Raw genomic sequence first — 64919 nt, forward strand, 5'->3', positions numbered from 1 at the left:
TCGAACCCACATCCTCATGGATACAAGTCGGGTTCATAACTGCTGAACCACAATGAGAACTCTGTGGGGTTTTGTTTTTTTTTTTTTTTTCCATTGCTGAATAATGCCTGTTATACAGATATACCACAGTTTGTTTACCTGTTCCTAAGTTGATGGACATTTGGCTCGTCCTCACTCTGGGGCTGTTGTGTAGAGTATGTTAGCTGCCCAGTTTGGATTCACACCAGCCACTTCCTGGAAGGCAGCCCGAAACGCACTGGTGGCCACGTCCCTCACAGGCTGAGCCAGACCAATGCTCCTCTCTGGGGACTTAGGCTCCAGACCCACTGTCCAGATCCCCTGGGTCCTGACCCCCTCAGACATCAGCTCTTCCAGTGAATCGGAGTCTCTATTCTTTCCCCATCAGCCTCAAACTTCCCCACCCTCCCTCCATCAGACATGCTCTGATAGCACTGACCTTCAAAGCAAAACAGCAGAGTCCCAGCCACTCTCTCCGCTTCCTGGGCATCTCTGTAAATTGGTCAGTCAACTCGCATCTCCCAGGTGGAGGCATCTCCTAATTTGCCCCACCAACCACATCGAAGCCCCATGGCTTTGCCCAGCCCAAAGGGTTCTGCCGAGTTCCCCCCACTTCCATTGGCATAATCTTTGGGAGGTTACCTTATACCTCTGTACCTTGCATCCTGACCTCAAAGGAGACCTCAGAAGAAATTCCAGTTTCCACCCCCCAACAAAGAAAGGGTTCCAGCCCCTAATCTTGGGTTGGTCCAGTTCACTAGTCTTAAGATCTGGCCTCCTGGAGTTCCTCTTGTGGCTCAGCAGGTTAAGAACCTGACTAGTATCTGTGAGGATGGGGGTTTGATCCCTGGCCTCATTCAGTGGGGTAAGGATCGGATGTTGCTGCAAACTGCAGCTTAGGTTGCAGATGTGACTCAGACACTGCATTGCTGTGGCTGTGGTGTAGGCCAGCAGCTGCGGCTCCAATTTAACCATATGCCACAGGTGCAGCCCTAAAAAAAAAGAAAAGAAAAAAATATCTGGCCTCCTGGACTGGCCCACAGGAGCTGTCACACTTCTCTGTAATGTGACGGTATGAGTTCAAGGGGAGACCATCTCAGGGTGGAGGAAGCTGGGACTGTCCCCCAAAACTGGGGAGACCGTAGCCTTGGCTTTTGCAAAGTCATTTCACCAGAGGAGTTCTGGTTGTGGCTCAGCGGAAACGAGTCTGACTAGCATCTATGAGGATGCAGGTTTGATCCCTGGCCTTGCTCAGTGGGTTAAGGATCCGGCATTGCCCTGAGCTGTGGTGTAGGTCGCAGACGAGGCTTGGATCCAGCTGTTACTGTTGTGGTGGTGGTGCAGGCTGGCAGCTGCAGCTCCAATTCAACCCCTAGCCTGGGAACCTCCATATGCCTCGGGTGCAGCCCTAAAAAAAAAAAAACAAAAAACAAAAAAAAACAAAAAACGTCATTTGACCAGAGCCCAAGAAAGGGTGACTTATGCATCCCAGTTTACCTGGGACTTTCCCAGTTTCAGCACTGAGAGTCCCCCATCCGAGGAAATATTCCATCCCTGGCAAAGCAGGACCGTGGGCCACCCTGCAGAGCCTGGGACATTTTAGCCACAACACTGGCCAAAGACTGAGATGTGATGAAGCTGTGGGAAGAGGCACAAAATCCACACCATGAGAAGGACAGAAGGAGGTCAGTGGGGGCCGCGGTGTGCCAGGTGCTTGACTGGCCCAAAGACTATTAGGATGCTCATTTCAGAGGTCAGCCAACTCTGTGGCCTGGAGTCACTTGTCCGTGTCGCAAAGGAAGGAGGCAGAATCCAAGGATGGGTAGGGTCCAGCATCATTTTCAGCTGCTGGGGTTTTTTTTAATGGAGGTAAAATTGACATAGTATAACATAACCATCTTTTTTTTTCTTTTGATGGCTGTACTGGCAGCATATGGATGTTCCCAGGCCAGGAGTCCAATCAGAGCTGCAGCTAAGGCTATGCCACACCCACGGCAACACTGGATCCGAGCCACACCTGCTATCTATGTGGTAGGTTGTGGCAACACCAGATCCTTAACCCACTGAGCGAGCTCAGGGATCAAACCCACATCCTCACAATGTCAGTCCTTAACCCAGTGAGCTACAGTGGGAACTCTATAAAATAACCATCTTAAAGTATATGTTTCAGAGCTCCCTAGTGGCCTAGTGGATTAAGGATCTGCTGTTGTCATTGTTGTGGCTCTGGTCATTGCTGAGGTGAGGGTTCGATTCCTGGCCTGGGAACTTCTGCATGCCACAGATATGGCTAAAAATAAAAAATTCTTGGGAGTTCCCGTGGTGGCTCAGTGGTAATGAACCTACCTAGTATCCATGAGGATGCAGGTTTGATCCCTGGCACAGCTCAGTAGGTTAAGGATCTGGTGTTTCCAGGACCTGTGGCGTAGGATGGAGAGGCAGTTTGGATCTGGCATTGCTGTGGCTGTGGTGTAGGTCGGCAGCTGCAGCTCCAATTCAACCCCTAGCCTGGGAACTTCCATATGCCAGACCTTTGGCCCTAAAAAGAAAAAGAAAAAAAAAAAGCTAAAAAAAATTAAAGTAGGAGTTCCCATCATGGCACAGAAGAAACGAATCTGACTAGGAACTATGAGGTTGCAGGGTTCGATCCCTGGCCTCCCACTTGGTGAGTTAAGGATCCACTGTTGCCATGAACTGTGGTATCGGTCGAAGACATGGCTCGGATCCAGCATTGCTGTGGCTGTGGTGCAGGCTGGTGGCTGTAGCTCCGATTAGACCCCTGGCCTGGGAACCTCCATAAGCTGCAGGTGCAGCCCTTAAGAAAAAAAAAAAAAAAAAAAGGATACGTTTCAGTGGCATTTAGTACTTTCACATTATTGTACAATCACCACCTATATCTAATTCTAAAATATTTTCACCACCCAAAAGGAAACCCTGTCCCCGCCTCTCCTGCCTGCAGTCTCTGACAGACACTGATGCACTTTCCGTCTCTATGGAGTTGCCCCTCCTGGACACTTCACGCAAACGGCATCACACTGCACGTGACCCTTTGTGCCTGGCTCTTCTCCCTAAGCCTAATGTTTTCAAGGTCCATCCGTGTTGAAGCACGTGTCAGTCTTTTGTTCCCCTTTAAGACGGGGCACGATTGCATTGTGTAGACAGACCGCGTTTGTTTGTTGTTATGTTTATGGAAGATCTGAGCTGAGCTAAAACTTGCCTTGAGCCCTTCCAGGAAACAAGGTAGACCTCAGCACACGCTTGTTCCGGCTGATGTTTTTCACCTCACCAATAAAACAGTAGCATGTTCTCATGGTAAAACAAACAAAACTCAAAGCTACGCATCCAGCACAGAAATACCGGGGTTCTGAGCGTGCTCCCACAGTTAGAAGCGCAGCTAGACGAGCATATGGGGCAGGGAGCCAGCTTGGCCAGTGCTGGTTGGCATGTTTAACCCCTCCTCCACTGGCACCTTGTCCCCACCTAGAAACATCCCCAGGCCTCCCTCTGATTAGAACAATGACACAAATTTCCTCTGGCACCTACCACTTCCTCGGCTCACCACCATGCTTCATCACCACAATTTTCTCGGCTTCCTCACACCCGCTTGTTGGTGAATCCCTCTCAGTCTGGCTCCCCTGCCTGCAGCTCTCTGAAAGCCACTGCTGTCCCCAGCCACCACATCCCGAGCTTGGCTGCAACCTCTCCCAACCTTCTCTGCATCGGTGGCCCTGGGTGACCAGCGCCCTCCTTCTAAGAGCTCCGCCTTGCTCCACCCCTGTTCCCATCCTGTTCTCCTATTGGATGACAAGATCCTGGCAGCTGGCTTCCCTGTTATCATTTTATGGCCTTTGGCAATGTCACATGCCTAATTAGTTCTTCGATATTTATTGACCTGAAGTCAACTGAGCGGTTTGTGCACATCTATTTCGAGACAGAGACAAGGTCCTGCCATCCCACGCTAAACGACCCTGCATCTCAGCAGAATGATAAAGAACCTTGCAGTTGCTCTTCTGCGGAGACCTTAGAACATACCAAGGAGAGTCATGCATAGGGTATCATTTCATGAGTTTTTAGCACGTGAAAGGGCCTACGACCTTAAACCCTGAACCTATTCGATTTGTATGCAGCCCTGGATGTCCTCAGAAGGCTTCGAGGAATAGTTTCCTGAGTTTCTTGATGTTGGCAATGCTTACTATGACTTTCACACTTAGCTAAGTAACCTTTGATACTGTGTGGTTATAACATAATAACCACATGTCGCTTTGTCTTCTCAATCAACGGTGAAAAAAATCTGAAGGGCTTTAACCACTGGTAAAAGTGTCTTCTCACATCAACCACATAAGCAGCAAGTACAATGTGAGCCAAGTGGCTATTTTCACTAAGTGGAGTACAAATTGCAAGGCAATTGCAAAACTGCCTGGGCTCCCCGGCACTGCTCTGCGAAGCTCCCTCTCCCGTCTCATCTCTTTCCTGCTAGTGCTCCGCCAGCCTCAGGGCTGGCCCCAGCGTCCAAGGTCATCTGATGAAGCCATCACAAAAGTCCAATCTCTGTTTACTTAAGTGAGCTCCGGGCCCTCCCAGGCTTCTTCCTTTGCCCGCTGACCTTTCCCCGGCTCAGGTGGACGTGCTCCCAGGATAGCAGGTCCCTGCCCAGTGGGTGTATGGGGCAGGGACTGGCCACCAGTATCAAGAGTCCCAGGGCTCCGGGAGTTCCCGTCGTGGCTCAGTGGTTAACGAATCTGACTAGGAATCATGAGGTTGCGGGTTCGATCCCTGGCCTTGCTCAGTGGGTTAACGATCCGGCATTGCCGTGAGCTGTGGTGTAGGTCGCAGACGCAGCTCAGATCCCTAGTTGCTGTGGCTATGTTGTAGGTCGGGGGCTACAGCTCTGATTCGACCCCTTGCCTGGGAACCTCCATGTGCCGCGGGAGCAGCCCAAGAAATGGCAAAAAGACAAAAAGTAAAATAAAATAAAAGAGTCCGAGGGCTCCCCCAGGCCACAGCTGCCCTTTGTACTCCAAGGAGGAGCCCAGACCCTCCCCACCGTGAGGGTTCACCCTCCCCCAGGGACCCATCAGCCCACACGCCACGTCTGGGAAAGTGTCTCTCCTCTTTTGCTGGCCCCGCCTGGGGTGACGGCCCTGAATGAACCAGTCGAGAAACTCGAATCCCCTGCTTGATGAGTCAGCTTTCTCGTTAGACTCCTTCTGCCCCTTGGAGAGGGAATCGTTGAAATTCTCAATAATTCCCAGGCCATGCTTTGCCATGGCTGATGGTGAAACTGACCCCAGAGTTACATTGTGAAACCTTCCCCCGCCCCTGCCCACCCCTGCCCCAAGCCTTGGCACACTTTCAGGGCGACAGCAGGATTCTTCAGAATCCTATTACTCACATTCCACATCCCTCTGGGGTCACCCTGCTGACACCAACGGAGGGTGCACTAAGTAACCAGGGCCAGTAACCGGCAGCCCAGCTCCCTCCAGGCTAAATGCTATGTGGAGCCTGAGAGATGCAGGAGCAGGAGAAGCATCAGTCTGGGCAGGCTCGGCCAGAGCGCAAATGCCGGCCACCCCGAAGCCTGGTCCCTGGACCACCTTGCCAACTGAGGCCGTGCCGCTGTTTGTAAAGCATCAGCCAGGTCTGGGCATTTTTAGGTCTCCGGAAACAACACAGCAGAACCCACGCTTCATCCGAACCATGTGTGATGGCAGATGAAAGAGGAGGCAAAGTCCTTCCGATTAAAGATGACGTGGGAGGGAATGTGAGGAACTGAACACAATCAAGCGGTTAACCAACCCGACCAATATCCATGAGGACACAGGTCTGATCCCTGGCCTTGCTCAGTGGGTTAAGGATCTGGCGTTGCCCTGAGCTGTGGTGTAGGCTGCAGACTCGGCTTGGATCCTGTGTTGCTGTGGCTGTGGCGTAGGCCTGTGGCTAGAGCTCTGATTCCACCCTCAGCCTGGGAACCTCCATATGCCATGGGTGCAGCCCTAAAAAGACCAAAAAGAAAAAAGAAAAAATCAGGGAATTTAATTGTGGAACGCATCGCAAGAGTAATTTGTAAAAAGCAGATTTCCAGAGTTCCCATTGTGGCTCAGTGGGTTGAGCCTGACTAGTATCCATGAGGATGTGGGTTTGATCCCTGGCCTCGCTCAGTGGGTTAAGGATTCCGAGTTGCCACAAATTGCGGTATAGGTTGCAGATGGGGCTCGGATCTGGCATTGCCGTGGCTAAGGCGTGGGCCTCCGGTCGCAGCTCCGATTTGACACCTAGCCTGGGAACTTCCATGTGCTGCAGGTGTAGCCATAAAAAAATAAAAATAAATAAATAAATAAGGCAAATTTCCTGCAGAAAAACAAAAACCAGTTCAAATAGATATTATGGGTATAATAGAATATTATTCACCTGTTTTAAAAAAAGGAGAACCTGGAGTTCCCATCGTGGCACAGCAGAAACGAATCTGACTAGGAACCATGAGGTTGTGGGTTTGATCCCTGGCCTCGCCAAATGGGGTTAAGGATCCAGTGTTGCCGTGAGCTGTGGTGTAGGTCGCAGACACGGCTTGGATCTCACATTGCTGTGGCTGTGGTGTAGGCTGGCAGCTGTAGCTCCAATTAGACCCCTAGCCCAGGAACTGCCACATGCTGCTAGTGTGGCCCTAAAAAGCAAAATAAAATTAAATTACATTAAAATTAATTAATTAATTATACATTAAAATTAATTAATTAATTAATTTTAAAAGGAGAACCTGCCGTTTACAACAACACAGGTGAGTTTTGAGGGCGTTTGTGCCAAAGTGAGTAAATCGGAGAATGACAAATACTGGATGATCTCACTCACTGGTGAAATCTAAAAACAAAAACAAAACACACCCCATAGATAATGAGAGCAGACTGGTGTTCGCCAGAAGCAGGGGCGGAGCTGGGGGCAGCAGTGGTGAAAGGTGCACCAAAGGTACAGACATCCAGTCATAAGATGACTAAGTCCTGAGCTAGAAAGTACAGCCTGTGCACTTGAGACTTACTGAGACCGTAGCTCTCAACATTTCTTACCACGCACACGAACAAACATCTGCAACCATGCGTGGTGATGATTGCGAACTAAACCTATTGTGGTGATCACTCTGCAATCTATGAAAACATATATTAAATTCCTTATGTTGTAAACCTAAAATTAATACAAGGTTCGATGTCAATTACATCTCAGTTTTTTTTTTTTAAAAAAAAACACTTTCTATAAACTTGCCTTCTTTCAGAAGGACAGAAACACTAAAAAGCACTGTCTACTAAAAATAAATAAATAAATATAATGGAAGCAAAGGGCTTTTTTTACAAGCATGGCAAAAATCACTCAAAAGGTAAAACGTTGAGGAATAAACTTAGCAAGCACTAAAAGGGATGATTTTGAGGAAGAAATGAAGACTTGGGTAAATAGATCCACTTGGTTCTTGTAAAAATGGCAGTTTTCACCAAATGCTTTTTTTTAAGATTTTTTATTTTTCCATCATAGTTGGTTTACAGTTTTCTGTCAATTTTCTACTCGAATGATTTTTTTTTAATTCAGAAGTATCTCAATTAAAATGCCAACAGGAAAAAAACAACCAAGATCCTAATTTTGTTCTTTACATAAATATGAATGACAATTAAATAAATAGGAAACAATAAAATTCCTAGAAGAAAACATGAATGGATCTGTTAACGATGTTAAACTGCAGGAAAAAAAAAAAAGTAGTCTTTTTTTTTTTTTGCAAGACGTGCAAAAGTCCCCAGATCAAAGGTTGGGACCCAGGACCACAGCAGTGAAAGTGCCAAATCCTAACCACTAAGCCACAAGGGAACCCCAATACTTGTCTTTTTTTTTAAGGGTACCTATACATAAAAAAACAATGCATGTCCATGCTTTTGAATTTGTGTAGCCTTACAAAATATGCAGTATTTATATAACCGTATCTGTAAAATACGAGTGGGAGTGTACTATACACACTCTCATGCCCCCAAGGTTTTTCACTTGCTCCAACCAAGAAGAGATCAAGCTCTACCTCCCAATTCGGCTCTGACCCATTCATTTCCAGGAGTATAATATTTTGCTGTTCTGAATAACAATTATTAATTTCCACAGGGGGAAAATGACCACGAATCAATTCACAAGACAAACTACAGCTGGGGAACATAGTTGCAATGCATATGACGGAGTCAGGCTAATATCCCTAATCAGCACAAATCAGTTTTTTTTATCTGTCTTTTGTCTTTTTAGGGCCACACCCAAGGCATTATGGAGGTTCCCAGGCTAGGGGTCTAATCAGAGCTAAAGCTGCCAGCCTATGAGCCACAGCAATGCCAGATCTGAGCCGCATCTGCGACCTACGCCACAGCTCACGGCAACCCCAGATCCTTAACCCACTGAGCAAGGCCAGGGATCAAACCCGAAACCTCTTGGTTCCTAGTCAGATTTGTTTCTGCTATGCCATGACGGGAACTCCACAAATCAAATTTAAAAGGGGCAATAACCCACTCAAAAAAGCACTAAAATTGTGATCAGATAGTTCATAGAAAAGGATATTCAAATGTTCTTAAATTAAAAATGATCAACTCCATTCATGGTCAAAAGATACAAATCTACGTGGGGTTTTTTTTCCTACCACATGGGCAAAAACCACCCCTTTTAATGGCTTGGGGCTGATGAGACTGTAGGAAAATATGTGCCCAGTAGAACCACCCAGTGCTAACGTGAGGACCATTCCTGTCCGTGGGGCCTCCAGGCCTGGTTTTCGGCTCTTTGAGGATTCGGCTTCCTCGTCCTCATTTGTACTCTTGTTTTCTGCTTGAACTAGCTAGGGCGGGTTCTGTTGTTTCCCACTGAAACCCTGACTTCCAGTTTTGAGCCTCAGTTTCATCTCAGGTAAGAAGGGTTACCCATTTCCACTTGACAAACCAGTTGAGAAGATTCCGGGAGATACCAAGTACAGATGCGTCATCGATGGGAGTGGTTACCAGCCCAGACACGCAACCTTTTAGCTGGAAACCACAGACCAGTCGTGTTTTGCCTTTGGGGGCTTTAGAAAGGTGAGAGGCTGCAGGTGACATGGCCACACCTGTAGCAGTGTATGGGTCAGTGCCCCGTGATCATACTGTGCATTGTTCTCCAAGGACATGTGTGACTTTCACATCTCATGGCATAATTAAAGACTATATGTAAACTCGTGTGAACTCGGGTCATGAGTTAGAAAGTTTGTGATTTTTCAGAGCTCAGGACTTTGGCATTGTAGATTGGTTTTTGTGCACCTATAGTATATCTACTCTCTGTTCCCGTGGCCTAATTATTTAATTCTGTGATACTTGACTTTTTAAAAAACTTTCAACACCAGCCTGAAATATAACAGATCTAATCCTGGCTGCTTGGCGTATTTTCTCTTATCAGCCCCAGGGACCTTTGGCTGGCAGGCAGGGCGAGCCTCAGTTTGCATATGACATCACCAGGTTGTTGGTATTGCCAAGCCCAAAGTGACACTGGAGTTTCCCCAGGCCTTGGAACTACCTGAGGGGATTAGAGCCACTAGCGTTGAATTGGGATCATTTTTTTGTGGATCCTGGTCTGATTTCCAAGACGAAATTCCTAATTCACATTAAGGATGGAATACACCTGGCCTTGCTCAGTGGGTTACGGATCTGGGGTTGCCGTGAGCTGTGGTGTAGGTCGCAGATGCGGCTCAGATCTGGCATTGCTGTGGCTCATAGGCTGGCAGCTTTATCTCTGATTAGACCCCTAGCCTGGGAACCTCCATATGTCTCAGGTGTGGCCGTAAAAAGACAAAAAAAGATCAAAAAAAAAAAGAGTACACTTTAGAGGTAAAATTCCTTCCCGCTAAGGTTTTCTAAAAGGTAGAAATTTTTTTTTTTTTTTTTTGCCATCCCCATGGCATGTAGAAGTTCCCAGGCCAGAGATCAAACTTGTGCCACAACAACGACCCAAGCTATAGCAGTGACAACACCAGATCCTTAACCCGCTGAGCCACCAGGGAACTCCAACAAGCATTAACTAAGCATTTTCAACCGTATTTTAAGATCTTAAACATGAAACACAACTTTTTTGTTTATTTTTAAGCTTGATTGAGATAGAATTGATGTGTATTACGCTGTGCATATTTGAAATTCACTTTGGATAAGTTTTTACGTATGTGAAACCGTCACCACAATCAAAATAAGGAATACCTCTTACCCCAAAGTTTTCTCAATTTTAAAATAAAACATGTTGGGGAGTTCCCATCGTGGCTCAGTGGCTAACAAACCTGATTAGGATCCATGAGGACTCAGGTTCAATCCCTGGCCTTGCTCAGTGGGTTAAGGATCCGGTGTTGCTGTGAGCTGTGGTGTAGGCTTCAGACATGGCTCGCATCTGGCATTGCTGTGGCTGTGGCATAAGCTGGCAGCTGTAGCTCCACTTGGACCCCTAGCCTGGGAACCTCCATGTGCCATGGGTGTGGCCCTAAAAAGACAAAAAATAAAAATAAAATAAAGCATGTTGAGATCATAAGGGAATTTAAAATGTCCCCCCTTAGCAATTGCTTGCTTGTAAAGGACAGATACAAGTATCTATCTTTTCGATTTGCTTTATTTTCAAAAAACAAACAAAACTCAAAAGAGAAATGCCTAGATTTCAACAGTACCAACAGGAAAACGTATAACTAATTCTAACCTTTTTGTAATCCTACCACTTGAAGAAGAATCCAGTGTAAGGTAACGTGGTATCCTGGACTGGCTCCTGGAACAGAAAATGGACATTCTTTTTTTTTCTTTGTCTTTTAGGGCTGCACCTGTGGCATATGGAGGCCCCCAGGCCAGGGGTCTAATTGGAGCTATAGCTACTGGCCTACACCACAGTCACAGCAACATCAGATCCAAGCCACCTCTGCGAGCTACAACGCAGCTCACAGCAATGCTGGATCCTTGACCCACTGAGCAGCGATGCCAGGGATGGAACCCACAACCTCATGGTTCCCAACAGGATTTGTTTCCACTGCGCCAGGAACTCCAGAAAAAGGACCTTAATTCGGAAACTGGTGAAATCTAAATAAAGTCTAGGATTTGGTAATATTAAGATGTCACTTAAGTTTCTGGGTTTTGACAAAAGCAAGATAACTTTAGGGAGTTCCCATGATGGCTCAGCAGTCAATGAGCCCGACTAGCATCCATGAGGACAGAGGTTCGATCCCTGGCCTTGCTCAGTGGGTTGAGGATCCAGCGTTGCTGTGAGCCGTGGTGTAGGTCACAGAAGCGGCTCAGATGCCGCGTTGCTGTGGCTGTGGTGTGGGCCGGCAGCTACAGCTCCAATTCCACCTCTAGCCTGGGAAATTACATATGCCGCAGGTGTGGCCCTAAAAAGACCAAAAAAAAAAAAAGTAAGATAACTTTAGGGGAAAATTAAAACTGGATGAGAAGCACACAGAACCCCCTGTACACTCTTTGTAACTTTTCCATAAATCTAAAATTTTCCAAAATATGCAGTTTACATAAAAAAGAATTTAGTGGAATTCCCGTCGTGGCTCAGTGGTTAACAAATCCGACTAGGAACCACGAGGTTGCGGGTTCGATCCCTGGCCTTGCTCAGTGGGTTGGGGGTCTGGCATTGCCATGAGCTGTGGTGTAGGTTGCAGACATAGCTCGGATCCCTCGTTGCTGTGGCTCTGGCGTAGGCCGGGGGCTACAGCTCTGATTCGACCCCTAGCCTGGGAACCTCCATATGCTGCGGGAGCAGCCAGCCCAAGAAATGGCAAAAAGACAAAAAAAAAAAAAAAACAGAATTTAGTGACTGTTGCTCAAGGAAAAGCACATTTTATCACAGAGGTTGTGTTCGAAATATAAAAGATTATATTATACCTCTAAATAGTGGGCAAGTGGAGTTCCTATTGCGGCTCAGTGGAAACTAATCTGACTAGGAACCATGAGGATGCAGGTTTGATCCCTGGCTTCGCTCAGTGGGTTAAGGATCCGACATTGCCGTGAGCTGTGCTGTAGGTCACAGATGTGACTCAGATCCCATGTTGCTGTGGCTCTGGCGTAGGCCAGAAACTGTAGCTCTTATTCGATCCCTAGCCTGGGAACCTGCCATGGGTGTGGCCCTAAAAAGCAAAAAATAAAAATAAAATAAAAAATAGAAATAATGGGCAAGCAACCAGATCTCTGTAGTTTTTTTGTTTGTTTGTTTTTTAAGTAACAGCAAAACGCATTTCACTTACTAGTGCTACCTTTCCCTTATAATAGGTTTTGTTAGGGAACAAATGAGTGACACCACCTGCCTTGGCCAGGCATGACAATAATTACTGGCATGAGCTGTCTCACAACAGGAGGTCCTGATAAGGAATAGGTGCCCGTGCGGCTGCTGAACACGGAACGGGAGAATTTGGGAGGGACCAAAAGGAAGGAGGAGACACCAGCCCATAATATGCCCTGCCCACCTCCCAGAAGCCCTCACTCTGGAAGCCACCTTGACTGAGAGATGCATGCATGGCCAGGAAGGGCCCTGAGTCAGAGCACATACGTGCCAAGCAAGACGATTGGCCAGAGCCAACCCCAAAACTAACCCCATTTCCATAAAGCCGGAGGCTTCGAGGCACATGGCAGAGAGGTTCTCCTGGATTTCCTCACCCTCCTGCTCCCGCCGGCCCCAGCCCCTTCCCAATAAAGTCCTGTGCTCTGTCAGCAGGTGTATCTCCTCAGAAAAGTCACTTCCAAGTGTTAGACAAGAGCTCACTCTCAAGTTGATATTGCTGTAGTTTGGTGTGGTTCACAGCAGGTTCAGCACCAGCCAGCCCGCCTCACCTTTTCTGGACTTTGTCTAGATCCCAGGAAAGTTGAACATAGCAAAAATGATTCAATGGTTCCTGTATCTGATATTGGGAAACCAGTGCATAGCAGTACCCACCGTTCTAACAGATGCACTCCTTCTGATGGTAGATATTTAATTATCTAGGTCAGGAGTTGCAGGATTATTATTTTAAATAATTGTAAGTATAACAAATATTATTATATAATTATGATTATTACTTGATTGTTATTTTTAGTTATATTTATTGTCTTCAGTAATTAGTTTTGCCCACTAGTCTCTCTGGCTTCCTGTTTAAATGACCTTTTTTCCTAGAGACAACTACTAAATTATTCAAGTCCAGGGGTATGTTGGTGCTTGCATTTGGCTACAATGCTTGGTCTCAGCTGTACCTCAACTGTCTAGAATAATGCCTGGCACAAAGTGTGTGCTGAGGAGTTCCCATTGTGGCTCAGCTGAAACGAATCTGACTAGGAACCATGAGGTTGTGGGTTCGATCCATCCCTGGCCTCACTCCGTGGGTTAAGGATCCAGCATTGCCGTGAGCTGTGGGGTAGGTGGCAGATGCAGCTCTGATCTGGCGTTTCTGTGGCTGTGGTATAAGTCAGCAGCTGCAACTCTGATTAAACCCCCTAGCCTAGGAGGCTCTATATGCCGTGGGTGTGGCCCTAAAAAAAAAACAAAAAAACAAACAAAACAACAAAGTGCATGCTGATTGATTTTTTTAAAAATATTTGTTGAGGAATTAAAAGGTAGACAGATTCCTCTCTTCTGACACTTGGATAAGTCAACACTTCAGTGTTAGTTGCCTTCGTTCAAATCAAATCTCCTTAGGACTATTTGTTTCCTGGGACAACGTGAGTAACGTCCATTCAGGAAATAAGAGCGTCCCTTGGTCTTTTGCTTTCTTTTTTTTTTTTTTAAAACGGCTGCACCTGCAGCATAAGGAAGTTCCCAGGCTAGGAGCTGAATCAGAGCTGCAGCTGCAGTCTACACCACACCACAGCAACACAGCATCCAAGCCACATCTAAGACCTACATTGCAACTTGCAGCAACACCAGATCCGTAACCCACTGATCAAGGCCAGGTGTCGAACCTGCATCCTCACGGACACTATGTCAGATTCTTAACCGGCTGGGCCACAACGGGAACTCTCCTTGGTCTTGCGATCTGCTCAGGTAGGATCTGAGCCTTCGTTTGCATAGATGCTCCTGTGCCACCTAGGGGAGTAACTAAGGAGTCACTTACAGCTGTTCCCAGGTCCGTGGGTGATTTGACTGGGATAATGAGAGGAGGGAAGGGTGCCCTCTCCCTTGCATGTCCTGGGAGAGTCAAGGCAGGACAGGAAGGCTCCCCAAGGTCAGGGAAGCTGGCAGGACTGTGACTTGGGGTCAGGGGAGGCGCTGGCAGTGAGCCCTTTCGTCAGGAGGGAAGGACTGCCCCTTGGGAACACGTCCCAGGCGTCTGAGTCCATGTTTCTCTCCAGCTACAGCAGGGGAGTGAAAAGCCGCTGGCACAGCGCGGGTACCTCTCTGCCACAGCTTGAGGGACCCCTCAGTTCCTGCCTGGGGCTCTCCACTCCCCACATGGAGGGACATCTGGAGACCTTCCATGAGCGCTGGAACAGGAGAGAAGAGGCGCCCACAGCATCCTCATCGGCTGACACCAAGACGATGCATCGCCGGGGTGGAGTTTGGTTCCACTCCCCATCCTCTGGTGCTGCGTTGGCTGATTGACCTGGGTGTCCTCTGTCACCTCCACCAAAATGTGCACTCATCAGGCTCCGAGTTTTTGTGTATTGTGTTCAGAATAGGACCTGGAGTGGAGTAGGTGCTTAATAAACATTGGTTAAATGAAGGAGGGATGAAGGGAGGGAGGGAAAGAAGGAAGGATGGGGGAGGGGAGGGGACACGATCCTGAAAACAGACTTGTGTTTTCTGAACACACTTCCCTGTCCCTGGACCTTTTCTGTTCCTGTTTTTTCACTAACGACTGTAACTCCGGGAATTCATATTTGTTTTCATTTGTTTTGTTTCGCATGGACAACGAGCGTACCTAAATGAATTTGCGTTTGTTTTGTTTTGATGTGCGTTGTATATAAATCACGTAAGCATGGTGTCGGAGGTTTCAAAGGTAAAAGGAAAGGAGAGCTCAAGATGAGAATAGTTTCAGGATGGGAGGGCCACCTGGCTGCAACATCTGTCACCCCATGGATCGCCAGGGTCGATTCTTCGGCGGATCTGGCTGGCTCGGCAGGTGTCCCCTTCCTCCCTCACCGCTCCATGTGCGTCCCTCCCAAAGCTGCACGCTCGGTGGAAGAGGACAACCATCCATCCCCGAGAGGGGAGGACCGTTCTTCCGTCAAGGGTATACAAGCAGCTGCGCTCCCCTGCTAGAACCTCCAAACAATCTCCCAAGATGAGAACAGTTTTAGACTTCGCAGGGAGGGGACATTCACAGGCACTTAACACCAGGAAATGGAGCATAAATGTCAGGTCATGGCTTGCTACACAAATGCCCTTGACTTTTGCTGGGCTGTACCCGGATGGAGTCAGGCAACCTGAGGCGTAATTAAGCCTTTGGGTTGCTGAAGAGTAAACATGAGGTGTCAGGCATCTTCTTTCCCCTGGCCCACGTCATGGTTGGGACTTTGCAGTGTACAAATTCTATCTGCATATTATCCTGAAACTGCAGGCTGCCTGATTTTTATTTATTTATTTATTTATTTATTTGTATTTTAGGGCCACACCTGTGGCATATGGAAGTTCCCAGACTAGGGGTCCGATAGGAGCTACAGCTGCTGGCCTACACCACAGCCACAGCAACGCGGGATCCAAGCCGCGTCTGCGACCTACACCACAGCTCACAGCAGTGCCAGATCCTTAACCCACTGAGCAAGGCCAGGGATTGAACCCCCATCCCCATGGATGCTAGCCGGGTTCGTTAACCACTGAGCCACAAGGGGAACTCCCCAGGCAGCCTGATTTTTGCACAATCACAAAAAGCAAGCGTGTGAGAAGCCAAAGATGCCTTTCTATTCCATTCGGAATGTGGTTTCTACAATCTTCTCAAAAATGGTGAAATAATGTTGCCTCCTTGCCTTTTTACAGGTGTTCAAGAATTTAAGCATTTTGAGGAGTTCCCAGGTGGTGCAGCAGGTTAAGGATCCACATTGTCACTGCCGTGGCTCGGGTTTGATCCCTGGCATGATGTCAGTGCCGCCAAAAAAAAAAAAAAAATGTAGGTATTTCAAGAAGTAAACTGGGTAAGTTGCCTTCATGGTGCAGCAGAAGTGAATCCGACTAGGAACCATGAGGATGCAGGTTTGATCCCTGGCCTCACTCAGTGGGTTAAGGATCTGGCGTTGCCGCAAGCTGTGGTGTAGGTTACAGACATGGCTCGGATCCTGCATTGCTGTAGCTGTGGTGTAGGCCAGCAGCTGTAGCTCTGATTGGACCCCTAGCCTGGGCCCCTCTATATGCAGGTGTGGCCCTTAAAAAAAAAAAAAAGCAAGATGTAAACTGTAGTTACCTCTGGGTTGTAAATTACAGAGGACTTCTCTCCTTTATAATTTTTCCGTACTTTATAGACTCATGATAATGAGTAAATGCTATTATCATTAAAAGGAAAAGATGGTAATAAGAGCTTGTGCCTATTTGTTGAGAAGTTCCAAACCAATTAACATTCCAATTTCAGTTAGCCCACAGATGAAGGGCCCAACCAAGGCAGAAGTAGCCATAGCCTGGAGCAGAAATCCAACTGGAAGCAAAATGCATGTCTTGTGATCTGCATTCCTCTCTCCCCAGATACTGGTGCCTCTTTGGACGTTAAGCACCCTGGTTTTTACTTAGGTTGCTAGGAAGCCGATTTTAGCAAATGCGTAGGATTTTTTGACTAGATGTGGACATGCTGCCTCCCACCACCACACATCCTCTGACTTCATTTTCTAGGCATATATTTTCCATAGGCCTATAATTACTTAATCTAATATTTTATACCATGTATTCTTTTTTAATTTTTACATTAAAAATGCATACATGTGGGGGAGGGATAAATTGGGAGCATGGGATTAACAGAGACACGTTACCATATAGAAAACAGATACCAGTGACTAATCGTATAGCACAGGGAATGATATTCAATATCTTATCATAAGCTATCATGGAAAAGATTCAAAAATAGATAACATGTATGCATAACCAGTCACTTTGCTGTACACCTGAAACTGACACAGTGCTGTAAATACTTCAGTTTAAAAAAATACTTGCATATAGTACAAACTGCCATATGGCGTATTATAGGTTGCCTTAAAATTCTAGAGAATAGGGGAGTTCCTCTCATGGCTCATGGTTAACGAATCCGACTAGGAACCATGAGGTTGTAGGTTCGGTCCCTGGCCTTGATCGGTGGGTTAAAGGATCCAGCATTGCCGTGAGCTGTGGTGTAGGTCGCAGACGTGGCTCGGATCTGGCATTGCTGTGGCTGTGGTGTAGGCCAGCAGCTGCAGCTCCGATTAGACCCCTAGCCTGGGAACCTCCATATGCTGCGGGTACGACCCTAAAAAGACAAAATAATAAATAAATAAATAATCTAGAGAACGAGTTACGATCTTCTCTTTTTAGGGCCACTCTCAAAGCATATGAATGTTCCCAGGCTAGGGGTTGAATCAGAGCTACAGCTGCTGGCCTACAACCACCGCAACTCAGGATCCAAGCCACATCTGCGAACTACACTACAGCTCACAGTCACGCTGGATCCTTAACCCAGTGAGAGACGCCAGGGATCAAACCCTCATCCTCATGGACACTAGTCGGGCTCATTACCACTGAGCCACAACAGGAACTCCTTTTTTTTTTTTTTTCTTATTGAGTAATAGAAATCCGCTGAAGTTCATAGGTTCTGCCCAGGCTGAGCCTGCATACTGACTCAGGTGACTGGAATTATTACATCCAATGCCAGGTTTTCTTGGAAGTCTCAGCTCTGGCACAAGCCTTTTCAAAGGGAATATGTGCCCACAAAGAATTGTTTGTGTCAGGGAAGGAATGCAGGGAAGCAGCCTGCTCTTCCCCATAACCCTTTTTCTACCCGACTTGTAGACTTGTAGACTTATGACTGGCTAGCTCTGCCTACGTACCGTCGTGTACACAGTGCTGGGTGTTTTTGTTTTTTTGTTTTGTTTTTTGCTTTTTAGGGCCGCACCCATGGCATTTGGAAGTTCCCAGGCTAGGGGTTAAATCAGAGCTGTAGCCACCCGCCACAGCCACAGCCACTCCAGATCCAAGCTGTGTCTGTGATCCACACCACAGCTCACGGTAATGCCAGATCCTTAACCCATTGAGTGAGGCCAGGGATCGAACACGCATCCTCATGGATACTGGTTGGATTCATTAACCACTGAGCCACGACGGGAACTCCTAGACAGGGCTACTATGGCCCAACCTTTTGCAACCAAAAAGTCATAGGCTTGCTCACAAGTGAGTACATACAGATTAAACTACAACAAATCCTTTCCATCCCGACTTGCCCTAACCCCAAGTTTCAGAAAACAGTGTTAATTCTCCTATCCCTTCTTTTTTTTCAGGTAGGTTTTTATTTATTTTTTATAATGATTTTTATTTTTATCATTATAGCTGGTTTACAGTGTTCTGTCAATTTTCTTCTATACAGCAAGGTGACTCAGTCACACATACACATAAACATTCGTTCGTCTCACATTGTCATGCTCCATCATAAGTGACTAGATATAGTTCCCAGAGGTACACGGCAGGATCTCATTGCCAATCCTTTCCAAAGGCAAGAGTCTGTATCTACTAACCCCAAGCTCCCAATCCATCCCAATTCCTCCCCCTCCCCCTTGGCAACCACAAGTCTATTCTCCAAGTCCATTATTTTCTTTTCTATGGAAAGGTTCATTTGTGCCTCATATTAGATTCCAGATATAAGTGTTATCATATGGCATTTGTCTTTCTCTTTCTGACTTACTTCACCCAGTATGAGAGTCTCTAGTTCCACCCATGTTGCTGCAAATGGCATTATTCTGTTCTTTTTTGTGGCTGAGTAGTATTCCATTGTGTATATATACCACATCTTCCTAATCCAATCCTCTGTCGATGGACATTTGGGTTGTTTCCATGTCTTGGCTATTGTGAATAACGCTGCAGTGAACATGCAGGTGCATGTGTCTTTTTTAAGGTGAGTTTTGTCCGGATATATGCCCAAGAGTGGGATTGCAGGGTCATAAGGTAGTTCCATGTATAGTTTGCTAAGGTACCTCCATACAGTTTTCCATAGGGGCTATACCAACTTACATTCCCACCAACAGTGCCGGAGGGTTCCCTTTTCTCCACACTCCCTCCAGCATTTGTTATTCCAGGTAGGCGTTAACACTCGCCAAGTTAACTGTGCACTGCGTTTAACAAGAAAAGGATAAATGCCAGCCCCGCATTCCACATAGACCTGCAGGAGCGACAGCCTTGGGATTTTGAGAGGGAGGGAGTGTTGGTGCAATGGCCACCCTGGGGAGGCCAGGCTTTAGAGGTGTGGGGGTGCTGGGGGAGGGGGCCGTGCAAGACTGAACTGGTGCAAGAGCCCAAAGTAGAGATGCTGAGGGAAGCGACCTACCTGTCTGGTGTCATTCTGCACAGCCTCTGTGGTGGTTGAATCACGGACCCTGAAGATGTCCACAGCCTGTGAATGTGTTACCTTACTGGCAAAATGGACTTCGGAGATAGGATTAGTTAAAGACCTTGAGATAGAGAGGTTTTTCCTTGATTATGTACGAGGGCCCAATGTGATGATAAAGATCCTTATAAAAATAGAGGGGCAGGAATGTCAGCAAAGGGGGTGTGTTGGAGTTCCCGTTGTGGCTCATCCGGTTAAGAACCCAGCATAGTGTCCTCCAGGATGCAGATTCGATCCCTGGCCTCACTCAGTGGGTTAAGGATCCAGCGTTGCTGCAAGCTGCAGTGTAGGCCACAGATGCTGCTAGGATCTGGTGTTGTGGCTGTGGTGTAGACTGGCAGCTGCAGCTCCAATTTGACCCCTAGCCTGGGAACTTCCATATGCCATGAGTGTGGCCATTTAAAAAAAGAAAAGAGAAAAGAAAGAAAGAAAGAAAGAAAGAAAGAGAGAAAGAAAGAAAGAGAAGTAAAAGAAAGAAAAGAAAAGAAAGAAGAAAGAAAGAAAGAAAGAAAGAAAGAAAGAAAGAAAGAAAGAAAGAAAGAAAGAAAGAAAGAAAGAAAGAAAAGAAAAGGGTATGTGTCCATTGATAGATGAATGAATGAAGAAAATGTGTTATATAGGCAAGGAAATATTCAGCCATAAACGAAGGACATGTGTGCCATGTGTGACAACATGATGGGTACTCTGTGAAGTGAAATAAGTCAGAGAAAGACAAATACCATATGATGTCACTTATACGTGGGATCTAAAAAGGGCTCCAATTAGACCCCTAGCCCGGGAACTTCCATATGCCACAGATGCAGCCTTAAAACAAACAAAAAAAGAACAGGACGTATTTTTAACTTTTTAGATATGTAACTAAAAACTGTTTGGGGCTGATTCCCCTCAGGAAATATTATTGAAGAACTGGGGTCTGAGATGAACTCCTGGTGGTTTTTGGAAGTGAAATTTTTCGGGGGTTTTGGCCCAGAGAAGGGGTATAGGGAAGGAGGCTTGGCACAGGGCTGCCAGGGAGGCTGGGAACTGGAGTTTTCTTGAATGAAAGTGTCCTCATAAGGCTGAGAATTCCCCAGCCAGACTAAGGGTATTTGCAAGGTCTGAGCAGGACAAACAACCACTGCCCTGACCTCATAAGTTTGAAATGCAGATGGAGAAATGACATAGGGCAAGGTCTCAAAAAAGACATCTGTTCTCTTGGGAGGGTGTGGACCCGACATAGGGCAAGGTCTCAAAAAAAGACATCTGTTCTCTTGGGAGGGTGTGGACCCGCTGGGTTCATTTGAGTGACGCATCAGAAGCTCCGTCTGCATCTCCTGGCTGCACCGAGCTGATTTGCAACAGCACGACCTCGCCTGAGGTGGTGTTTCTTGACACCACTCTTAGTCATGTCCAATCTGCCAGGTCTTCTCCTAGAAGTCTGCAGGATCCAGATGGCAAATCGAAATACAGAGGACAGTGATATGATCTTCACCTTTCCAGAGAACAGGGAACCGTCTGAGTTCCTCTGAATTACACAAATCCTGCCCTAAGCAGCCCTGAAGACATCTCTGCCCGCCCCTCCCAGTTCCCGCTGGCAGCTTCCTGAAACCCTGGGCCCCAGTTCCTGGGAGCCACTGGGGCTTTCCCAGGGGCAGGAATATTAAAGTTTGGGTATTTACCAACAATGTAGGCAAGAGCTTCTCTTTTTTTTTTTTTTTAATAGGCATCTAATCTGAGCCCAGCAACAACACTGGGTCCTTAACCTACTTGGCCACAGTGGGAACTCCAACTTCTTCTTTTAAAACTCCAATTTCCTCCTCTCTGCCACTCTTTCTTCTTCCTGTGAACGTTCTGGATATTATCCATCCCCTGGGTTACAGAGGAATGGCATGAGGAATGTCATATTTTGTAATAGTTATTCTTTCGAGGGTTCTTCCTGGAAGACGGTAGAGGAGAAAAGAGTGTGTCTTTGGGGGATGGGGTTTCACAGTGGTCCCACTGGGGAAGCAGAAATGCGACACTCTCAGGGAATTGAAAGGGGGGCGCTGTGGCCCATGATTGTCACAGTTAGGGACAGGACCCATCACTAGAGAGACCCAAGGTGAATGGGTCCTTTTACATAAGGGTCAATTCCCCTGACCTTGCTGCTGGAATTTCTTGGAAGAGAGGACACCCCATCATGGCCCCACTTAGCACTGCTCAGGGCTGGTTTTGAGTTCAGAGCTCTTGCTGCTCTGTTTAAATCAATGGGGGGGCCTCACCTACCCACACTTTGGGGGCACCCATCTCAGCAGAGATCAATGATAACATGAGACAGTGTCAGACAATAGAAGATGGTGATTAAGGACCGAGACAAAGTTCTCAGGAAGTGGAAGCTCAGACAAGAGAAGCCGTTTTATTTTTATTTTTATTTATCTATTTGTTTTTAATCATTAATTCCCCAATAAGATTTTTTTCTACTGTACAGCATGGTGACCCAGTTACACATACATGTACACATTCTATTTTCTCACACTATCCTGCTCCATCACAAGTGACTAGACTTAGTTCCCAGTGCTACACAGCAGGATCTCATTGCCAATCCATTCCAAAGGCAAGAGTCTGCATCTACTAACCCCAAGCTCCCCAACCACCCCACTCCCTCCCCCTTCCCCTTGGCAACCACAAGTCTATTCTCCAAGTCCATGATTTTCTTTTCTGTGGAAAATTTCACTTGTGCCTTATATTAGATTCCAGATATGTGATCTCATATGGTATTTGTCTTTCTCTTTCTGACTACTGCACTCAGTATGAGAGTCTCTAGTTCCATCCATGTTGCTGCAAATGGCATTATGTCATTCTTTTTTATGGCTGAGTAGTATTTCATCGTGTATATATACCACCTCTTCCTAATCCAATCATCTGTCAATGGACATTTGGGTTGTTTCCATGTCTTAGCTATTGTGAATAGTGTCAATGGACATTTGGGTTGTTTCCATGTCTTAGCTATTGTGAATAGTGCTGCAATGAACATGCAGGTGCATGTGTCTTTTTTAAGGAATGTTTTGTCCGGATATATGATCAAGAGTGGGATTTCTGGGTCACATGGTGGTTCTATGTATAGATTTCTAAGGTACCTCCATAATGTTCTCCATAGTGGTTGTACCAGCTTACAATCCCACCAACAGTGCAGGAGGGTTCCCTTTTCTCCACACCCCCTCCAGCATTTGTTATTTGTAGACTTATTAATGACGGTCATTTTGACTGGTGTGAGGTGGTATCTCGTGGTAGTTTTGATTTGCATTTCTCTAATAATCAGTGATGTTGAGCATTTTTTCATGTGCCTGTTGGCCATCTGTACGTCTTCCTTGAAAAAATGTCTCTTCGGGTCTTTGCCCATTTTTCCATTGGGTGGTTGGCTTTTTTGCTTTTGAGTTGTATAAGTTGCTTGTATATCCTAGAGATTAAGCCCTTGTCAGTTGCAACTATTTTTTCCCATTCTGTAAGTTGTCTTTTTGTTTTCTTTTTGGTTTCCTTTGCTGTGCAAAAGCTTGTCAGTTTGATTAGGTCCCATTGGTTTATTGCTTTTATTTCTGACGCTTTGGGAAACTGACCTGAGAAAACATTTGTAACGTTGATGTCAGAGAATGTTTTGCCTATGTTCTCTTCCAGGAGTTTGATGGTGCCTTGTCTTATATTGAAGTCTTTAAGCCATTTTGAATTTACTTCCATGCATGGCATGAAGATGTGTTCTAGTCTCATTGATTTGCATGCAGCTGTCCAGGTTTTCCAGCAATACTTGCTGAAAAGACTGTCTTTTTCCCATTTTATGTTCTTGCCTCCTTTGTCGAAGATTAATTGACCATAGTGTCTGGGTTTATTTCTGGGTTCTCTATTCTGTTCCATTGGTCTGTCTGTCTGTTGTGGTACCAGTACCTACTGTCTTGATGACCGTGGCTTTGAAATAGTGCCTGAAGTCTGGAGAGCTATGCCTCCTGCTTGGTTTTTGTTCCTCAGGATTGCTTTGGCAATTCTGTGTCTTTTGTGTTTCCATATAAATTTTTAGATGCTTTGTTCTTGTTCTGTGAAAATTATGGGTAATTAGCTAGGGATTGCATTGAATCTGTAGATTGCTTTGAGTAGCATGGCCATTTTTACAATATTAATTTTTCGAACCCAGGAGCATGGAATATCTTTCCATTTAAGAGAAGCTGTTTTAGAATTTCGATTGTGCACATGGGGAGGGGGGAGGGAGGAGAGGTGAAGGAAGGAAGAGGAATGCACAGGTGGGGTGAGGAGCATCAGAAGAGAAGTACCACATACTGGCCTTGGAGAAGTACACCTTCAAAGACTCATGGATGGTGGGGGAGGGATAAATTAGGAGTATAGGATTAACAGATACGCATTGTTTTATATACTCTACCGTATATAAAGTAGATAAACTGCAAGGATTTATTGTATGGCACAGGGAACTATATTTACTATCTTGTAATAACCTATAAGGGAATAGAATCAAAAAAAAGAATATGTTGGGAGTTCCCCTTGTGGTGCAATGGAAACGAATCCGACTAGTATCCATGAGGATGCGGGTTCGATCCCCGGCCTCGCTCAGTGGGTCGGGATCTGGCATTGCTGTGAGCTGTGGTGTAGACCACAGATGCGGCTCAGATCCCGTGTGCCTGGGGTTGTGGTGTAGGCCAGCAGCTGTAGCTCCGATTTGACCCCTAGCCTGGGAACTTCCATATGCCACATGTGCGGCCCTCGGGGAAAAAAAAGAGAGAGAGAAGACATATGATATGAATATACGACTCACTTTGCTGTACACCTGAAGCTAAAACAATACTATAACTCAACTATACTTCAATTTTAAAAAAAAAAAATCCTTAGAGTTCCTGCTGTGGTACAGTGGGTTAAGGATCCAGAGTTGCTGCAGCTATGGCATAGGTTGGAAGCTGCCATTCAGATTCAATCCCTGGCCCAGGAACTTCCAGAAGCCGCGAGTGCAGCCAAAATAAAATTCCTTAAAGACTCAGGGTGGAACATCTGGGTCTTGTTAGGGAGCCTTGGGGACTATGTTCGGCAGGCAGAACCTGGCCTGATTGGGGGAGACCGAAATGGCAGGATGAGAAGTTTGGTGTGAGATGCAACGGGCTTTGCAGCTAGACAGGGCCCGCTGGGGGCTCGCCCCACCCAGACAGCTGTGTGATTTGAGGGTATGATCAGTCAGATTTTGAACAGAGAAGCAGAACCACTACACAATTTGAATGTGTGTTTGTTTTAGGGAATTGACCATAAGAAATCGTGGAAGTTGGGAGTTCCCATCGTGGCTCAGTAGTTAATGAATCCGACTAGAAACGATGAGGTTGCAGGTTCGATCCCTGGCCTTGCTCAGTGGGTTAAGGATTCAGTGTTGCCGTGAGCTGTGGCGTAGACCAGTGGCTACAGCTCCGATTGGACCCCTAGCCTGGGAACATCCATATGCCGAGGGAGCGGCCCCAGAAAAGGCAAAAAGACAAAAAAAAAAAATTTGTGGAAGTTGGCTACACAGTCTATGGGAGTCTCATTTTTCCGTGTCTGGGGTGGGAGCCTGAAGTTCCTCGGCCAGAGCCTTGGAAAGAGAAGGCAGATGAGAGGAGGAGGCAGGGACCAGCTGCAACTCTCACTATCTCCAAGCCTCTAACAGGGTGTCCCACAGGAAAAGCTGGTGCCCTTTGCCAGGAAGCTAAACACGCCCCTGGCCCAGAAGACAAGGGAGCGGAGGCTCTGGCAGGTGCTAGACGAGGTTACGGCCTGGCTACGTCTGACCCTCCAGGACACCATCAGAGAAGTCACGATGCTGTCAGCAGCAGCACTGCCCCAGTCCCTGTCTTCGGAGTGTGGCTGCATCTTCAGTCCTACCTTAACTCGGAGCTGTGCAAGGAGGGACTTCTAGGAGAGGCAATTACGTCTTAGATGAAAGACAAATCCACCACGGGGCAAATCTCTTAATGCTCCCTGCCTCAGTCTCCTCATCTGTGAACTGGCAGTTAGGACGGCCCTACGAGTGAGGCTGAGCGGTAGAACCCACTCGAAGCCCCTAGAACCCACTCGAAGCCCCGATGGCCATCAATCGGTGTCGGCTTCTTTCTCTACCCCTCCTCCACCCTCCCCAGGAAGGGGAGGGGAGGGCCTCTAGATCGTCTGCACGAGGAAAACATTTCAGGAAGATCAGGTAGCAAATTGACGGAAAGGGATGGGGCGATTCAGGCTGTGTAGGACTGAAGTGTACATATTTATATACTAGTCATAAAAGAATACTCAACTAAAAGTATAAAATTGGAGTTCCCGTCGTGGCACAGTGGTTAATGAATCCGACTAGGAACCATGAGGTTGCAGGTTCAATCCCTGGCTTTGCTCAGTGGGTTAAGGATCCAGCATTGCCGTGAGCTGTGGTGTAGGTTGCAGACGCGGCTCAGATCTCAGATCTGGTGCTGCTGTGGCTCTGGTATAGGCTAGTGGCTACAGCTCCAATTGGACCCCCTAGCCTGGGAACCTCCATATGCTGTGGGAGCGGCCCTAGAAAAGGCAAAAAGACAAAAAAAAAGAAAATTAGATACCAATGTATTTATTTATTTATGTTTATTTTTAGCCATGGTGTGCTTGATGTGGGATCTCAGTTCCCAGACCAGAGAGGGACCCAGGACACAGTAGCGAAAGCACCAAGTCCTAACCACTAGACCACCAGGTATCCCCAAATGTATTTATTTAGAACCAGAAAATAAATCACAAATTACACAATTTTAAAGCTGCCACCAATCTCTTGGGATAAACCATGATTAATGTAATACAAGAAACAGAATGTATATCTATGTAGAAACAGAATGTATATCTATGTATGACTGGGTCACTTTGCTGTACAGCAGAAATTGGCACAACACTGTAAATCAACTATACTTTAATTTTTTATAAAAATGAAAAAATGGAGTTTCCATTGTGGCTCAGCAGTATTGAACCTGACAAGTATCCATGAGAATGTGGGTTCGATCCCTGGCCTTGCTCAGTGGGTTAAGGATCTGGCATTGCTGTGAGCTGTGCTGTAGGTCACAGACATGGCTCAGATCCTGCATTGCTGTGGCTGTGGTGTAGGCTGGCAGCTGTAGTTCTGACTCTACCCCTAGCCTGGGAACCTCCATATGCCTCAGGTGTGGCCCTAAAAAGCCAAAAAATAAAATAAAATAAAATAAAATAAAATAAAATAAAATAAAATAAAATAAAAATATGCTCCATAGAGGAGCTCCCTTTGTGCCTCAGTGGTAACAAATCTGACTAGTATCCATGAAGATGCGGTTTCAATCCCTGGCCCTGCTCCTTGGGTTAGGGGTCTGGCATTGCCATGAGCTGTGGTATAGGCCGGCAGCTCGAGCTCTGATTTGACCCCTAGTCTGAGAACTTCTCCTAACAAGACAAAAAAAATAAATAAAATAAAATACACCCTATAGAAAGAATAGAAAATTAATTCAGCCTTTCCTCTAGGAACGATTTATCAAAATGTTTCTTCTTATTGACAATTTAGAAAAGTTTCTTTTGGAGTTCCCGTTGTGGCTCAGCAGGTTAAGAACCCAACTAGTGTCCCTGAGGATGCAGGTTCGATCCCTGGCCTCTCTCTGTGAGTTAAGGATCTGGCTTTACCAAAAGTTTTGATGTCATTTGCAGATGCTGCTCGGATCTGGCATTGCTGTGGCCCTGGCGTAGGCCGGCAGCTGCAGCTCTAATTGGACCCCCAGCCTGGGAACTTCCATATGCTGCAGGTGCAGCCGCAAAAAAAGGGAAAATTTTCTTTACCTTCACAATTTGCTGTCACTACATCATGTCAAGACATTTCCCAAAAACACCACAGCCACCCCATCCCCACTCTGCATGAGAAGGGTGTCAAAGGAGAAGACAAAGAGGAAAGAGACAGAGGTCTGAACAACTGTGGTTAAAATCTCTTACTTGGCAGATTTCACAAAAGCATATGACCAAGTGAGAAGGATGGAGCAGGGCAGGGTCCTTCCGTGGCCGTGGAAGGGGTTGTGGAAGGGAGGGCCACTGAGGAGTAAGCTTTCAGTGGTTTCTCAGTAAATGTGCCCCCAAAGGGAGTTCCCACTGTGGCACAGCAGAAACAAATCCGACTGGCATCTATGAGGTTGCGGGTTCGATCCCTGGCCTCGCTCAGTGGGTTAAGGATCCGGCATTGCCACGAGCTGTGCTATAGGTCACAGATGTGGCTCAGATCCTGTGTTGCTGTGGCTGTGGTGCAGGCTAGCAGCTGTAGCTAACGATTGGACCCCTAGCCTGGGAACTTCCATATGCTGGAGGTGCGGTCCTTAAAAAAAAACAAACAACAACAACAAAGTGCCTCCAAAGGGGAGGAGCTGCAGAGGCGAATCAACTCACATAGGCTGTATGAAAAAAAAAGTTGTATGCAATAAACTGAGACAACTCATGATGCTGGAGGCGGGAGGGGGGACAGATGGAACCAGACAAAGGGCAGTGGACATGAGACATCCTTCACAAGAAACGCCAACAAGATGGGCTTTCTGGCTCTTCGGACAGAGGATTCCATGGAAGTCAGAGTTACCCACCCTGACTCCAAAGTCTTCAGCCAAGAGAAACAGTAAGTGGAAATGCCAGCCACTGAAAACTGACCTTTCTCTGGTGAGCTGCCTTGGAGGCAGGGGCTGGTTATTTGTCTGGGGATATTATGGGCCTGAGGTGACCAGGATGCCCATCCGAGTAGCGAGCTGGGCAGGATCCTTTTAGCACTCTGGCAGGAACTGGAAGGGAAGCAGAAACCCTCCATGTTTTCGCAGGAAAGAGCTCCGGAAGAAGGTTCTCCAGCAGAGAACAGCTCTGCAGGTTTTCATGTACCCCTCAAGGACCACAGGGTTCATTGTCACTGTCCCTGAGAACGCTACAGCAAGGGAGTTCACAAGCCATCCCTGGCCTGGGCTGAGACACATGCACAAGTGTTCTTTTCTTTTTTTCTTTCTTTTCTTTTTTGCCCCCTTTTGTCTTTTTGGCCATGCTCATGGCATGTGGAAGTTCCCGGGCCAAGGATCAAATCCATGCCACAGCAGTGACAAGGCTGGGTCCTTACCTGCTGAGCCACAGAGGAACTCCACGTGTGTCTTTGACTTGAATTTGTTTTTCCCGATTGTAAAAGTGAAATTTACCCATTGGAGAAAAAACAGAAAAGCATTAAATAAAACCCCAAATGGTTAACCTTCATAATTCCATACCCATTTCATGTCAGTGTTTCGACTTAGCTCCTCCAGTCATTTTCTTTCTTTTTCCTTTTTCTTTTCTTTTCTTTTCTTTTTTTTTTTTCTTTTTTCTTTTTTTTTTTTTTTTTTTTAAGGCCCTCTACCTGTGACATATGGAAGTTCCCTGCAAGTTCCTGGGTTAGGGGTGGAGTTGAGCTAGAGTTGCAGCGGAATCTTTGACAGCGGCTTGCCACAAGGCCAGATCCTTAACCCCACTGAGCGAGGCCAGGGATCCAATCCGCATCCTCACGGAGACAGGCTCGGGTCCTTAACTCGCTGAGCCAGCACCGGATCTCCATCCTCCAGTCATTTTCAGTGAGTCACTTTTGGAAGGATTCTGACTTATGTCCTGCTTTTTTCCCTTCACGTATATAAACTCGTCTTTGTCTTGAAAAACTCACTCAAAGCATCATTCAAACACTGCGCGAGATTCATTTGATCACGCATTTTTACAACAGAGGCCACTTTCGAAAGAGTTCTACAGTAAGGAAAGAAAATGCAAAAAGTTCCAAAGCTTGAAGATGCCAAACATTATGTTCCCAAGGAGCCCAGCAGCCACACACACACACCCTTCTGCCCTCCGTGGGTCCAACAACCTCTTCTTTCACTCTTGGTCTCGCCCCCACCCCCCCGAAACTCCTTCCCTTTTTTGCCTGCTTCTTTCCCTGCTGAGTGGGGTTAGGGCTCATCTGGGGAGAACAGATAGACCCTTGAAAGTCTGAGGGGTCCGCGGGGGGCCGGCAGTAGATGGGAGCCAACAGGGAGCCTGAAGTGCACCGGGGCGGGGGTTGGGGGGGGGTAGAATTCCGGGTAGTCCTGGATCTCAAATCCTTTCTGGCATCAAACGGCAAAGGGCGGCGCAGACTCAGACTCTAAGAGCTGGCCTTCCCCGCACCCCCCGACATCCCCCAACTCCTGAGGTTACTTCCTCATACTCATCACAGCCTGAACTAGGGCCAAAACCCACAAACCATTATGAAATGTGGGGCTTTTTCTCTCCCCCATCTCACTGCTGGGCGCCCATTATCCCCCAAAGCCCCGCCCCTTCCTTCGCCCGACCCTTTCGAACCACCAGCCCCTTAAAACCTATTTTCAAAAAGAGGTTAAAAGCTGAATATGTACTTGAGAGACTAATAAGCAAAAGTTTACACTTCAGGCAGGAATGCTCGAATGGCACAACCGCAGGAATCAGCGGGAGAAGAGGGGCCGGGGGCAGGGGGGTGCTCCGCTCCAGACCCACCTGCGACCTCGGGTCTCGAGGGGTCTTGCCGGCAGCATCGCAAGCCCCCGAAAGTGGCATCTGGCAGGGTTCCCTCTCCACCCCACTCCTGTGCCAGGCCCGGGCCGGCCGGCCTCGGTGGGGCCCCGGCTCCGGTGTCTGCAAAGGCTGCGCCAGGGCCGCGCGGGACCCCCCGGGCCGCGGTTCCCGGGGACGGCGGCGGCGGCGGGGCTGGGGGGGGCCCGGGAAAGTCCCCGCAGCGGGCGGGGCGCGGGAGCGCGGCGGCTTCTCGGCGCGGCGCGGGGCGGGGCGCGGGCGCCGGGAGGGGCCGGCTCGGGCTCGGCTGCCGAGCGGGGTTCCCTGGCCGCTCGGGACACGCCACCCCCGCCGCTGCTCGGGAAGAGGCGGGCCCCGTGCGCCCAGCGCTCGCCATGGCCGCCGAGGCGGCGACGTGAGCGCCCGGGCGACCCCGTGCCGGGGCCGGGCCGCGCCCAGAGCCGCCGCCGCCGCCGCTCCTGCGGCGCCGGGAGCCCCGGGCCATGCGGCCGCTGCTCGTTCTGCTGCCGCTGGTGCTGCCACCGCTGCTGCTGTTCGGTAGCTGCGGCGCCGCGGCGTCCCCGGCAGGTAAGCGGAACCCGGGCCCCCGAGGCCGCACGGAGGCGTCGTCGCATGGGTGGGAGTCCGCGGGGAGCCCGGAGCAGGTGGGGGAATCCACGCGGAGCCGATCGGTCAGGAGGAAACGGGGTGTCCTTAGCGGGTGGGGTCGGCGGGGAGCCTGGATCGGTCGAGGGCCTGCGGGGAGCCTCGATGGGTCGAGAGTCTGCTGGGCGGGGTCCGCGGGAGCCCGAATCGCGTGTGGGGTGGTCGGGGGGAATTCCGAGCAGTCCCCGGGGTCGGGACCTGGCGCAGCGAGAGGAGCCGTGGGACCGCCAGCGCCCTGGACATCGCTCCCAGGAAGGAAACGCTCAAGCTGCCGCCGCACGAATCTGAGCACACAGGGGCTCCTTCTCTCCCACCTCCGCGCCGCCGCACCTTACAACGAACGCGGCCGACCTCCGAACTTCTCAGAATAAACAGAGGCAAAGTCAAAGCCAGGGCTCGAGAAAAGGCCGCCTCTGCCGGCCACAGATTTTTCCCGATCCGCCTGAACGGAGCCCTGCCTGGCCCCAATGGCAGGAGCTGGAAGCAGGTCCCAGGCCTGCCTGCCTTCCAGCTTCGTGCCGCGGAGCCCAGCCACCCGCAAGGGACCTCCGTCTAGGAGGTTGTGACCCTAGCTCAGTTTTAACTGCGGCCCAGTGTGTTTGATAGCGGTCAGTCCCCCCGCCTGCTACCCGCCCCAGGGATGGGATAGATGCGGGGGGCAATACTCAGGGCAGGATGCAGAAAGGTCAGGTTGCCAGTAGAGGGTCAGGTGAACCAGACTTTTTATTCCAGCTCCGTGTCCAGTTGGACAGCCCTTTACCTGAGCTCAGCCTCCTGCTCACCTCTGACCCTGACTGATGGTCCTTATGAGCCAAATAGAAAAACTAGAAAAAGAGAGAATGAAAAAAAGAAAGGAAGGAAGGGAAGGACGGAGGAAGGGAGGGCAGACAAAGATGGATATAGAAAAACATTTTCTCTGTTCACACCTATGTTTTGCTGGGTTCTTTCTGCTGGAGAGGCTGATGGCATAAATTGGGTAACTCTTTTAAAAGTCTCAGGAATTTAGAGGTTTCCTCCCCCTTGAAATCTCAGAGTGTTTTTGGGTTGGTTTCTTCTCCAGCATCCCGTGCAAAAGCCCTTAAATACCGCAGCTCTTCCTTAAGGGGAGCCTTGCATAGGAGGATATGCGCTCGCGGGGAAATGGCTGCTTCCCCAGGGAGTTGGACAGGTGGGTTTGGATTCTGACTCTGCCCCCTCCCTGAGCCTCCCTCACATTGGTAAAACGTAGGTAATTGCCCAGGCTGGGTGATGGGCAGATGGTGGCACTTTATACTAGCGCTACTCTTGATGAGTCTATGAACTTGTTTGTGACTTGTCTGCTATGAGTCCAGAGTTTGAGAGAAGTATTTAGAAACTTTGCAGTTTGATATTGCTGCAACACCCATGGGCGGGTCCATCTTTCTAGAGATTCTCCTTTATTGTATTCTGCAAAGGTTCAGGTCTGTGCGAAATATACCCGTTCTTCACCCTAGACCCTTTGCAAAGCAGCACCATTTTACAAATCTGTTTCTGTGACTCTCTGAAATTTTGCACAATAAACAATTAAAAGCTAGGGTCTATTTAAGAGAAACTCTTTGTGAGTCAAAACACAAAGTGAAAATACTAACAATGATTTGTAGTAAACAGGTGGTAGAACATTTTCCAGACTTTTACATAATTTGCGGGTGTCCTTCAATAATCATGTAATTGTTTTTTGGAGTTCGCCTTGTGGCACAGTGGAAACAAATCCGACTGGGAACCATGAGGCTGCAGGTTCGATCCCTGGCCTCACTCAGTGGGTTAAGGACTTGGCGTTGCCGTGAGCTGTGGTGTAGGTTGCAGACAAGGCTCGGATATGGTGTTGCTGTGGCTCTGGTATAGGCCGGCAGCTGTGGCTCCAATTGGACCCCTAGCCTGGGAACCTCCATAGGCCAAAGGTACAGCCCTAAAAAGACAAAAAAAAAAATCATGTACTTGTTTTTATGGTCAGAGGGAAGAAAAAGTCTAGATACGTTTAGCCTACTTTAAAAAACGTATCAAGTCTCAAACACCTGGGTCCAGGTGGATGGGAGGTGGCTGGTGGGGAAGGAAGGGGAACAGCAGGCGCTGTGGTTGTGCAGTGCAGAGGGCACACTTACCACCCACCAATGATCTTACCAATGACAGGTGGTGAACCATTGCCCCAAAGAGCATGGAGAAGGAAGGAGAGGGGGGCTCTGTACCCTCTGCTTAGGACAGTGAGCTTTCATCTTGGAGGAGCTAGGGTGTCATGAAAGGCCTGGGGTCCACTGTGTTAGGGGGACGGTAGTTTCCAGTTGTTGCTGTAGCAGGTGACTGTCACCTTGGTGCCTGCATACAGTACAGATTTGTGTGTGTCTGCTCTCTTGGCTGTGAGTGTCTCTGCTGTAGACATCTTTGCCATGTGCATTTTCACCTCAAACATCTTCACTGCATGGCTAATTAGCCATAAGGCAGTTTTGCCATAAAAGATAAAATAGCTGGTTGACAGTTTGGTTTGACAGTTTAGTTTCAAGTGGTTGCACCGTGTTCGCGTTTCTTTCAATTAGTGAACTTATCAATGGCCTTATCAAGCTGACGGAGTATGATGCTTTGCCCCAAGAGTTGGTTTCTTATTTCGAAACATACTTCCTTGGAAGAGAAGGCGGCCGGGGGCTTTGAAGGTGCAGAGTTGAAGCAGCGTTTCCCCTGGGACCGAATGTCTATCGATGGACACGTGACAACATGCCAGGAACACACAGCAGTGGAGACGCTTTCCAAACGCGGCACAAAGCTTAGGTACATATACGCATCCTGCTGTTTGAAAACTAACACCCCGCTTAGTGAAGGAAGAAATCTTGGTGGGAAAAAAAAGAAAAAAGCATGAGACAAATCAACAAGCAAAAAAAAAAAAAAAAAGTATATAGTGTGATGAACAAAAGGCCTTGAAGACAACTGCTTCCTAAAAGCTACAGAATAAAATCAGTTATTTCTGCAGTATCGCCATAAATCTATGCACCTTTCAAATGTATTCAAACATTTTGTATTTTGAAATAGTCTTACGTTACATTATTCATTTTTCATGTTTCATTATGTTCTTTGTCAATCTCTCTTTTCTTTTTCATTATTTTACTTTTTACACCTAAACTGCATTATAGCCAATTAGTTATTTGGCAAAAATGTTTGCAATGGAAATGCTTGTGGCAAAGAGGTCTTCAGCAAAGTAGCTTAAGGTGTAAAATACCTAAAACCAGATTTAGTATCCTGGCGCTCTGGAGGTCGGCAGTTGGGTGCAGGTTTCATGGGCCTAAAATCAAGATTGTGTAGGGATGCATTCCTTTCTCAGGGTTCTGGGGGGAGAATTATTTCCTTACCTTTGCCAGCTTCTGGAGAAATATCCTCATGGTGACATTGGAGCCACCCAGATACTCCAGGACAATCTCCCTGTTTTTAGATCTTCTGATGAGGAAGCTAAATTTCATCTGCAAGCTGAATTCCCCTTTGCCATGTGACCTAAAATAGGACACAGACATCTTGGATGGGGAAGGGGGCCGCTATTCTGCCTATGACAGGATTGGACAGTTAAATACACTGGTCAGTGTGGGGCTGGTCAGTTGGTGGTCGCTGAAGGCAGGGTCTCAGTAGCAGATGCTTGCCCCCTGAAAAAGCAGCCATCCATCAGGGCACCCCGAAATAGTCACACCTTAAAATTCACACTCAGGGAGTTCCCGTGATGGCTCAGTGGGTAAAGAACCTAGCTAGTATCCATGAGGATGCAGGTTTGATCCCTGGCTTTGCCCAGGGGGTTCAGGATCCACCGTTGCCTCAAGCTGTGGCAGAGGTCACAGGTGCAACTCAGATCCCACCTTCAGCGGCTATGGTGTAGTCTGACAGCTGCAGCTCTGATTCCATCCCTAGCCTGGGAACTTCTGTACACCGAAGACAAAAACGAAATCATATTTAGGCAGCAGGGTGTGGTTTGCCTTTCATTCGTGGTCCTGCATTTGCCCCTCAGTCCCTCTCTGGGAGAGAGGGTATCATTTCATTGTGGATCGTGAAACTGAGGCTCACGTGGGGTCGTAGCAGGGTTCCGTGGCCCTGGGTGGCAGGATCAGGATTCCAGCCAAAGCCCTGTCCAGAAATTTTCTTCTCCTCCCACTAAGCCTTGTCAATACCATGGACAGCAGATGCTATGGCCCTAAATACACTGACTCTTTAGAGCCAGCCAGATAAGTCCATGGTCTCAAGTTGTACCCACTCACTGTCCCAGCCTCTGAGACCAGAGAAAAGGCAGGACTTACACACAAAGCAAGGAAGGGAAAGAGAGCCTGGGCTAAGCGTGGGTTCGAGTGGGCTGATGCAACACTGGGGACACAGAAACTGGCTGCCTGATCCCTGAAGGAGAGCAAGCTGCTGTGCTGCAGGCCACTCATTTTCCAAATCCTGAGCGCCTACTCCTCTGACACCAGAGATGAGACAGCCTCCAGATCTGGCAACACCCAGCCTCCCTGGAGCTTGCTGCTCTGGAGTCGGGGAGATGGTCGATGCGTGGCTGGCAAGAGGATACAATCACATGGTGTTCATGCTGTTCTCCAGCCTGTGAAATTAACCCACTTGCGCCTCCTGGCAACTCTTCGAAGTCTGCAGGGTTATCATTTCCATTTCCGCAAAACCAAGGCAGAAACGCCTTGTCCGGGGTCCACACCAAAGAGCGCCTGGCTTTGACCCCCAGGCAGTCAAGGTCCAGAATCCATGCTCCCCACCACCGGGGTGTCCACCAAGGACCCACGTGGCAGGAAAGCCCGGAGAAAAGGAAGGCAGGGATCAGAAGTCCTCTGCCCTGGGCTTTTTAGGTGGGAAACTGCTCTGAGAAGTTGGCATCTGAGCAGAGACCTGAGGGAGAAGGGGAGAGAGGCGTGGCACAGGGGGAGAGAAGGTTCCAGAAAAAGAGCAGCAGCAAGGGCCAGGCGAGGTGGGAGGGTGCCCTGGCATTTCCCAGGAACCAGGAGGAGGCCCCGGGAGGCCGGTCAGGGACGGGCCTCCTGAGAGGCGCACAGGGCAGGGGGTGCGTGAGTGAGCAGCTTCTGTACTTTGCCGTGAAAGCCACAGTTCCACGACTCATTTTCTTCTCTGAATGTGGTGGGACAGGGGATTCCAAGAAACTCAACTACGAGAGCAAAACTGCAGGTCCTGTCCCCACACCTCTGTGATATGAAAGCTGGGGAAAGTGGAAGGCTCATCCAGAGACTCCAGCCCTTACTGAGAAAGGCTTTCTTCCGGCGGAGGGTGTCTCCTGCTGGCTCCTCCCCAGAGATGGGGAGGGTGCCCTGTGACAGGCTGATTAAGGGTCCCCAGAGATGTCCATGTCCTCATTGCTGGAGCCTGTGACTCTGACCCCAAAGGGGATTTGCCTGGAGTTCCCATGGTGGCTCAGCGGTAATGAACCCAACTAGAATCCATGAGGATGTGGGTTCGATTCCTGGCCCCCACACAGTAGGTTAAAGATCCGGTGTTGCCGTGAGCTGTGGTGTAGTTCTCAGATCTGGCTCGGATCTGGTGTGGCTGTAGCTGTGGCTGTGGCATAAGCCAGCAGCTGCAGCTCTGATTTGACCCCTATCTTGGGAACTTCCATATGCCACAGGTTCAGCCCTAAAAAGACAAAAAAAAAAAAAAGTTCTGACCTCCCAAACTTCAAAAGCATAAATCTGGATTTTTATGTGTGTGTGTGTTGTCTTTATTTCAACATCAATGGAAAGCTGATACAGCAGAAGGAGGTCTCTGAGATGCTTAGGGGGTGCCCAGCCCTAACCAGGAGCTCACCCTCAGACACTGCACAGCCCTCCCAGAAAGCAGGACTTCATCTCTCAGCTCAGCTTTGGGAGCCGCTGGGCTGTAGCAGCCACGGTGAGCGGGATGGGCCTGCCCAGGAGGCCTGCCTTTGGCCTGCCTTTCGTGAGGCCTGGTGTGAACTGGCGAGGGTGTCAGTTAGCTGGTCGAATTAAGATCTGGAAGGAAGGTCAGCCCGAAGTCGTAGCTGTAGGTACTCTGGACGAAACAGCTGGCTCTAGGTAATACATCTTTCAGAAGAAGAGCGGCAGGCCAGGTGTTGGCCAATCTGGGCGCCCTTCTTTAAGACTGGATGCCCTTATGAAAATGTGTGGTTTGAGTTTCCTGCTTTGAATTCTGGAACAGTATGTTTTTCAAACTTTCCATCTCTGAGTGTTTCTCATTAATCTTTCAATCTCAGAGAAAGTCTTATCGCTACCGTCTGTTTTCTTACCAGAGAAAAAGTTCCTGAGCTTTTTGCAGCCTCTGACCCAGTCCCTGTAAAGTACCTGCTTGGGGGTGGCTGAGGTCGAGTCTCAGGTCACCCAGGGAGGGGGACTCTGACATGGGCGGTGGTTCCCCGGGAGGGTGTTATTTTGTTGTTTGTGCCTAAGAATTGTCTGGGAAGCCTGTGGAAAATGCACATTTCCTGGTCTGGGTTGGGGGCTGGAAGCTGCATTTTCACCAGTACCTCAGTGGTTGGGATGCTAGGGTTTCTGGAGAAACCCAGCAACTCTGATGAAGCCCAGAAGGCAAGTTTTTCCCTTCTAGGTGCCTTTGGGCTTTGCACACCTGGCTTGGTGTGTGTATGCGTGTGTGTGCATGCACATGTGCGTGCGTGTGTGTGGAGCTTTAACACACTTTCCCCTGATCCCAAGTCTGGGTCCAGTGACTATCAAGTGGCCCCCAATTTAACCTTCCCCTCAGCCTTCTGCCTTGGTCTGTCCTTTGTCTCATTTCTAAAGAGGAATCTGGGGTCTGGGCTCTTCAGTTACCCGCACTTACTAAAGGCAGAACAGACATTCTAGTTCGGCCAGACTCCGTGCCCAGGACCTGTTTGTAAGAACTGAAACTTGCAGGTGGAAAGGCAGCCCCAAGCCCCTCTTTTTCCCACGGTCTGTGTCAACGGTTCGGTCTTTAGTCAAAGGCTAAAGAGGTGCAGGGGACATGCCAGGGAGCCTGGGTAAGACCAAAACCCCAGGTGTATGAATGGTTTCGTCATGCGCATTTGAATATTTTTGTAATTGACTTTTCTCCTCTGGCCCCTCCCTGTCCGTCCCGCCTCTTCCCCCTTCTCCTATCTTGTGTCCCTTTCCAGATGCTCCTCCTCAGCTGCCACCTCCTCAAAACCTGAAGGTGCGTCTGTACAATGCCCAGCAGGCTCTGAGCTGGGATCCCGTGACCCTGAGCAATGACACGAGGCCGGTGGTCTACCAGGTGCAATACAGATAGTAAGTGATGTTTCTGTCGCCTTCTTCCTGGGAGGGAGCCGTAATGCAGCCCAAGGCCAGCTGCTTGTTTTTGCTTCTTGGAGGGATTTTAAGCAGATCCCTGGGAAGCAGCTATTTCTCTTGTACTTTTTGGTTTGGTTGGTTGTTTTTTATGGCCACACCCACCATATGTGGAAGTTCCCGAGCCAGGGATTGAATCCCGGCTGTCGCTTCAACAACACCCAATCTCGACCCACTATGCCATGCCGGGGATCGAATCTGTGCCTCTGCGGCAACCCATCTTGCTGCAGTCCGATTCCTAACCTACTGTGCCACAGTGGGAACTCCTCTGTTGTACTTTTTAAATCTCCAAGGACAAAGATTTTTCAACTTCCCACTCAACTGAAAGCTGAAAGGATGCTGGCCATCAGAGAACTCGGCTGTCTAACCACGTGGCTCCTTGCTTTGGTGGAAGTTGATTCTCTCATCTGTTTCAAGATGAAGACTTCCTGTCTTGAAGGGATTGAGGGCACCTTTCAGTCTTCATTTTCTTCAGGTTTCTTTTTTTGTTGTTGTTCGTTTTTGCATTTTAGAGCTGCACCCAAGGCATATGGAGGTTCCCAGGCTAGGGGTCTAATCGGAGCTACAGCTGCCAGTCTACACCACAGCCACAGCAAAGCCAGATCCGAGCCCCATCTGCGACCCACACCACAGCTCACGGCAACGCCGGATCCTTAACCCACTGAGCGAGGCCAGGGATCGAACCCGCAACCTCATGGTTCCTAGTCGGATTCATTTCTGCTGTGCCACGATGGGAACGCCTTCTTCAGGTTTCAAAATCTGATTTATTTACCCTTCTGGGCCACATTTGGCCTCGTAAGAACTTTATGCATTTAATGGACACTTTAATTCTCAATTTCTAAACCAGTGTTAACATTTTGCATTTTATTATTGTGGCCCCTCGTGTTGTCGCTCAGCTCCTTTTCAAGCTTTCTTATAGTTTGCCATCATTTGATTTGCAATAGAGACACATACAGGAAGAAGAAAGGCAAAACCCAAGTCCTTGTTGGCCTTGTTAAGTGCAAGACTAAGTTAAAATTATTGGTTAAGTCATTTTTGGATGACTAAATAAACAACATTTTTTAAATGGGCATGCTCAGTGCTTGTGAAAATGTGGCTGGTGGCTACAGTGCTAGACCAGGATCAGTTATTAGCACGGTCTCTTGGAAAGGAATTCTGCTATCATTTAGAGGTGTGGCAATGTCCATTATACTTTTATCCTAAGCAGACAATTCATCCACCCCACCAGAAAACAAACAGGAGCCCCCGTCGTGGTGCAGCAGAAACAAATCTGACTCGTATCCATGAAGATGCAGATTCGAGCCCTGGCCTTGCTCAGTAGGTCAGGGATCCAGCATTGTTGTGAGCTGTGGTGTAGGTTGCAGACGCAGCTCAGACCCCGAGTTGCTGTGGCTGTAGTGTAGGCCGGCAGCTGTAGCTCCAGTTCGACTCCCAGCCTGGGAACTTGCATATGCCACAGGTACCTTTAAAAAGAAAAAGCAGAAAACAGACAAAACCAAGCCTATATTCTTTTTTTTTTTTTTCTCAATCTTTCTGTCTTTTCTAGGGCCTCACCCATGGTATATGGAGGGTCCCAGGCTAGAGGTCTAATCGGAGCTGTGGCTGCCGGCCACAGCCACAGCCACAGCCACGTGGGATCTGAGCCGTGTCTGCAACCTACACCACAGCTCATGGCAACACTGGATCCTTAACCCACTGAGCAAGGCCAGGGATCGAACCCACAACCTCATGGTTCCTAGTCGGATTCATTAACCACTGAGCCACGAGAGGAACTCCCCAACCATGTATTCTTGGAAATAAACATTGACACATCTGTTCATGTCCTTTAGCAGAAACATAGCAAATTGTATCAGGTTAACTTGTAGTTGAACCCTTAGGTGACAATTATGTGTCATGTGACAGCAGGTGCAACCATAAGCAGTTTGGAATGTATCTGTGGTTAAGAACAGGTAGAGAGGCAATCCCACTGTGGCTCATGGGATTAAGAATCCCACATAGGGAAGTTCCCGTCGTGGCGCAGTGGTTAACGAATCCGACTAGGAACCATGAGGTTGCGGGTTCGGTCCCTGCCCTTGCTCAGTGGGTTAACGATCCGGCGTTGCCGTGAGCTGTGGTGTAGGTTGCAGACACGGCTCGGATCCCGCGTTGCTGTGGCTCTGGCGTAGGCCGGTGGCTGCAGCTCTGATTCAACCCCTAGCCTGGGAACCTCCACATGCCACGGGAGCGGCCCAAGAAATAGCAACAACAAAAGACCAAAAAAAAAAAAAAAGAAATTCTAAACACTGAAATTTGAGGCTTGTCTCTGAATCACATTTATCTCTTTCTTTCTTTTCTTTTCTTTTTTTTTTCCCAGGCTAGGGGGCAAATAAGAGCTGCAGCTGCCAGCCTACACCACAGCCATAGCAACTCGGGATCCGAGACGCATCTGCAACCTGCACCACAGCTCATGGCAACACCAGACCCTTAACCCACTAATCGAGGCCAGGGATCGAACCTGCGTCCTCATGGATACCAGTCAGGTTCATTACTGCTGAGCCACGATGGGAACTCCACATTTATCTACTTCTTAAGTAATTATAAATTACAAACATGATCGTCTATAGTAAATGACCTTTCACGAGACCTGGCTGCATATTTTGGGGGCACTGTGCCACATGAAAACATGGGGCTCTGTTCAAAATTATTGCGATTTCAAGATGGCAACAGTAGAGCTTCAATCCAAGTGCCCTCTTAAGAGTACAGCTTTGTGCCACTGTACAGGTCACGTGCCCGTGAACCTAGTCTTCCCCGGTATTTAGTGAACTTGGTATCCTAGAGCTAAATAAGGTTTCACTAAGAGGCAAAAAAAAACCCACAAAACAAAACAAAAAAAAAACCTGGAGTTTCCATCATGGCTCAGTGGAAACGAATCTGACTGGGAACTATGAGGTTGCGGGTTCAATCCCTGGCCTTGATCGGTGGGTTAAGGATCCAGCGTTGCCATGAGCTCTGGTGTAGGTCACAGACGCGGCTTGGAGCTGGTGTTGCTGAGGCTTGGGCATAGGTCAGCGGTTACAGCTCCGATTAGATCCCTTGCCTGGGAATCTGCATATGCCGTGGTGGGTGCAGCCCTAAAAAGACAAAAGACAAAAAAAAAAGATTTCACTAAGAGGAAGTCACAGCAGATTTATTGACTAGCATTCCTTGGCCTCAACTGGGGAAGTGCCTTTGTTGGTTGACCAGAATGCCTCTGAATATTAGAAATGCTGGATAGGAGCTCCCTGGTGGCTCAGTGAGTTAGGTATCTGGCATTGTCACTGCTATGGCACAAGTTCGAGCCTCAGCCTGGGAACTTCCACATGCCTCAGGCATGGCAAGAAACAAAGGAAGGACGAAGAAAGATAGATATTGGATAAAGCCCTGACAGTTTCACATCACAGGCTAATCTGTTTCACTTTGTTTTCTCTTCAGAAAGCATTTTATAGATTTTTTTTCAGGTTGGAGGTTCATTTTGGTAAAAGCAACACAGAGATGGGTTGCATGCGAATGTTCCTATTTGGAAAAGCTAAGGAGTCACTGAAAACTCAAACGGACACTAATTTAGTTTTCTTTGCCAAATGCAGATTTGGTCATGGAAGAGAGCCTTTGCTTTTTTGTCTCTTTATCCTTAGATATTTTTACATGCTTAGGACATTTTAGTTAACATTAAATATTTTTTTTTAAAGTGTTTCACCACACCCACGACATTTGCAAGGGCCAGGGCCAGGAATCGAACCAGAGCCGTGGCAGAGACAGGCCATGTAGTTATTATGCTGGAGGCCACAGGAAAAGTCCTAAGCAATTTAATTTTGAGGCTTCTGGGACTGCAGTGTTCCATCCTCTTTCTCTCTAGTAACGCTATTGCTGTCATTAGCAATGGCAGTGCCTCTGTTTTTTGACGGTCACAAGCAGCAAAGCCAAAATTATACAGAGCACTTTGTGAGAAAATTGTAAGTGTAAATTAGAGGTTACAGATAATGTGGCTTACAGTCTGTGTTTGGCTCACAGTGTTAACGGTTTTCTCCGAATTAGTGCCAACATCTAAAAATCTGGAGATTTCACTTTAAAAAAAAAAAAGAAGAAGAAGAAGAACCCAATCTCTGGTTTTTCTTGAAAATAAAGACAGGCAGACAGCCAGGCCTTTTCTAGGTCACACCCCACCTGGCCTGCTGCCAGACCAGAACCAACGCAGCCATTTTCTCAAAGCCTTTTTTAGTTTATTTTTGTCCTAATTTTAATAGCAGTACATCCTCTTTATAGAAAATATGAAAAACCCAGAAAAGGAAAAAGAATAAAGTTAAAACAAGCTGGTGCTCAAGAAAAAGCACCATTCTCATTTTAGTGTATTTCTCTCTCTTTTCTTTAATACATCCATTTGTTTGCAGATGCGCTAGTGTGTGTAAGATTGAAACAAAACTGGGGTAACACTTCTGGGCCCTGCTTCCTTTTTTTTTTTTTTTTATCTTAATGTTGTTAAGTGTGTGACCATGTTTTTTCATATGATTTTTTTCTTTTTTTTTTTTTTTGCTATTTCTTGGGCCGCTCCCGCGGCATATGGAGGTTCCCAGGCTAGGGGTTGAATTGGAGCTGCAGCCACCAGCCTATACCAGAGCCACAGCAACGCTGGATCTGAGCCGCATCTGCAACCTACACCACAGCTCACGGCAACGCCGGATCCTTAACCCACTGAGCAAGGGCAGGGACCGAACCCGCAACCTCATGGTTCCTAGTGGGATTCGTTAACCACTGCGCCACAATGGGAACTCTGGATATGATTTTTTTCTATGTGAACATTTTTAATCCATGGTTTTTTATATGATGTATCACGCATGACTTCTTTAATTTTTCCCCTACTCATGAGTGGTGTAGACAGATGACTGTTTATGACTCCTGTGTAAGTAATGTCCTCAAACATAGGACATTACTCTGATGTTTCTGGAAGATGACTTGCTGGGTTCAAAAGGGACAAACTTAATCATTTTTGGAAGTGATGTAACAGAGGCTGGACAGTGAAATCATTGGTTGCCCAGGTATTTAACAAATATTTACACGGTGCTTATGAGGCACCAGGCCCTGATCCAGGCACTTTCCTGGTGTCCAGGGGGTCCCCCTTCCTGACAGCACTGAGAGTCAGATTCTACAGTGCACCCGCATCTTAAAGGTAAGGAGACTGAGGAACAAGGAAGTGATGTAACTGGAATTTGAACCCAAGTCATCTGGCTCCAGGATCCAGGTGTTGAATCCCTGTGCTCTGCTCCCTCTCGTGATGAGGTTGCTTTCAAAATTAGATCGCTTCAGGAGTTCCCGTTGTGGTTCAGCGGTAAGGAACCCAACGAGTATCCATGAGGATGTGGGTTCAATCTCTGGCCTCGCTCAGTGGGTTAAGGATCCCGCATTGCAGCAAGCTGTGATGTAGGTCCCAGACGAGGCTCGGCTCCGATGTGGCTGTGGCTGTGGCTGGCACGCCAACTGCAACTCCAGTTAGACCCCTAGCCTGGGAACCTCCATGTGCCACAGGTGTGGCCCTAAAAAAAAAAAAAAAAAAGGAAAGGCAAAAGGGACTTAACACCAGAATATATAAAGAACCCTTACCACTGAACAATTATAAGGCAAATAACCCAGTTAAAATAGAGACAAAGGCTGGGGTTCCCACAGTGGCTCAGCAGTAATCCAACTAGTATCCATGAGGATCCCTGGCCTCTATCAGTGAATTAAGGATCTAGCGTTGCCACAAGCTGCAACATAGGTCACAGATGCAGCTTGGCTCTGGCATTGCTGTGACTGTGGCTAGGTGGGCAGGGCAGCTCTGATTCAACCCCTCAGCTGGGAACTTCCATAAGCCAAGGGTTCAGTTCTTGCCATAACGTGTATCACTCTTGAAAACATATTAAAGGAGTTCCCATCGTGGCTCAGTGGGTAACAAATCCGACTAGGAACCATGAGGTTGCGGGTTTGATCCCTGGCCTTGCTCAGTGGGTTAATGATCTGGTGTTGCCGTGAGCTGTGGTGTAGGTCACAGACGCGGCTCAGATCCCGCGTTGCTGTGGCTCTGGCATAGACCGGTGGCTACAGCGCCGATTGGACCCCTAGCCTGGGAACCTCCATATGCCGAGGGAGTGGCCCTAGAAAATGGCAAAAAGACAAAAAAGAAGAAGAAAGCATATTAAGTGAAACAAGCAAAGTGAAAGGCACTCAACACAAAAGACCACACAGTTTATGATCCCATTTATATGAAATGTCTGGAACCAGCAAGTCCATGGAGCTAGAAAGTGGAGCAGTGATAGCCTAGGGCTTGAGGTTGGAGAGAAATGGAGAGTGACCCCTACCAGGCGCCAGGGGTTCTCTAGGGAATGAGGAAAATGTTCTGGAAATGGATTGTGGGGAGAGCTGTGCCACCCTGTGAATAGACTGAAAGCCACTGAATTGTACACCTTACATGGGGGACGTGTATGGTGTGTGAGTTACATCTCAGTTTTTAAAATAGTTGTAAAAACTCAGCTCTGGGGAGACAATGATGTGTGATGCAGGGGGAATGATGCGACAGGAACCCCTCTTTCCCTTTGCAGCAGCACCAGTCACAACTGGTACGACGTCAACAAAAGAGACAGCAGCGTGGATTGTACGAACCTCAGCAGGACGGAGTGTGACTTTACCGCCAACAGCCTCTCCAAGGGTTTCCCACGGCAGTTCAACATCTCCCTACGTGTTCGTGCCAAGCTGGGGGACCGCGTTTCCCCTTGGGTGACAGCGCCTTGGTTCGAACACTATCGGAATGGTAAGACGTCCTGGGTTCAAACCTCCTCTCACCCTTGCAGGCTTTCTTCACTTCTCTTCACTGGGCAGCACTGACTCCATGCCCCTCAGTCCTGCCGCTCACCCTCAATGCCCAGCACATGGCTGAGTATGATGGTCAAACCTGAGTATTGACCACAGAGGCTGGGGCTAGAACAGGAGGGTCACCCAACCACAGCCTGCAGGTCAAATCTGGCCCGCCAACCTATTTTTTGTAAATCAAGTTTTATCAGAAAAATGTACATATATACAATGGGCTATTATTCAGCCATAAAAAAGAAGGGAATAATGTCATTGGTAGCAATATGGATGCATCTAGAGGTGAGCATACGGAGGGAAGTAAGTCAGACAGAGAAAGATAAATTTTTTTTTTTTTTTGGTCTTTTCTACGGCCGCTCCCGCGGCATATGGAGGTTCCCAGGCTAGGGGTCCAATTGGAGCTGCAGCCACCGGCCTACACCACAGCTCACAGCAATGCTGGATCCTTAACCCACTGAGCAAGGCCAGGGACCAAACCTGCAACCTCATGGTTTCTAGTTAGATTCGTTAACCACTGTGCCACGACGGGAACTCCAGAGAAAGATAAATATTACATGTTATCGCTTATACGTGGAATCTGAAAAAAAAAAAAATGATACATGGAGTTCTCCTGTGGCTCAGTGGTTTAGGGATCCAGCATTGTCAATGCAGCAGCTTAGGTCGCTGCTGCGGCTCAAGTTCAATTCCTGGTCCAGGCACTTCTTTATGCCAAGAGTACAGCCTAAATAAATAAATACATAAATAAAATACAGATTTTAAAAATAATACAAGTGAACTGGTTTACAAAACAGAAACAGACAGACAAAAAACAAACTTATGGTTATCCAAGTGGAAAGGGGAGGGAGGAATAAATTGGGAGTTTGGGCTTAAAAGATATACCCTATGATATATAAAACAAATAAACAAGAAGGACCTACTGGCTAGCACAGGGAACTATAATCAATATCTCATGATAACCTGTAATGAAAAAGAATCTGAAAAAGGAATATATATGTATATATGTGAATATATATATATAAATGACCGAATCACTTTGCTGTACACCTGAAACTAACACAATGTTGTAAATCAACTATACTTCAGCTTTTAAAAAAAAGTTTTATCAGAGCGCAGTTTCCCCATCTTTTCATACATTGTCTGTGGCTGCTTCCATGCAGCAGTAGGCAAGTCAAGTAGTTGCAACAGGGGGATTTCTGACCTGTGGAGCCTAAATCACACTGGCGCTTTACTAAGAAAATTTGCCAACCTCTGTGCTAAATGGGTTACTAGCGTGTTGGCTTTACTGATCACCGTTATCTGGCACAACTTCTTTTATGTTCAGGGAAGATTTTAATTCAGCCTTGAATGGTGCCTGGCACAAAGCAGCTGTTCAGTAAATAACTGTCAAATGATTGAACTCACAGAAGTGCTCCCAAATATTAGAAGGGGAGTTCCCGCTGTAGCTCAGTGGTTAATGAATCCAACTAGGAACCGTAAGGTTGCAAGTTTGATCCCTGGCCTTGCTCAGTAGGTTAAGGATCTGGCATTGCCATGAGCTGCGGTTTAGGTCACAGACGTAGCTTGGATCCCACATTGCTGTGGCTGTGGTATAGGCGGACAGCTACAGCTCCAATTCAATCCTTAGCCTGGGAACTTCATGCGCCATACCTGCAGCCCTAAAAAGACCAAAAACAAAAAGATATTTGATGATATATTAAGTAAATGTTGATAATTTATTTTAGGTGTTACAATGGTATTTTGTTTATGGTTTTTTTTTTTTAAAGAGGGCTCTGATCTTTTCAGGATACATACTGCAGTAGTTACAGATGTAATAATGAAATGCCTGAGATTCAGCCAGAATAATCCAGATAATGGGAGGGCCGGGGACAAGGTGGATGGGCACAGGAGGAGCAGAATTGGCCCAGACTTGACGATGGACTGAAAGATGGGTGATGAGTACATGAGCTCTGGTTACAGTCTTCTCTCGACTTTCTCTGTGTTTGAAATCTTCTGTGATAAGAAGAAAAAAATCAATGGTTTGGAGTTCCTGTTGTGGCACAACAGAAATGAATCCAACTGGTATCCATGAGGTTGTGGGTTTGATCCCTGGCCTCGCTCAGTGGGTTAAGGCTCCGGCATTGCCTTGAGCTGTGGTGTAAGTCACAGACATGGCTTGGATCCCACGTTGCTGTGGCTGTGGCATAGGTCAGCAGCTATAGCTCTGATTCGACACCTAGCCTGGGAACTTCCATATGCCATGGGTACAGCCCTAAAAAAAAAAAATGATTTGCACTGGTGACATGAGGATGAACCATCACACATCTGGGCTATCAGGCATCACTTCAGGAGTTTCTCTTGTGGCTCAGTGGGTTAAGAACCCAACTAATATCTATGAGGATGCCGGTTGGATTCCTGGCCTCACTCAGTGGGTTAAGGATCTGGCGTTGCCGCAAGCTGCGGCGTAAGTCACAGATGCGGCTTGGATCTGGCATTGCTGTGGCTGTGGCGTAGGCTGGTACCTGCAGCCCCAGTTCCACCCCTAGTGTGGGAACTTCCATATGCCGCAGGTGTAGCCCTAAAAAGAAATGGGGAAAAAAAGGAAAAAAAAAAGCATCACTTCGGTAGGAATTGGTGGGGGGAAAAGTAACAGGAGCAGGACCTGTTGTGAAGTCGCTGGTCCAGTCAGCCCACTGCTGCCCTAGGTCCTCCTGGTCTGATAGGCTGAGGTGTCCTTGGTCCATTACTGGTGGGGTGTCACTCTGGGCCCCTCGCTGAGGCAGTGGGGTTCTCAGAGCTGCTTTCAGCACTTGTGGTCGAGTTGGGATGAGTAACCGAGACGATGCTTTACCAAGGGCGCTCGAGGGTGGAAGGATGAGATAGTGTCTGGAGGAGGCAGGCTTTGTCTTGACATCACGCAATTGTGGGTTCAAATCCCAGCACCGCCACTTACTGGCTGTTCCTCTGGGCAAGTCATATCCCCCATGGGCTTCAGTTTCCCCCTCTGGGAAGTGGGGGTGACTTTCTACAGTTGTTACGAAGATCTGGGTGGACACACAGATAAAATGCACATTTTTGAGTGACGGCTCAGGGTGTGGACGTTACCCTCGGTTGTCACCCCTCGTTCAGGGCCCGAGAGAAGGCAGACCATGGCCCTCGAGAGCCAGGCTCCTCAGGTGGGTGTCAGATTCCAGGTTTGGGACGCTCTTTGTCAGAAAGGCAGAGCTTCGGTGCTGACCTTTCGGCAGCTCAGTGCTGAGTCATCCAGGCTCCCACGCCCACCCCCACGGCTGAGTCACAGAAAAGTCTTAGAGAATCTGTTCAACGGAGGCCTGGCCCTGCAGGTCAGCATGGGCTCTGGTCGCTTCGCTGTTGGAAGGGCAGCTCAAGGATGTATGTGCCAGGGCCTGTGAGCAGGTTTAATGGAGTTTTTGTTCCTCGCAGCCCATCAGCTGACATCATTCTGGCCAAGCCCAGTCTCTGTCTGCACGTTGTTCCTCCACCAGAACAGATGAGATCAGAGGGCACCGGGCCAAACCCTGCAGGGACCAGTTACTTGGGCACAGAGACAAAGGTGTCCAGACCACATGCCTAACCCTCCCCGACCCGGGAGAGCCCGGGCAGAGCCTGGAAGCAAGAAAGAAACCCAGCCCCTCTTTCCCAAGCGTGTAACTGTTCACAGTGATAGGATGATCTGTGCGTGTAAAGTGTGCATAGATGAGCCTTTTAGAACTCGGGGGACACAACTTGTACTTCGATCCGAGTTCCTCTGGTTAATTATACAATGTAAATGCTTACTTGATCCATGCTGTGACCTTTCATTTACAGCATAGCATGAGTCAGTCTTTGGCTGTCCTATAAATTGTATGAAAAGCCTTGGGAGTTACCTTTGTGGCTCTGTGGTTAACGAACCCGACTAGCATCCATGAGGATGCAGGTTTGACCTCTGGCCTTGCTCAGTGGGTTAAGGATCTGGCGTTGCCGTGAGCTGTGGTGTAGGTTGCAAATGCAGCTCGGGTCCCATGTGGTTGTGGCTGTGGCTGTGGCATAGGCCAGCAGCTGCAGCTCTGACTCAACCCCTAGCCTGGGAACCTCCATATGCCGCGAGCATGGCCCTGAAAAGCAAAAATATGTATATATATATATATATATATATATATATATATATATATATGTATATGTATATGTATATACATATATATATACATATTTTCATATATATATATATATATATGAAAAGCCTTAACAAATAGACTTAGGATGGTAATATTTCTCAGTTATTATATGTAAGCATTGTATTGGAATGCTTAGAGGAGTTCCCATCATGGCTCAGCAGAAATGAATCTGACTAGTATCCATGAGGATGCAGGTTCAATCCCTGGCCTCGATCAGTGGGTTAAGGATCCGGTGTTGCCCTGAGCTGTGCTGTAGGTCATAGACTCGGCACGTTGCCATGGCTATGGTGGAGGCCAGCAGCTGCAGCTCCTATTCGGCCCCTAGCCTGGGAACTTCCATATGCCGGGGCTGCGTCCCTAAAAAAAGACCAAAAAGAAAAAAGTCCCCCCAAAAAAGAAAAAGCTAGAAGTCAAAGGTATTGAAAAGCTTGTACATATCACTTGTGGTTCATTTATATAGAAAATAGAGAGAGAGAGAGAGAGCAGGTAAGGACTAACAAAATCTTTTCCCCTCTGTACGGAAATTTGACCTTTGGCTCACCTTCCAGCTCTATTTCTCTGGAAATGGGATAAAGGCAGCATATAAACCATGGTATTAGCATTGCTTATGGTCGGAAGGACCCCCGAGTGGTAAACTGCATTTCAGCTGGGACCACCTTAAATGCCTGGCAGGAAGCCACACTTGGGGGCTGTTGCTGAGCGCAGGTAACTGGGCATGTCCCTGCGGGGACTCTGGAAGCTATTCTTGTGGAATTGTCGTGAGAGATATTGGCTCTTGTGGTTAAGCCAGGGAAGCTCCTGTACCTGCCTCATGTGGGTCTCAGATGCTTGAACCTGAACTGTGTTCTTGAGGGGTGGGGTGGGGGGAATTGGGACATTGGCAGGCAGGGCAGCAGCCATGTGGATGGTGGCCAGGACCCCTCCTTTCCCTGAGGCCAGAAAGCCCTAGTGCTGCACGTGGCCCCACTGGGCTTCCTGTTCTGGTAGCCCTCCAAGTAAATCTGGGGCCCAGAGCAGCCTCTCGTGGTCTTGTGTGCCTGTCTCGTTGCATGTATAAATGTGTGTGTATAATTATCATGTGTCATGTTAGATATAAGTGCAGGAGTTCCCATCGTGGCGCAGCGGAAATGAATCCAATGAGGAACCATGAGGTTGCGGGTTCCCTCCCTGGCCTCGCTCGGCAGGTCAAGGATCCGGTGTTGCCATGAGCAGTAGGTCGCAGGCGCGGCTCAGATCCCAAATTGCTGTGGCTGTGGGGGTAGGCCGGCAGCTGCAGCTCCAATTCGACCCCTAGCCTGGGAACCTCCATATGCCACGGGTGCGGCCCTAAAAAGACAAAAAATATATATATATATAAATACATATATGAAATATAAATATATATATATAATTGCAATACAACATAATACTGTGTGTATATATATATAATGTACTATATATATACTGTTAGCGTAGTATGCTATAGTACTAATGTACTATATATATAATGTACATGTAGATTGATTTTCTCTGTGATTCTATTTCAGCTACCATCGGGCCTCCAGAAAACATCTGGGTGACCCCAGAAGAAGGCTCCCTCATCATCAGGTTTTCCTCTCCTTTTGACGTCCCTGCCTCGGTGGCCTTTTTCTCGTATTATGTCTATTACAGGGAGATGGCGGGAATCCAACAGGCAAGAGCATTCTTCTTTGTGTTTGCTTTGCTTTGCTTTGGAGTTTCTGAACAGCAGGAGCAAGTCCACTCTGAAAGGGCCAAGGGGAGCAGCTCATCCCAGGACCCCCTGGAGCCCTGGCGGTCTGCGGCCTCCCCTGCAGTCCCCTGCTGCTCCTCCCTGTGCTGATGCTTCCCTTCCCCCAGATGCGTCTGCAAGGCCTCTCTGCCTGGTATCCCACGGTCCCCATTGTCCAGATCAGGACCCAGCCGGTGCCTGTGGTGCCTTTGCCACACTCCGGAGTTTGGGGAGGTTCTGTGGGCCTGTTTCTACAGTCAGGAATTTCCTACTGCTGTCTGCAAGGTTTAACGGTACAAATTTTGTGGTTTGAGCTGTTCACAAAGAGCCATGGGAATAGGTGAAAAGTCAACTAGAAGGAGAGAGAGCATTCTAGAGAGAAGGGCCAGTAGGTTCGAGAAGGCCTGGCACATTTGGGGCACTGCAGGTGCTTGCATCCGTCAGAAATACAGGCTGTGGCTGGCAGGCGGCTGGGGGTGGGGGTGTGGATAAGGTGGGTCCTACCAGAAGGGGCCCCTGGATAGCCCGAGAAAAAACTGATAGCCTTTCAGCATCCCCAGTGTCTGACGATCCAAGCTGCATTTAATGACATTTTATTATCTCTGTAAACATCATGATTTCCTAAGTTCAACATTATTACAATTTTTAATAAGAATAAGAGTTTAGGGAGTTCCCATTGTGGCTCAGTGGAAACAAATCCAACTAGGATCCATGAGGATGTGGGTTCGATCCCTGGCCTCGCTCAGTGGATTAAGGAGCTGGCATTGCTGTGAGCTGTGGTGTTGGTGGCAGACGCAGCTCGGATCCCACGTGGCTGTGGCTGTGGTGTAGGCCAGCAGCTCCAGCTCCAATTTGACCCCGAGCTTGGGAATTTCCATATGCCGTGGGTGCAGCCCTAAAAAGTGAAAATAAAATAAAATAAAATAAAATAAGCAAAGGGAAGAGGCCCAGGGGGTTGAGATCTGAAGGAATCCAGGCCTAAGCTTCCAGGAGTCTTCCTCTAGTCACACAGGACACACTGGATTCCCCCAGCAGCAAGCTGTGACAGCATGTGTGGGTCTTGTCTATATCGGAGACACTCATTAAAGACTCGGTGTCCAGGGCTGGTACTGGGGGCTGGTCCCACAGGCACCCTCCGACCAGCACATCTACCAGAGCTCCAGACTCCCAGAGGGAAAGCAGATGTTTAGCATAAAAAAATTGTTTATGCAATAAACCATGCTTATCAGTTCAGAAATGGTGGGAACGCTCCTGAAACCCAAGTTCCCAGATGCCTGCTCTGGGGCAACCTTGCAAGTCCTTTCTAAGGACAGCAATCTCAGGCCCGCATGATCTGTGATTCTAACTTTTGGAGGTGCCAACTGGCTGCCAAGATAAACTTAAAAGGAAAGTTATCCTTAAAGTTGCTGTACAGGGCATTACAAGCAGACATTTTTCCCCTCTGCCCTGGCAGTCGTTACTATTAAACAGGAGGAAAAAAATTAAAAATCATCTATATCTCTGCTATTCCTATATTATATAATCATTTTGTATGTTTTAAAATAAGACCATGTTCTGTTGAATAATCTGCCTTTTTTTCAGTCAACATATACAAAAGCAGCTTCACCAGTCCACGTTTCCGAGCGTGTGTTAAATATGACCATTTCGAAAGCCTATGTTTACTGTATCTCACATTAAGAAAGCGGTCCTGGAGTTCCCTCCCGTCATGGCTCAGTGGTTAACAAATCCGACTAGGAACCGTGAGGTTGCAGGTTCAATCCCTGGCCTTGCTCAGTGGGTTAAGGATCCGGTGTTGCCGTGAGCTGTGGTGTAGGTCGCAGACGCGGCTCTGATCCCGCATTGCTGTGGCTCTGGCATAGGCTGGTGGCTACAGCTCCGATTAGACCCTTAGGCTGGGAACCTCCATATGCTGTAGAAGCGGCCCTAGAAATGGCAAAAAAAAAGACCAAAAAAAAGAAAGAAAAGAAAGCAGTCCTTTATAAGAAATCCTATATTGCCATAAGGTGGTATATCTTTTTCTTGTCTCTTTGTGGCTTGGTGACAGTTTGTGCAGGATGAGAATGAGGGGCCATTGACTGGACACGTGGAGGTGACAGGACCCTGGTGGCAGGAAGAGGCAGGGAGGTAGAGAGGAGGCAGAATCCTCAAAAATCCAGGATCCGACTTGTTCCTGATTACATAAATCACTAAGATCATCTCAACCCAAACTGTAAAAGGAATCAGCACATTTCAGTTAAAACCAACCAGAAGCAGGTGGGGAACCCAAGCAACATTATTTCCTAGAATAACTTTTTTCTGTTTGTTGACTGCCTTCAAGTAGCTTGATGAGATTCGCCATGAAATACAAAATGTTCATTTGAAAGGAGAAAATTTTGTCCCAGAAATTGGGATTGGAGTTCTCTTGTGTCACAGCAAGCTAAGGATCCGGAGTTGTCGCTGCAGCGGCTGGGGTCGCTGCTGTGGCAAGTGTTCGTTCCCTAGTCCAGGAACTTCCACATGCTGTGGGCAGGGCGGGGGGGGGGGGGCAAAAAAAAAGAAGCTGGGATTTGCTAAATTCCAGACTTGTACCCTCTGTTGCTTGCAAGGGGTCTTGTGGGCCCTCTTACCTCACAGCCAGAAACACGGCCCTAAAGCCATACATGTCTTGAGGCTACTCATCAATTTTCATTTATTTTTATTTTATTTATTTATTTGTCTTTTTGCCTTTTCTAGGGCCGCCTCCATGGCATATGGAGATTCCCAGGCTAGAGGTCTAATCGGAACTGTAGCCGACGGCCCATGCCAGAGCCACAGCAACGCGGGATCCAAGCCACGTCTGCGACCTACACCACAGCTCACAGCAACACTGGATCCTTAACCCACTGAGCAAGGCCAGGGATCGAACCCGCAACCTCACGGTTCCTAGTCGGATTCGTTAACCACTGCGCCACGACGGGAACTCCTACTCATCAATTGTCACAAATAAAATTGGTCCTCTGTAAGCACGTGTGATACTTATAAATGCTCTTTCTTTAAAACAGAATTGCCTATCCTTTGGTTGGTGCATTCAGTGTGAAATTTGAGGAAACACTGGGGAAGATGGGGCTTGACAGTGTCTCAGTGAATAACTTTCATGTGTGATTGCTGGTGTTTTTTACGCAGGTGACGCAGCCTTTCAGGAACAACTTCATCACACTGAATGATTTAAAACCCTTAAGAGTATACTGTTTTCAAGTCAAAGCAGAACTGTTTTTGGTCAAAGAAAACATCTCTAGATCCGGGCATTTAAGCAACATGTCTTGCTCCGAAACAACAGCCGATGGTAACGTGCTTTCTTAAGGCCTTCCTGAGCTGCGGGGGAAAAAAAAACGCCCCTAAAATAGTGCAATCAGGGACTGCTTATGACGTGAAGGGCGGTGGGAATGGGGAGACCCATAGAGAAGGGGCTGAGACAGCACTTTGCCGGAGGCATAGCGAGCGCGTGGGGAAATTTCCAGTGGCAAGAGCTGCTTTGTTGTGCGATGGCCTTCGTTCGCTGCCTGCAAGGCTGGGTGGAGGAGCCCTAGTATCCACCCATTCTCCTGGGACAGGAACCCCATTTCCTGTAGAAGCGGATGACACATGACTCGATGTTTGTGTCCCAGGGACGATGGTCATTTGCTCACATTTATGTCGTCTCTTTAGCGTCTACCAAGCTGCAGCAAGTCATCCTGATTGCCGTGGGAACCTTTCTGTTGCTGGTGGTGGTGGTCGGGGCCTGTCTCTTTCTGGTCCTGAGATTCAGAGGCCTTGTTAAATACTGGTTTCACTCTCCGCCCAGCATCCCGGTACAAATAGAAGAGGTACGTGTGTACACATCTAAAAGGGTGACCTGGGCGTTCCCTTCATGGCTCAGCGGTTAATGAACCCGATTAGGATCCATGAGGATGCAGGGTCGATCCCTGGCCTTACTCAGTGGGTTAAGGATCTGGCATTGCCATGAGCTGCTGTATAGGTCGCAGACGCGGCTCAGATCCCGAGTTGCTGTGGCTGTGATACAGGCTGGTGGCTGTAGCTCTGATTCGACCTCTAGCCTGGGAACCTTCCTGTGTTGCGGGGCGTGGCCCTAAAAAGCATAATCAATAATTAAATGGGTGACCTGCCCTCCACGCCCCCAGTAACACCCACGAGGATAGCAGTGGACAAGGCTGGGGACACAGATTTGAGCTATATGTGGTGTTTGGCTATTTGCACACCCAGCTTCCCAGTGGCTTTATTCACAAGAGCCCAAAAGTAGACACAACCCAAGTGTCCATCAGCAGATGAATGAATAAATAAAATGTGGGCTATGGAGTTCCCACTGTGGCGCAGGGGGTTAAGAATCCGACCGTAGCAGCTGGCCTTGCTATGAAGGTGTGGTTCAATCCCTGGCCAGGGAATTTCAGTATGCCACAGGTGCAGCCATAAGAGGAAAAAAAAAGTGGTCTATACGTATGAACAGAATATTACCCAGCCTTAAAAAGGAAGGGTGTTCTGACACAGGCTACAGCATGGATAAACCTTGAGGACATTATAAGAGAAATAAACAGTCACAAAAAGACAAATACAGCATGATGCCGCTAATACAAAGAATGTAGAAATCATGGTTTCCAGGGTCTGAAAGGAGGGAGGAAATGGAGAGCTAGTGTTTAATGGGGACTTATTTCAGTTTTGCAAAATGAAAAAAGTGCTAGACACAGGAGTTCCCATCATGGTGCAGTGGAAACAAATCCGACTAGGAACCATGAGGTTGCAGGTTCGATCCCTGGCCTCGCTCGGTGGGTTAAGGATCCGGGGTTGCTGTGAGCTGTGGTGTAGGTCGCAGACGCAGCTCGGATTACCAGTTGCTGTGGCTCTGGTGTAGGCTGGCAGCTGCAGCTCCTATTTGACCCCTAGCCTGGGAACTTCCATGTGCTGCAGGTGTGGCCCTAAAAAGACCAAAAATAATAATAATTTTAAATGGCACAAGATTGGGCTGGTCGGGCCTGGCCAAGAGATAGGCTGCAGGAGTTTCCTCTGGAAGCAACACATCAGTCCTGGGCCTTTGGTGACCTCCCCCAGGGAGCCTGGCCAGGGGACCCAAGGCAGTGGAGACCACCGGGCAAGAGCTTGAGCTTTGGGTCAGACGTGCATGCGAGGCTTCTAGAGTAAACACACCCAGAGCTGTGAGCTCAAAGCCTTTACACCGAGTGCTCGGGGACATCGCTAGTATTTTAAAGGATTTAAGAGAGAAAAGTGGAGTGGGTGAGTCTTATAGAAAATCCTGTTTTCCTGCCCAGCCCAGCCCCCCTGAGGCTCTGTGAGCAGCCAGGCTCTCTAAGAACACAGCTGGGACATTCTTGGGATGAGAAGCTAGCTGATAGAAGAATATTTTTTAGAAGTATTTGCTTCTGGAAGTTTATCATCCTTCAGTAAAATCAAAGTAAAATATTGGAAACAGGAGTCCCCCTTGTGGCTCAGCAGGTTGGGAACCCAACATAACGTCCATGAGGATGCAGGTTCAATTCCTGGCCTGGCTCAGTGGGGTGGGGATCCGTGTTGCTGCAAGGTGCCACGAGGGTCAAAGATGCAGCTCGGATCTGGCATGGCTGTGGCATAGGCAGCCAGCTGCAGCTCCAATCTGACCCCTAGCCCAGAACTTCCATATACCACAGGAGTGGCTATTAAAAAAAAAAAAAAAAAAACGGAGTTCCCGTCGTGGCGAAGCGGAAACAAATCTGACTAGGAATCATGAGGTTGCAGGTGGGATCCTTGGCCTCAATCAGTGGGTTAAGGATCCGGCGTTGCCGTGAGCTGTGGTGTAGATCGAAGATGTGGCTTGGATCCTGCTGTGGCTGTGGTGTAGCTGTAGCTCTGATTTGACCCCAAGACTGGGAACCTCCATATGTCGTGGGTATGGCCCTAAAAAGCAAAAAAAAAAAAAAAAAAAAAAAAAAAAGCAGAAACAGAATCTTATATTGTTATAGCTAGTCTAGAAAGACAGACTGGTGTTTCTAGAAGAAGCTCTATAATCTCTTGTTTCCCTTCATTTGTCATGAGATGTTTAAAGTACACAGACATTGATCATTGTCCAACTATAAATGTAATAAAAGTCATTAAAATTTTTTAAAAAATAAAAAGAGAAAAAAATTAACAAAGTACACAGACATTGTGCAAATTACATTTAATTCCCTACTGACCCCTCCATCCGAATGCTGCAGGATCCCACTTCTGTGAAGCATCTGAAATAGTCAAACACAGACTTCCTGTCATGGCTCAGCAGAAACGAATCCAACTAGAAACCATGAGGTTTCAGGTTCGATCCCTGGCCTCGCTCAGTGGATTAAGGATCTGGCATCGCCGTGAGCTGTGGTATAGATCGCAGACACAGCTCGGATCTGGTGTTGCTGTGGCAGCTACAGTTCCAATTCGACCCCTAGCCTGGGAACCCCCATATCCCACAGGAGCAGCCCTAAAAAGACAGACAGACAGACATATATACATAAAAATAAAATAGTCAAACTCATAGAAACAGAGCAGAATAGCGGTTACCAGGGCCCAGGGGAAGAGCAAGGGGAGAGTTGCTTTCAAATGATACAAAGTTTCAGTTATGCAAGGTAAGTTCTAGAAATCTGTAGTGAACATCGTGCCTATAGAGAGTCCTGTGCTGTGCACTTCAAAATGTGTTGAAGATGGACGTCCCCTTATGTATTCTTACCGCCAAAAAAAACCACCTTCCCTGGTTACTGTTGTGCCAGTGTAACAACTCTCAACTTAGAATTTTATTCGCAGGCATAATCTCTCTCTCCCAGTAAAACTAACATCTGGACTCTCATCAGTGAATTTACTCCTAGTCGTTCCTTTGGGGCTTGCATCTAAAACATACAGTCTTTCGGTTCATTTTCCGGGGAAAGCATGAAAAATCTGTATCAAAAGTCACCCAAGTTACGTGAGAACAGTGAATCATGTTTCACTTAAATGTCTAAGGTTTCACAAGAGCGCGTGATGGATTGTTCCTCTTTCCATCCGCCAGCTCTAAACTGACTATTTTAGTATCTTTCAGCATTTGCAAGCGCCAGGTAGGTTTGGTAACTTGCTCATCAATGGCTGAGCCCACAGCGGAGGCAGGAAGGACAGGGGACAGTTAGGCCCTGGGGACCACTGCTTCACCCCCGAGGACCAACGCTCCCTGACTCAACCAGGGCTATGCTGCCACGGCTGTGCACCCGCCCAGATCCTCTGTCCCTGGGGTGTTGTGTGAAGTAGCAACAGCCTCTGGATGGAGTGGCTGGGAAAACGCTCCTGAAGGTTCCCTGTTTTCCCCCATGGGAGGTGAACCAGAGGTTCCGCTTCCTCCTTCCCTGAAAAAGTAGAGACCTTTCAGGGATTAATCATCCACAAGCCAGAACTCGCTTTTCCTGAGCTGTGCCCTTTGGCACCTCAGAGTATTCCCTGGGTTGGCCCTTGGATTCACGGTCAGGTGATTGAGATGAGGGGTGAAGGTGTTTTGTGGGTGGACAGAATTGGAAGTTATCCTTGGGCGAAAAAAATAATAATAATAGGATTGTGTCAATGAAACAAAGTAAAAAGATCTGGTATCTTGAACTGAGAACCTGATTGTAATAATGATTTTCAACCTTTTCAAGTATTTAAAGGACCCGGCTCAGCCCATCTTAGACGCCTTGGACAAAGACAGCTCGCCAAGAGATGATGCCTGGGACTCTGTGTCCATCGTTTCATTTCCAGAGAATCATCAAGAAGACACTCTCCAAAGCACTTTGACCCAAAGCACTGTCTCGAGCCACCAGCCTATGGATGGAGCACCCTCAGCCGATACAGCTGCTGATGTATCTGTCCCGGTTTGATGGAGCCACTGCTCAATTTCCCTGTCACAAAAAGACCTATGGGTGGAGTTCCCTGGTGGCTCAGTGGGTTAAGGATCCCTTGGTGTCACTGCTGAGGTTCTGGTCCCTGCCATGGCATGGGTTCGATCCCTGGCCTGGGAACTTCCACATGCCGTGGATGTGGCCAAAAAGACCCCAAAGACCCATGAGTACCTGGGCAGAAGTCATGGGTCTTGTGGGAGAGACAAACTTTTTTTTTTAACCCAAAATTTCCTAAATCATACATGTGTTTAGCATGATTCTACATACCAAAAAAATAAGGTTTCTCTTAAACACTAAAAAAGCACTTAATTATTTGTTAGCCAAGTGGCACCCCCTCTGATATTTTGTACATTGCTGGTTGGGCCACGCAGTCAGGAGACGGGGGTCCCCTTTAACTCTAGCAAGAAACTTGAGTACTTCGGGCAGGTAACAGAACCTGTCCCAGCCTGTGCCAACAAGGGACACTGTCCCTTTCACGTGCAGATTCCTGGCTTTAAATGTGATTAAAACTGTAAATAATTTTCTAGTAACTTAAGGGTCTTTTTTTTTTTTTAAGCTGGAAATAAACAACTGTATAATTAACTTTTTAAAAGTCTATGTGAAGTTCTTCTACTTCATCTTCTTTATTTTGGCCTATTTTCTGCAGTTTCAACTTTTTAAAATTCTCTATCTAAACCTTTGTTTCCAGAGTTCCCGTTGTGGCTCATCAGGTTAAGAACCCAACATAGAGTCTGTGTGGATGCGGGTTCGATCCCTGACCTCGCTCAGGGGTAAGGATGGAGCGTTGCCGTGAGCTGCAGGATAGGTCACAGATGTGGCTCAGATCTGGCGCTGCTGTAGCTGTGGTGTAGGCTGGCAGCTGCCACTCCAATTCAGTCCCTGGCCTAGGAACTTCCATGTGCCCCAGGTGGGGCCCTAAAAAGAACAAAAGAAAAAAAAAAAGAAAACTTTTGTTTTCCTACCTCTCAGTAGAGCTACCGAGAGGCCTCATGGTCATGCAGCAAGAACTTTCAACCTGTATCACTTGATTCCTTGAAAAGTTATGAAGGGGATCTTTCAGAAGCTGCATTTGCGCTTCATTTATCTGTGACGTGTCACATGTGTTGAGCAAGGTGTGTAGAGAGGATTAGCTAGTGGACCAGAGTGATAACCACTGGGCCTGCAAGTCTCCTGTCAGTGCAAGTAGTGATGGGGTCTTTTGTTCAGAGGACATGGATTAAGAACCATTTATAGGAGGATTTCCTGTCGTGGCTCAGTGGTTAACGAATCTGACTAGGAACCATGAGGTGGCAGGTTCGATCCCTGGCCTTGCTCAGTGGGTTAAGGATCCGGCATTGCCGTGAGCTGTGGTGTAGTTCAGATCTGGGATTGCTGTGTCTCTGGCGTAGGCCAGTGGCTACAGCTCCAATTAGACCCTTAGCCTGGGAACGTCCACATGCCATGGTCCGGTCCCGGAAAAGACAAAAAATAAATAAATAAAATAAAATAAAAGGGGGAGTTCCCATCATGGCTCAGCAGTAACAAACCAGACTACTATCCATGAAGATGCAGGTTCGATCATTCACTGGGTTAAGGATCTGGCATTGCCGTGAGCTTGGTGTAGTCTGCAGATGCAGCTTGGATCTGGGGTTACTATGGCTGTGATATAGGCCAGCAGCTGTAGCTCCAATTGGACCCCTAGCTTGGGAACTTCCATATGCCATGGGTATGGCCCTAAAAGAAACACACACACACACACACACACACACACACACAATTTATAAGACCCTTAACATTAGGAAATAATGTTTAGCTTCATTCCCCCTCTCCAGCACACACACAGTGACATGTTGCTGTCAGGTCTGCTTTAGAAAGAAGCCCCTGCTGGCAGCCTGACCTTGACAGTGGGAAGAGGAGATGCTGATGGTTAAGTATACGGAGCTTCCAGCCCTAGTTGATGGAACTGATTTCTCCCCCTTTTAATTGGGGCCTGTGCCTCTGGTGAGGAATTGGCTCTTGGGCTGACTTTCTAACCAGTCATTGTGTACCCTGCCATCCAGAGTGACAAGAGAGAAAAAGTCACCCACCCCCACCCCAGCAGAGTCCCCTTATGAGATGTCTACTTTATCAATGAGTTGCCATTGTGGCTCAGTGGGTTACCAACCTGACTGGTGTCTATGAGGATATGGGCTCGATCCCTGGCCTCACTCATGGGTTAAGGATCCAGTGTTGCCATGAACTGTGGTGTAGTTCCCAGATATGGCTTGGATTTGGCGTGGCTATGGCTGTGGCATAGGCTGGCAGCTACAGCTCCAATTCAACCCCTAGGAACTTCCATATGCTGCAGGTGCAGCGCAGAAAAGAAAAAAAAAAAAAAAAGGAATTCCCTGCTGGTGTGGAATCTGACATTGCTGTGTTCAAGCTGCAGCTGTGGTGTGGGTTCGATCCCTGGCCCAGAGACATCCACATGCCACAGGTGTGGCCAAAAAAGAAAAAAAAAATCAAAAGAAGACTATTTCGTCACACATGAAAATTACATGAAACTTAAATTTGAGTACCCACAAGTAAATTCTCTTGGGACCCAGTGACACATTCTTTTACGTATCATCTATGGCTGCTTTAGTGCTGCAAGGCAGGGTTCAGTAGTTGAAACAGAGATTGCTTGCCCACAAAGCCTAAAATATCTACAACATGGCCCTTTACAGAAAGAGTTTGATGGGAGTTCCCTTCGTGGCTCAGCGGTTAACAAACCTGACTAGAAACCATGAGGTTGCGAGTTCTATCCCTGGCCTTGTTCAGTGGGATAAGGATCCAGCATTGCCATGAACTGTGGTGTAAGTTGCAGACATAGCTCGGATCTGGCCTTGCTGTGGCTGTGGCATAGGTTGGCGGCTGCAGCTCCAATTCAACCCCTAGCCTGGGAACCTCCATATGCCCTGGGTGTGGCCCTAAAATAGAAAAAAAAAAAAGAAAGAGTTTGACGATCCCTGATCTATATGATGAAGCATTTATTGTCTACGAGAAAACAGACCCACTCCCATTAGTTAGCTTTACACAGTTACAGAAGGTCTCCACAAGACCCCATTTGATATTGAAACTGTTTAATTCAGGGTCATCTATTATATGGGAGGAAGGGTATTTGGTTCTTGCATGTGTTCTATAAACCACAATATGGACTACATACTAGGACAGCTGGATACAGTTTAGGAATTTGAAGATCCGTGGAGGAAAATAGGCCCTATACCAAGAACAGGTCACTCAGAGATGATGCATTAGTTGGATCAAGGTCACTGCTAAGCCCATGAGGTACCATTATGTGAATTAGACAGACACTCATCTTCCAAGACCCTTTGCTTTGTGCCATGAATTTTTTTTTTTGTCTTTTGTTGTTGTTGTTGTTGTTGCTATTTCTTGGGCCGCTCCCACGGCATATGGAGATTCCCAGGCTAGGGGTCCAATCGGAGCTGTAGCCACCGGCCTACGCCAGAGCCACAGCAACGCGGGATCCGAGCCACGTCTGTGACCTACACCACAGCTCACGGCAACGCCAGATCGTTAACCCACTGAGCAAGGGCAGGGACTGAACCCGCAACCTCATGGTTCCTAGTCGGATTCGTTAACCACTGCGCCACGACGGGAACTCCCTGTGCCATGAATTTTCTTAAGTGAACATACTACCTCCTGTGGCTGCACTATGAATAGCGCCCCCTGGGGTTCCCACAGTGCCCAGCATGCAGATTGCAGGTGTAACCTCAGTGCCCTGGAAGAGGAAGCTGCTGGGTGAGCTCCTCTTGCCCTGGATGGTGCCACGGAGGGGAGGGGAGGCCCCCAGGCAGGATTTGGAGGTAGGGTAGGGTCAGAGAAAGGAGATTTCCTCTCTATCTGTAGGTCATCAGCTGATATACTGTAATTGGAAAAATGGCACCTGCTGTCTCACCCAGAAACTGCCAGTGTGGAGAATGGCTCAGGTCCTGGTCTGTGCTTGGGGCTTCTGCCTTTGTGACTTTTATTTCACGTGCCATCACTTATCTCTTTCCATAGTGTTTTTATGTATGTATGTATGTATGTATGTATTTATCTTTTTGGGGCTCACCCACGGCATATGAAGTTTCCCAGGCTAGGGGTCTAATCCGAGCCGTAGCCGCTGGCCCACGCCAGAAACACAGCAACATGGGATCCGAGCCACATTTGCAACCTACACCATAGCTCACAACAATGCCACATCCTTAACCCACTGAGCGAGGCCAGGGATAGAACTCCCAACCTCATGGTTCCTAGTCAGATTCGTTAACCACTGAGCTGCGAAGGGAACTCCCATCAAACTCTTTCTGTAAGGGGCCATGTCCTAGATATTCTAGGCTTTGCAAGCAAAACAATCTGTTTCAACTACTGAACCCTGCCTTGCAGCACTAAAGCAGCCATAGATAGCACATGAAAGAATGAACATCACTGGGTCCCATAGTGTTTTTAAAAGTCTGCTTAGGAGTTCCTGCTGAGGCACAGTGGGTTAAGAATCTGACTGCAGTGGCTCAGGTTGCTTCCGAGGTGCAGGTTAGAACCGCTGCCTGGAACAGTAGGTTAAGGAATGGGCGTGGCTGCAGCTGGGGCAAAGGTCACAGCTGAGGCTCAGATTCAGCCCCTGGCCTGGGAACTTCCAGATGCCAAAGGTGCAGCCTTAAAGAAGAAAAGCAGGATTTTTTTAAATGATTGTTAATTTTTTTAAATGATTGTTTATTTTATCCATTATAGTTGGTTTAGTGTTCCTTCAATTTTCTAGTGTAGAGTCACACATACATATATATATTCTTTCTTCTCACATTATCATGCGCCATCATAAGTGACTAGGTATAGTTCCTAGTGCTATACAGCAGGATGTCACTGCAAGAAAAACAAAAATTAAAAGCCCATGTGGAGTTCCCGCTGTGGCGCAGTGGTAAGGAACCTGACAAGTAACCTTAAGGACGCAGGTTTGACCCCTGGCCTCCCTCAGTGGGTTAAGGATCCGGCATTGCTGTGAGCTGCAGTGTAGGTTGCAGATGCAGCTTGGATCCTGCATTGCTGTGGCTGTGGTCTAGACTGGGAACTTCCACATGCTGCAGGTGCAGCCCTAAAAAGGGAAGAAAAAAAATTAAACGCCCACAGAGTCACTAGTTCTGCTGCTTTCAGCTCCTGGAAGACAACTGCATATCTCTTTGGTGCCCCAGGGCCGCCCAGAATAAAGCCTGTCTTTTAGTTGAGAAGATCCTAAGCCGCCCCCACTGTTTGGTGAGAGGGAGAATCCACTCAGACATCTTTGCACGGCGCAGTCCTGTTGTTTTGTTGTGTTTTGTCTTTTTGTATTTTCTAGGGCCACTCCCTTGGCATATGGAGGTTACCAGACTAGAGATCCAATCGGAGCTGTAGCCGCCGGCCTACACCACAGCGCACGGCAACGCTGGATCCCCAACCCACTGAGCAAGGCCAGGGATCAAACCCACAACCTCATGATTCCTAGTCGGATTCATTAACCACTAAGCCACGATAGGAACTCCCTTTCTGCTCTTCAATGTGCTCACAGGCCGTCCTAAGAAGCAAAGACTGATGGGGATATAGTCAAAGTGAGGTCCTCCCCCTGGCTTCCGGCTTGTGGCAAGGGAGGATGCAGACTGCATCTGGATGGCACAGAAACCACTCAGAGTGGTACATGGAGCAGCACTTGGCTGGGGAGGGCTCCCAGCAATGCATTCACCAGCATTCTAGGAAGACGGAGTAATGTGGCCTCAAATGTCATCCCAGGAGTTCCCTGGTGGTCTAGTGGTTAGGATTCAGTGCTTTCACCAATGGGGCCAGGGCTCAGTTCCTGGTCTGGGAACTGAGATCCCACAGCCAGCCATTGCAGACCAGAGCCAATTCATCCCAGTACAGAAATACAGGCAAGAATGACTTCTCTGGGTCCCCCATTTATTAAAAAAGAAAATAGGGGGAGGTAGACACCCATGTTTCTTTTTTTCATCATTATTATTATTTTGCTTTTTAGGGCCGCACCCATGGCATATGGAGGTTCCCAGGCTAGGGGTCGAATCACAGTTACAGCCAACAGCCTACATCATAGCCACAGCCACCCCAGATCAGAGCCGTGTCTGTGACCTACACCACAGCTCACAGCAACGCTGGATCTTTATTTAACCCATTGGGCAAGGCCAGGGATAGAACCTGCATCCTCATGGATGCTAGTCAGATTCATTTCCACTGAGCCACGACAGGAACTCCAAATGTTTCTTTACATTCACATCCCTAGTTAAAAACATAGGTGTTCCTGTCATGTTATGAACCCCACTAACTATCCATGAGGATCTGGGTTTGATCCCTGGCCTC

The 64919-nt window shown here is 47.9% G+C and overlaps 2 protein-coding genes across 2 annotated transcripts; one reads left to right on the forward strand and one right to left on the reverse strand.

Annotated features, from left to right (window-relative positions):
• Window positions 1-28860: 28860 nt before the first annotated feature.
• LOC125111467 (translation initiation factor IF-2-like) lies at window positions 28861-30521 on the reverse strand. Its single transcript, XM_047753410.1, has 3 exons — window positions 30411-30521; window positions 30002-30370; window positions 28861-29239 (listed from the first exon to the last, which is right to left on the reverse strand). Exons 1-3 carry the CDS (start codon window positions 30519-30521, stop codon window positions 29201-29203), a joined length of 519 nt encoding a protein of 172 aa, XP_047609366.1. The 3' UTR covers window positions 28861-29200.
• IFNGR2 (interferon gamma receptor 2) lies at window positions 30364-59116 on the forward strand. Its single transcript, XM_047795671.1, has 7 exons — window positions 30364-30604; window positions 37803-37935; window positions 44580-44788; window positions 50522-50667; window positions 53866-54025; window positions 54388-54545; window positions 58347-59116. Exons 1-7 carry the CDS (start codon window positions 30520-30522, stop codon window positions 58563-58565), a joined length of 1110 nt encoding a protein of 369 aa, XP_047651627.1. The 5' UTR covers window positions 30364-30519; the 3' UTR covers window positions 58566-59116.
• The last annotated feature ends 5803 nt before the right edge of the window (window positions 59117-64919 follow it).

The sequence above is a fragment of the Phacochoerus africanus genome, chromosome 1, assembly GCF_016906955.1.
Source record: "Phacochoerus africanus isolate WHEZ1 chromosome 1, ROS_Pafr_v1, whole genome shotgun sequence".
NCBI classification, from domain to species: Eukaryota; Metazoa; Chordata; class Mammalia; order Artiodactyla; family Suidae; genus Phacochoerus; species Phacochoerus africanus.

What these genes read in the sequence shown, in the direction of transcription:
- IFNGR2 (XM_047795671.1), top strand. Translation starts at nt 30,520, where the DNA reads ATGCGGCCGCTGCTCGTTCTGCTGCCGCTGGTGCTGCCACCGCTGCTG. An exon ending in CGCCGCGGCGTCCCCGGCAG is followed by an intron (nt 30,605 to 37,802) that starts GTAAGCGGAACC and finishes GTCCCTTTCCAG; the next exon opens with ATGCTCCTCCTCAGCTGCCA. An exon ending in GTTCGAACACTATCGGAATG is followed by an intron (nt 44,789 to 50,521) that starts GTAAGACGTCCT and finishes ATTCTATTTCAG; the next exon opens with CTACCATCGGGCCTCCAGAA.
- LOC125111467 (XM_047753410.1), bottom strand. Translation starts at nt 30,521, where the DNA reads ATGGCCCGGGGCTCCCGGCGCCGCAGGAGCGGCGGCGGCGGCGGCTCT. An exon ending in TCGCCGCCTCGGCGGCCATG is followed by an intron (nt 30,371 to 30,410) that starts GCGAGCGCTGGG and finishes CTTCCCGAGCAG; the next exon opens with CGGCGGGGGTGGCGTGTCCC. An exon ending in CTCGAGACCCGAGGTCGCAG is followed by an intron (nt 29,240 to 30,001) that starts GTGGGTCTGGAG and finishes TCCTTACTGTAG; the next exon opens with AACTCTTTCGAAAGTGGCCT.